General features: G+C 36.0%; 1 protein-coding gene across 1 annotated transcript; it reads left to right on the top strand.

The window, feature by feature from the left end:
• The first annotated feature begins 35,549 nt into the window (after positions 1 to 35,549).
• On the top strand, positions 35,550 to 64,680 carry SLC5A7 (solute carrier family 5 member 7). Its single transcript, XM_090271777.1, has 8 exons — positions 35,550 to 35,770; positions 41,026 to 41,139; positions 41,862 to 42,017; positions 45,834 to 45,982; positions 54,099 to 54,242; positions 58,016 to 58,169; positions 61,611 to 61,828; positions 63,408 to 64,680. The coding sequence occupies exons 1-8, from the start codon at positions 35,593 to 35,595 to the stop codon at positions 64,032 to 64,034; spliced, it is 1,740 nt and encodes a 579-aa protein (XP_090127903.1). The 5' UTR covers positions 35,550 to 35,592; the 3' UTR covers positions 64,035 to 64,680.
• The last annotated feature ends 7,409 nt before the right edge of the window (positions 64,681 to 72,089 follow it).

Here is a 72,089-nt window from a genome sequence, read left to right as displayed (position 1 = left end):
AAAGTGGGCTGTTTTTATTATCTAGTGATTTCAACAACTTCACAAAAGTTAGAGAAGAGGCAGGAGAGATAGCAAGTTTGGCATGGCTTGTTTTTGGGGCTGTAGCTTTTAGTTCTAAGATTTACAATTTTTAAAAACATATTATGCTTACTTTTTTTCTTATTTTTTTCTAGTTTTTCCTTATTTATTTATAAACATAGTTTTTGCTTCAGATATTGGGATATTTGCTTTTAATATGTAGATTCAATTCAGATATATTTTGTAAAAGTTTATCTGAAGGAAGGTTGATTTTGAGTTTTTCAACATAATTAGCTATTGCACATTGAAAATCTACAGACTGGCTAAGAAGCTGTTGTAAATAAATTTGAATTAAGGGTAAGTGAATAACCTCTGGATTATAGTCCAATAACTGCTGAGCTCTATCTTGCCCTTTGATTATTAGCTGGCAAAGGGCAGAGACATAAGTAGTTATAGTTTCTTGAGGTTGATGGGAAAGAAATAACTATTTAATTAGAGTAAGCTGTGGCTGTAGCTGTCCAAGAAGTCCCATAGAGAAGTGTAACATAGGAAAGCAGAAAAGCCTAATGGGGTAAGAAGGATTAATTCTTTCTATTTGCCTAGTTTTAATATGCTGGTTTATAATATTTAGTTTTATTAGAGCCTGAGGAGATAAAGTATGACATGAATTTAAATCTGGGTCTCCCTTAAGCGAGTTAAAAAGATGAGTAAACTGGTGGGTAGTTGTACCAATGCTAGGCCTTAGCCAATTGATAACACCTAACAATTGTTCGAGATTATTGAGAGTTGAAGGCTTCGGGAAATTAATTTGGAGCACTTGAGGTTGCCTAGGCTCTTATTTTATACTTTCTTAGGAGTTACTTATAAGCCTGCCTGGGCTATAGATTGTTGTAAATGAGCAAAGGTATTAACCAATTGTTTTTAGGTTTATAATTTAGTTATTGTTTTAAAGACATATGATTAGATATTTTGTAAGATATGCAGTTTTGCAATATAAAATTCTAAAATAATTATTAGAATCATAAATAACTAGAACTTTGTAGACTTTTGGAGATTTTTGTAAAATTTCCTTATTTGGCAAAACTTTCCAAGTATTTTAAAATGTATTACGCTTGATTGGTTTAGAATCTTATTTTTGCTAAGAAGAAAATAATACACCCCTGAGATATTTCAGGGTCCCCTAGTCTTTTAAATTTTAAATCTTGGAAATCCTGTCAACCAAGGAATATATATTATTAAATGATATTTGACTTTATTTAAAGTGATAATAAAAGGTATATAACATTAATATAGGCTGACAAAAATTCAATTATTAGCATTTAGAGACATAACTTTTTGAATATTAGTTGAGTATTTGAGTAATATACCTCAATATATAATTATTTTATTAGACAGAATCTAAGTTTTTAAGCAAAGTATAAGTAGACAGACCTGTTGTCAGACATCAGAGGTGGCAAGAGCTATTGTGGCTTTCCAGGATCCCAGGGGAAAGGGGCCAACAGAGCTGATTGTTAGGCAAGGATTGCAAATTTTTGCATGTCCCCCTCCTCCTCCCCTTCCCCTACTTCTATCACAGCTGCAGCGCCTTCTAAATCTAAGTTATTTTCCTTACCTTTCCTTTGTTTTTCTGAAACTGCAGCACTCTGAGCTATGGAAGTATGCAATAAATTAATCAGATGAACATCAAAAGAAACACTACTATCCTGTAGAGATTTTTAGCTTATCACCTGCCTTTTCCCAAACTTTAATATCTAGAGTCCCTTTGTCAGGAAAAGCAGGGTAGTATCCCTTTATAGTTTGTAAAAGCTGAATTAAGTGCTGTTCCTTTACCATACATCCTGCTTCTTGGAGGAGCTGCTGTAGCACATGCAGGTAAACTTTCTGCTCCTTGGATAAACTGGAGCCCATTCTTGTCTGGCAAGAAGGTCTGTTTTGCTTTCAGTCTTTTTTTTTTTTTTATCTCTGCCACTCCTGCTGAATTTTAACTAGCTAACTGCTGGGGAAAAGTGTGTGGTGGGTCAAAAATGTGCTGTTGGTGTGAGACAATCAGGGAAGGCTTCTGGAGACTCCGGGTACACTAACCCTGCTTATGGGTCTTGGTTTCTCCCCCAAGCATCTAAAACTGTGAGAGGGAGCTCAGAGCACTTAGATGATTAATCTTTATATTGTGCACCCCTGGGTGAGCCAGAAATTATATTAAATTGTTTTGGAGGTCCCTGTAAGGCCCTGCACATTTCAGGAATTAACCCCACACACCCTTGCAAAGTTCAGACTCATGTGGAAACACCTGATTTCTTGAGCCAAGGGGAGGAAGTGCCTTTTATTTTCAGAGCTTGGCACATGCCAAATGCTCTCATAAAAACCCTATGACTGACATTAATTGCTTCATGAAAGTGATCTTCGGAGTCTGCCCAGACGGAAACACTCATTAACTATGCGCTTTCTTTATGTGGGTGGACAGAGGGAAAAGGCGCAAGCCAAAAGGACCGCAAGAGGCGGCCTGAAAGAAGAGCTCCCTGTTTCTCTTATATTCAACACACTCTACGACCTCACCGAAAAGCAATTGGTGGCATCTACCCTTACCTGGGCTGATGCGCACACTCCAACCAAGCTGGTGTGTTGTCCATAACAATGGCTCATAGCTTCTTCAAGTCCCTATTTAAGGGCGCCAGATGTCACAGACTCCGACCAGCAGGATCTGCAGCTTTGTGGATGAGGGGGAAAAAATGCACACAGACTCAGTGAATCCTGTGGAGAAAAGGGACAGAGTGGTTACTCTCTAGGTGAGAGAGCGCCTTAAACCTTGCCTAGACAGACTTTTTATTGCCATTCTCGGGGAATTACATCCAAGAGAGTCATAAATTATCATACTAAAGTTACTTGAAATGGTTATAGCTTACAGAAAAAAAGAAGAAAATGTTGTGTATGCAAGGGGGTGATAAGGATGGGCAAGTTGGCCACATTCTGTCCTTAAAACAACTCAGAATAAACCCTATGGAGTTACTTCAAGGTTATATGCTAAACATCTGTTGTTCTCAACCTTAGGGTGAGAGTTTTAGCAAAAGCAAGCTTTAAAGCAGCCTAGATACAATGCAGACCTGATTCCCACAGGAAATCTGATCTGCGGGCTTGAGTCCTGTGTGCCACCTCATGCCTGTCTGGACCAGGGCTGAGCTACATTTGCCACTGCTCCACAGATCGGTTCCCTATACCCAATAATAACAATAAAAAAACAAAAATAAGCCATGTATATATCTGTTTGTAATAGATTAAAATGTATATAAGTAGTATAAATCATTAGGATAAAAAAAAAAAGAAAATTATGTCCATCACCTAAGATTTTATTCTCCCAATATAAGAACCAAACTTAAAGAGGTGGAGAAAAGAGAAGAATGGCAAGTGGGCCAAAATTGAGATTCTCACTGCTTTAGTCACATTCCAACAGCAGCTAATAAGTGAAAGAATCAAGTTACTAAATTATTTTTAATTAAACAATTTTTTGTGTAATAATACCACATATATTTTTATTTGAAATACATTCTTAAGTAGAAAAATAAAACAAAGAATGAATTTACAAGTATTAGGCCAAGAATTAGGAATGCACAAGTAATATGCCATTCTGCAGGGAATGTTTTGCAGAATATAAAAAGAAGCTCTGGTTCAACAAGGAAAAATAAAGACAGTGATATGTATTTTGCTTTGCTTACTCTTATCACTATCAGAGTGTGAAAAAGTGTTATTCCCAGAGGATCACAATTATGCAATTACGTATATCTTTAAATATAGTTTTATTCTTATTATTCAACTTCATGGCAGATGCGAAATAAATTTTAAAAAAATATTATGGACATAAGCCTTGTATGCATTAGGTGAACAAAATGTATTTGTTGAAAGAATAAATATATTATCTTATCATAGTCAACAAGAGAGCACATATGTGCCTAAGGTATCTATAGCTAATATAAACAGAATCACATAATTGTAAGTGCTTATAATACTCATCTAAAAGCCATTAATTGTAGAATTATTATACCTAATAAAATTCAATTTGAATAGAAATATTAAATATCTACAATGAAAATATACATATGAATTACAGGTTAAATACCTTTACTATTTGGACTATAGTTGAATTATTTGCATACTGAATAAATCTTTAAATAAGCCAATTTTATTTTAATTATTTATTTTTTAATTTTATTTTTTGGTTTTTTAATTAGAGTTGTCCCATTTTTTCCCCATTGCTCCCACCCACACTGCCCACTCTTTCTCCCTGTTGTAGATGTCCATAAGTCATTTATACACATTCCTTGACTAAACCCTTCCCTTACTTATTCCCCTTCTTTCCCTCCCCCTCCCCCCATTGACAGTTATTCTGCTCCTTGTCCTATTTAGTTTGTTTGTTTACGCTGTTTTTTAGTTTCCTGTATTAGGTGATATCTTATGATATTTTGTTTTCTTTGCCTGGTTTATCTCACTAAGTGTAATTCTCTCTAGTTCCACCCATGTTGTCGCAAATGGCAGGAGTTCTTTCGTTCTCTCTGCTGCATAGTATTCCGTTGTGTAAATGTACCACTTAGGCTGTTTCCAGTTCTTAGCTATTGTAAACAGTGCAGCTATGAACATAGAGGTGCATAAGTTCTTTTGAATTAGGGTTTTAGGATTTTTTGGTATAATCTTAGCAGTGGAATCGCTGGTGCAAAAGGCAGTTCCATTTTTAGTTTTTTTGAGGTAATTCCATACTGTTTTCCATAGCGGCTGCACCAGTCTGCATTCCCACCAACCGTGCAGTAGGGTTCCGTATCTCCATATCCTCGCCAGCAATTGTTGTTTGTTGATTTGTTGATGATGGCCCTTCTGACTGGTGTAAAGTGGTGTCTCGTTGCGGTTTTTATATGCATCTCTCTGATGACTAGTGATATTGAGCATTTTTTCATGTGTCTATGGAACTTCTGTATGTCCTCTTCAGAGATGTGTTTGTTCAGGTCCGTTGCCCATTTTTTAATTAAGTTGTTCATTTTCTTGATGTTGAGTCATATAAGCTCTTTATATATTTTGGAGATCAGTCCCCTGTCTGAGATATCATTGGCAAATATGATTTCCTGTATGGTTGGTTTCCTTTTCATCTTGCTGATGATTACTTTTTCTGAGCAGAAACACTTTAGTTTGATATAGTCCCACTTGTTTATTTTTTCCTTTATTTCTCTTGCCTTAGGAGATGTATCCATGAAAATATTGTTACGTGAGATAACTGAAATTTTCCTGCCTATGTTTTCCTCTAGGACTTTTATAGTGTCATGGATTACATTTAAGTCTTTGATCCATCTTGAGTTTATTCTTGTGTGTAGTATAAGTTGGTGGTCTAGTTTCATTTTCTTGCACGTCCCTGTCCAGTTCTCCCAGTACCATTTGTTGAAGAGGCTCTTCTCACTCCATTTTATGTTCCTTCCTCCTTTATCAAATATTAGTTGGTTGTATAGTCCTGGATTTATTTCTGGACTCTCTATTCTCATCCATTGATCTATATGTCTTTTTTTTTGCCAACACCAGACTGTTTTGATCACAGTGGCTTTGTAGTATACTTTGATGTCTAGCATTGTGATTCCTTCTGCTGTGTTCTTCTGTCTCAATATTGCTTTTGCTATTCGGGGTCTTTTTTGGTTCCATATGAATTTATGGAGTATTTGTTCTAGGTCTGTGAAATATGTCATTGGTATTTTAATAGGGATTGCATTGAATCTGTAAATTGCTTTGGGTAGTATGGCCATTTTGATGATGTTGATTCTTCCCATCCAAGAACATGGTATTTGCTTCCACTTATTTGTATCTTCCTTAATTTCTTTCTTCAATGTTGCATAATTTTTAGAGTACAGGTCTTTTATCTCTTTGGTTAAGTTTATTCCTAGGTACTTTATTTTTCTTGTTGCTATAATAAATGCTATTTTTTTTGTCTCTGTCTCTGATACTTTATTATTGGTGTACAGAAATGCCTTAGATTTCTGTATATTTATTTTGTACCTTGCTATTTTGCCAAATTCACTTATTATATCGAGTAGTCTTTTAGTGGAGTTTATAGGGTTTTCTATGTATACTATCATGTCATCTGCATATAGTGAGAGTTTTATTTCTTCTTTCCCAGTTTGGATGCCTTTTATTTCTTTTTCTTGTCTGATTGCTGTCGCTAGGACTTCCAACAGTATATTGAATAAGAGTGGAGATTGTGGATATCCTTGTCTTGTTCCTGACCTCAGAGGGAATGCTCTCAGTTTTTTCCCATTGAGTATGATGTTAGCTTCAGGTTTCTAGTATATGGCCTTTATTATGTAGAGGTATGCTCCCTCTATATGATTTTAGTTTTCTTAAATTTATTGAGACTTGTTTTGTGCTCTAACATATGGCCTATTCTGAAAATATTCCATGTGCCCTTGAAAAGATTGTAGATTTTGCTGGTTTGGGGTAAAATGCTCGGAAATTTTCATATTGATTTGCTCTTGTGTGTAATTTAAGGCTGCTGTCTCTTTGTTGACTTTCTATATGGAAAATTTATCCACTGATATCATTGTGGTGTTAAATCCCATAATATGATTATTTCTGTAAATCTTTCCATTTATGTTCACCATGATACACTTTACATATTTTGGAGCTTCTATAATGGACACATATATGTTTGCTAAGTTATTCTCTTGTTTAAGTATTCCCTTTATGATTATGTAGTGCTCTTCTGTGTTTCTTACTATGGCCTTGGATTAAAGCTTATTTTATCACAGCTATCTTTTCCTTTCCATTTGCATGAAATATCTTTTTACATATTTTTATTTTTAGTTGGTGTGTATCTTTTGTTCTGAAGTGGATCTCTTGAAGACAGCATATATATGGGTCTTGTTTCCTTATTCATTTAGCTACCCTATGCCTTTTGTTTGGAATGTTTAAGCCATTTACATTTAAAGTGATTTTTGATAGATATGTACTCATTGCCATTTTATTTTCCTAACTATGGCCCTCTGTTTTTCTTCTTCTCCTTCTCCTCCTTCTAGTCCTTTAACATTTGTTTTAATACTGGGTTTGTGCTAACAAACTTTTTTAGCTTTTTCTTGTCTGGGAAGCTCTTTATTTTTCCTTAAAATTTAAATGATAACCTTGCTTGGTAAAATGGCCTTGAATCAGGGCCTTGTTTTTCATCACTTTGAATATTTCATGTCAGTTACTTCTGGTCTGATTTGTTTCTGTTGACAATTCAGAAGACAGTCTTATGGGAGCTTTCTTGTAGATAGCTGGCCTGGTAACTAACTGTCTTTTTCTTTTAACTGCATTTTTCTTTTTTTAAAGAGAATCTTTAAGATTCTCCTTTTCTCTTTAAGCTTTGCCATTTTAATTATGATGTGTCTTGGTGTGAGGCTCTTTGGGTCCATTTTTTTTGAGACTCCATGTCCTTCTAGGACTTGTGTGTCTTTTTCCTTAACTAGGTTAGGGAAGTCTTTTGGCATTACTTCTTCATATAGGTTCTTTATCCCTTTCTCTTTCTCTTCTCCTTCTCGTATATCAACAATACAAATGTTTTTAGCTTCAGGTAGTCACATATGTCCCTTAAACTATCTTCACTTTTTTAAAATTCTTTTTTTATCTTTCTGCTCTTATTGGGTGTTTTTTTCTACATTTTATTCCAAATTACTGATTCACTCTTATGCTTCACTAACCTACTATTTATTCATTCCAGTGTATTATTTATTTCACATATTGCATTCATTTCTGACTGGTCCTTTGTTTATGGTTTCTATATTTCTTTCATGTTATTGAGAATTCTTATAATCATTAATTTGAACTCTATAACTGATAAATTGCCTGCCTTTGTTTCATTTAGCTCTTCTTCTGGAGAATTCTCTTTTTCTTTTACTTGGGGTTTGCTTCTTTGTCTTCCCATTTAGGCTGTCTCTTTGTGTTTGTTTCTCTATATTATGTATATCTACATAAAGTCCAGTGCATACCTATGTCAGATGCTGATGATGACTGGGACTGCACAACCTGTTTGGAGTCTTCAGTGATCCAGAGTCTGTGGCTCACTCTGTTGGCTCTGGGTGCATGAGGAACAGACTAAACTGAGTTAATTGGCTAGCATTTACTAGCACCAGGTCCAGAAAAGTGTCAGCTAAAGTTTCAAAGCAACCATAGATCTGTCTCTGCCTGCAGGCTGCCTGTTAGTAACTGAAAGATTTCCCTGCTCTGTACTCCTCATTAGAGTTAAGCTTCACAGGGTGGAACAAGAAGGATTTCTGAAGGTGGGCCATTGTTTCCTCCAGGCTGAACCCACATGGAGGGGAGTGCTCAGCCCAAGAAATATGGCTTCTGTATCATGGAAAATGACTGAGCATGGGGATCATGATGGCTGACTCTTCAGCTCTGTCTCAAGAGCCACCAACCTCAGAATCTGATCACATGGTTGTAGTCCACTCTGCTCTCCTTCCACTAGAGCTTACTGTAAGTGGCTGCAAATACAATTTTGTGGGTTGTCACTTTAAGAGGGTGACTGCATCTTTAGCCATCTCTCCTTGGAGGACATAAACCCCACTGCTTTTCACAGCTAGATGTTATTTGGGCAAATTTTCTGGTTCTGGTGCTCTAGGTTGGGAAGCCTGGTTTGGGGTTTAGACCCCACAGTTCTCAGGCGAATCCCCCTGACTGCTGAAATAGCCCTCTGAAATTTCATTTGCCACACTTGGAAGCCCAGCCAGGCCTCTCATACCTCTACACTTCCTATCAATCTTGATGTGGTGTTGTTTCTTCTGTAAGTCCTTTGTTATATAGCTTCTCTCCAACTTGTCTTCAGTTGGTTACTTAGGATAATTTTTCTATAATTTAGTTGTAATTCAGTCTGGTCCTGGGCAAAGATTAGTATAGCTTCCATTTACTCTGCCGCCATCTTGATTTTTATGTTGTAGCTCCTGTTTTTAGCACAATTACTCCTTGACCAACACAGTTTAAACTAAAGATTTTTTTTGTTTGTTTGCACGCACCTCAAAACTCTTTCAGCCTATAGCTGTTACTCAGTTCCAAATCCCATTCCATAGTTTAGGTGTTTGTTCCAGCATTATGCCACTGGTGTACCAAAAATATGCATTAGTCAACTCAAGCTGCAATAACAGAACCACAGACCAGGTGGATTAAACAACAGATTATTTATTTTCTTAGTTTTAAGGGTTGTAAATGCAAAATTCCAGCAATGTTGGTTTCTAGTGAGTTCTTCATGACTGGTAGATGACTAACTTTTTACTGTGTCCTTTTACAACCTTTTACCTGTGCACTTGCAGAGAGAAAACTGATATCTTTTCTTTTCCTTATGAGGACATCAGTCCTATTAGTTAAGAGTCTCACCCTTATGATCTCATTTAATCTTAATTACCTGCTTCAGGCCCTATCTCCAAATGCAATCATTGGTATTTAAGTATTCAACATATACATTTTGGAGGGACAAAATTCAGTCTATAAGAGAAGGGAATCAAACATGCCATTATAAATTTTTTACTGACAAAATATTTTATTACTAAACCAAAAGAAGACAATAATTAAAAAAATGAGAAACAAAAAAGTTGTAAGTCAAGACATACACAAAACAAATAACAAAACAAATAGAAATTTCTGAAATAGTAGTTGGAAATATTAATCCTATTCAATAACTGATAGAATAACCAGCAAAAGATCAAAAATAAAACAGAGGACTTGAGTAACACTGTAACTCAATTTCACCTAAAAGATATATAAAGAACATTCCTCTCAAAACAGCACAACAAACATTTCTCTAAATGTGCATAGAACATTCTCCAAGATAGGGCATATGTTAGGTCTGAAAGAAAGTCTTAATAATATTTAAAAGATTTAAATTATATGAAGTTAGTACTATTTCTGCAATCACGAGAAAATGAAACTATATATCTATATGACAAGAAAACTGGAAAATTCAGAAATATGTAGAAATTGAACAATGCAACACTCTAAAACACTAGGCCCCAGAATAAAACACACACAAAAAAATTAAAAATAATTTGAGATGAATACAAATTAAAGGAAAGCATACCGATATTTGTGGAATACAGTGTTCAGAGGGAAATTTATAACTATAAACACCTATATTAAACAGAAATACCTCATATCAATAACTTTACACCTGAATAACTAGGGAAAAAAAAAGAAAACAGTGAACTAAGTCCAACAATAGAAGGAAGCACATAATAAATGTTAGAGTGTCTATACATAAAATAAAATGTAGAAAAGAATACATAAAAATCAATGACACTTAAAGTTGGTCCTTTGAAAACATCAATAGATGTGACTAACTAGATTAACTATGAAAAATACATTAAAGACTCAAATTACTAAACTCACCAATAAAAGTGGAGGCCTACTACTGATTATACAAAATAAAACAGATTGTAACAGAAGACTATAAAGAATTATATGCAAATTGAATGGATAAATGGGACAAATTTCTAGAAACACACAATCTAGCAAAGCTGAGTCATGAAAAAATTGAAAGTCTAAAAAGGCCTATAACTACTAAGCAGATTGAATGAGAAATCAAAAATTTTCTTAATAAAACAGGCCCTGAATAAAATGGCTTCACTGATAACATAGGGGAACAATTTTTAACATAATTCCAGTTGAGTTCTATTTTTCAGCTGTTTTAGACTTAAATAGTCATGCTGATTTCAAAACTGCAGTTAGTTTTCTTCTATCACATCTAGTATTTTTCTATACAGCTTATCTTAATGCAACCACTCTAGGCTGAATCGAGCCTGGAATGAGGGAAGCACTAGTGCTTTCCTATTGGCTGATAACAGGCGTCTTCAAGTGGGAAGGGGTGGTGGATGACCTTGGACACCAGTGACAGGTTCATACTTGTCCAGGCTATTCAGTTACACATGAGACAGTGTGGTGAGAGGTTGTGTGCCACTCTCTATAGTGAATCGTATTCTGAAGTATAGTCCGAGCTCTTGTATATATACAAGGAGTTAGCAGAATTTATTTTTTATTTACATACATACTTATTTTCTTTCTTTTTGATCATGTCTGCCTCTGTTATTTCTCATTGTGAGTGCCTAAACAACCCTGATTCATTTTGTTATATCTGTGGCAGTTTCACCATTCCCAAAGGACAAAAATCAGCACATTTGTCAGGCAAGTTTATTTTGCATATTTTAAAGTAAAACTTGGTGATCAAGATAAGTCTTGGGCCCCTCACAAGGTGTGCAAACAATGTGTCAAGAGTTTATGGATGTGGACAAAGGGAACACATGATAAATTGCCATTTGATATTCCTGTGGTTTGGCAGGAGTCAAGTAACTGTTACTTTTATATAGTGAAAATGTCAGGCTATAACAAGAAAAATAAATGTAAAATAGACTATCCTAGTCTACCATCAGCTATACGCCCAGTGCCTCAGTCAACTGTTACTTTTATATAGTGAAAATGTCAGGCTATAACAAGAAAAATAAATGTAAAATAGACTATCCTAGTCTACCATCAGCTATACGCCCAGTGCCTCAGTCAACTGAAATTCCAGTGTAAGTTTTCATTGAACTACCCTCTTTTGAAAAACAGGAGTATGGTGAAGAACTAAGTGACAACAATGAAGATCTTGAAATTGAAGATGACTCAGTTAGTAAGGATTTGATCAGCATGAGTTGAATGATTTGGCACAAGATTTGGGACTATCCAAAAAGGCTTTCGACCTCCTAGCATCAAGACTGCATGAGAAAAACTTGCTTGAAAAAGGAGTGAAGGTATCCTACTTTTGATCAAAAGAAAGTGCATTTCTGCAGTACTTTAGAAGTGACAGTGGCCTTGTGTATTGCCATAACATACATGGTTTAAATGAAGAATTGGAAATTCCAATTTAGAATGCAACTGAATGGTGACTGTCCATTGATAGCTCAAAGCGGAGCTTGAGGTGTTTCCTCCTCTGCAATGGAAATTTATTTGGTGCAGTCCCAGTTAGCCATGCAGTTTGTTTTAATGAAGAATATGAAGACATAAAGAGATTCATTGATCTGCTGCAATATCACAAGCACAATTGGATCATCTGTGTTGTCCTTCAAATGGTCTGCTTCCTTCTTGGTCAGCAATGCCGATACACCAAGTATGCCTGTTTTCTGTGTATGTGCGACAGCAGAGTTCATGAGAAGCATTGGATGGAGTCGAATTGGCCTCCAAGATCTGTCCTCAAATCTGGTGATCCAAACATTCTACATGAGCATTAGGAAGAACATTATATTCCCACCTCTGCACATAAAACTGGGTCTCATGAAGCAATTTGTTAGAGCTTTGGCAACTGAAGGAGACTGTTTCAAATATCTCATTTTGGCATTTCCTAGCCTGGCGTTTGAAAAGATAACATACCTTAATATGTATATTTGGTAGCAGAACTTGACAACTACTTGTACACAATTTGACTTACAGTAACAATATATAGCCCTCATATGAATAAAATAACTCTAAATAAACAGTATATTCAGGTAATTTTTTCTTTATATTCCTTTGTATGTACATTTTGTATGATTTTTGGGGCAAAGAGAGGGTATTCTGTACCTTAAAAAATTGATGTGATAGAGAAAATCTGGGGTCATTTTTCAACTCAGATGCCAAAAGTTAGTCAAAAACAAGTGTCAGATCTAACTCATCGAAAATTATGTTCCCTAGTGCAATTACTACCAAACATATGAAACATAACACTGATTCTACTCATACTCTTTCAAATAATTAAAGAGAGGGAATACTTCCCTACTAATTCTATGAGGCCAGCATTATCTTAATTTTATTGTTTTTCTATTACAATTGCCCAACTTTTTCCCTCATTGCTTCCCCACCACCCAGCCCAACCCTTCTCCCACAGTCCATCCTGGCCCCGTTGTTCATGTTCATGGGTTATTCATATTAGTTTTTTCGCTAAACCCTTCCCCTACTTACCCCTTTCCCTCCCTCTCCCCTCCCCTCTGATAACTGTTATTCTATTTCTTGTTCAATTTTGTTTATTTGTTTGTGTTGTTCATTAGTCTCCTGAATTGGGTGATAGTATATGGTATTTTTCTTTCATTGCCTGACTTATTTCACTAACCATAATTCTCTCTAGTTCCATCCATGTTGTCACAAATGGCAGGAGTTCCCTCTTTCTTTCTGATGCATAGTATTCCATTGTGTAAATGTACCACAGTTTTTTGATCCACTTATCTACAGATGGGCACTTAGGCTGTTTCCAGCACTTGGCTATTGTAAACAGCACTGCTATGAACATAGGGGTGCATAAGTTCATTTGATTTGGGGTTTCAAGATTCTTAAAGTATAATCTTAGCAGTGGAATCGCTGGTTCAAAAGACAATTCCATTTTTAGTTTTTTGAGGAAATTCCATATTGTTTTCTATAGTGGCTGCACCAGAATGCATTCCCATCAACAGTGCAGTAGGGTTCCCATTTCTCCACATCCTCGCCAGCACTTGTTGTTTGTTGATTTGTTGATGATGGCCATTCTGACTGGTGTAAAGTGGTATCTCATTGTGGTTTTAATTGTATCTCTCTGATGGCTGGTGATGTTGAGCATTCTTTCATATGCCTATGGACCCTCTGTATATCTTCCTTGGAGAAGTGTTTGTTCAGGTCATTTTCTCATTTTTTAAATGGACTGCCTGTCTTCTTTGTGTTGAGATATAAATGTTCTTTATATATTTTGGAGATCAATCCCTTATCTGATGTATCATTGGCAAATATGCTTTCCCATATGGTTGATTTCCTTTTCATCTTGCTGATGTTTTCTTTTGTTGAGCAGAAGCTCTTTAGTTTGATGTAGTCTCATTTGTTTATTTTTTCTTTTATTTCCTTTGCCTTAGCAGATGTATCAGTGAAAATATTGTTACATAGGATATCTGTAATTTTTCTGCCTATGTTTTCCGCTAGGATTTTTATGGTGTCATATCTTACATTTAAGTCTTTGATTCATCTTGAGTTTATTCTAGTGAGTAGTGTAAGCTGGTGATCTAGTTCCATTTTTTTGCACGTCCCTGTCCAGTTCTCCTAGCACCAATTGTTGAATAGGCTCTTCTCACTCCATTGTGTGTTTCTTCACCCCTTGTTGAATATTAGTTGACTACATAGATTGGTTTTTGTCTGTGCTCTCTATTCTGTTCTCTTGATTTATATGTCTGTTCTTATGCCAGTACCAGGCTTTTTTGATTACAGTGGCCTTGTACTATTGTTTGATGTCAGGTACTGTGATTTCTCCTATTGTGTTCATCTGTCTCAAGATTGCTGTGGCTATTGGGGCTCTTTTTTGTTCCATATAAATTTTTGAAGTATTTGTTCTAGGTCTGTGAAATATGTTGCTGGTATTTTAATAAGGATTGCATTGAATCTATAAATTGCTTTGGGTTGTATGGACATTTTAATGATATTGATTCTTCCCATCAATGACCATGGTATATGCTTCCATTTATTTGTATTTTCCATAATTTCTTTCTTCAAGCTTATATAGTTTTCCGACTACACGTCTTTTACCTCCTTGGTTAAGTTTATTCCTAGGTACTTTATTTTTCTTGTTACTATAGTAAGTGGGATTTTTCTTTTAGTTTCACTCTCTGATATTTTATTGTTTGTGTATAGAAATGCCTTTGATTCTGAATAATGACTTTGTACCCTGCTATCTTGCCAAATTCACTTGTTAGGTCGAGTAGTTTTTTCATGGAGTCTATAGGGTTTTCTCTGTGTACTATCATGTGATCTGCAAATAGTGACAGTTTTACTTCTTTTCTAATTTGTATGACTTTTAATTCTTTTTCTTGTCTGATTGCTGTGGCTAGAACTTTCAATACTATGTTGAATAGGAGTGGAGAGAGTGAACATCCTTGTCTTGTTCCTGGCCTCAAGAGGCATGCTTTCAGTTTTTGTCCATTGAGTATGATGTTGGCTTCAGGTTTCTTGCATATGGCCTTTACTATATTGAGGTATGCTCCCTCATTCCCATTATACTGAGTGTTTTCACCATAAATGGGTGTTGTACTTTATCAAATGCCTTTTCAGCATCTATTGATATGATTATGTGGTTTTTACCTTTCATTTTGTTTATGTGATGTATTATGTTTATTGACTTGTGAATATTAAACCATCCATTAATCCCTGGGATGAATCCCACTTGATCATGATGTATGATCTTTTTAATGTGTTGCTGGATCCGGTTTGCCAATATTTTGTTGAGGATTTTAGCATCTATGTTCATCATGATATTGCCCTGTAGTGTTCTTCCTATGATGTGTCTTGACCTGGTTTTGGAATTAGGGTAATACTGGTTTCACAGAATGAGTTTGGGATTTTTCCCTCTTCTTGGATTTTTTGGAATAGTTTGAGAGGGGTAGGTGTTAGTTCTTACCCAAATGTTTTGTAAAATTCACCTGTGAAGCTATCCGGTCCAAGAATTTTGTGTGCCAGGAGTCTTTTGATTACTGTTTTAATTTCACTCTTTGTTATAGGTTTGTTCAGGCTTTCTGCTTCTTCCTGATTTAGTTTTTGAAGATTGTATGTTTCTAGATATTTTTCCATTTCATCTAGGTTTTCAAGTTTCTTGCCGTATAGTTGTTTGCATAATTTTTTACAATTCTTTGTATTTCTGTGATATCAGTCCTGATATCTCCTCTTCGTTCCTGATTTTGTTTATTTGGGTTCTCATTCTTTTTTTCTTGATGAGCCTAGCTAAAGATTTGTCAATTTTGTTTATTTTTTCAAAGAACCATCTTCTACTTTTGTTGATCTTTTGAACTGTTTAGTCTCTGTGTCATTTAATTCTGCTCTGATCTTGATGATTTCCTTTCTTCTACTCACTCTGGGCTTTGTTTGTTGTTGTTCTAGTTCCTGTAGCTGTAGGGTTAGATTTTTTATTTGGGATTCTTCTATCCTTTTTAGGTAGGCCTGTATTGCTAAGAACGTTGCTCTCAGGACTGTTTTTGCTGTGTCCCATAGGTTTTGGGCTGTTGTGTGATCATCTTTGTTTGTTTCCGGAAACATTTTGATTTCTTCCTTGAGGTCATTGTTAACCCATTCATAATTTAATAACATGTTATTCATTCTACATGAGTTTGAATGTCCTTGAGTTTTTTACTTGAGGTTGATTTCTATTTTCAAGGCATTGTGATCTGAGAAGATGTTTGATATAATTTCAATTTTCTTGAATTTGTTGAGGATTTTTTTGTGTCTTACCATGTGGTCTATCTTTGAAAATGTTTCATGTGCATTTGAAAAGAATGTATATTTTGGTTCTTTGAGGTGAAAAGTTCTATATATATCAATTAAGTCCATTTTTTTTCTAGAGTGTTGTTCAATACCTCAATATCCTTGATGTTTCTTTGCTTTGAAGATCTGTCCATTGTTGACAATGGGATAGTAAAGCCCTGTACTATGAGTTAGTTGTTGCTCTTATATTTTTTGTAGTCTCCTAATATTTTCCTTAAATATTTTGGTGCACTTATGTTGGGTGCATAATTGTTTACCAGAGTTTCATATTCTTGATGGATTGTTCCCATAAGCATTATAAAATGTCCTTTATCTCCTTTAATGGCCTTTTCTGTGAAATCTGTTTTGTCTGATATAAGTATTGTTACCTCAGCTTTTTTACATGTCCGTTTGCTTGGAATACTTTTTTCCATCCCTTTACTTTCAGTCTGTGTAAATCTTTTGTTTTGAGGTGTGTCTCTTGTAGACAGCATATATGTGGGTCATGTTTTTGTATTCATTCTGCTACCCTATTTCTTTTGATTGGAACATTTAATTCACTTATATTTAGGGTTATTAATGACAAGTATTTATCCATTTCATTTTGTTTCTGTGTTCCCCTCCCTCTCTCTTTTCCTTCTTTTTCTTACGGCATTCTCTTTAGCATCTCTTGCAATGTTGGTTTGGTGGAGATTTATTCTTTTAGTCTTTGTCTGGGAAACTCCTTATTTCACCTTCCATTTTGAAGGAGAGCCTTGTTGTGTATAGTAGTCTTGGTTGTAGACCTTTGATTTTCTTTTTTTTTTTTAAATATGTTTTATTGATTATACTGTTACAATTGTCCCAATTTCCCTTCCCTCTGCTCCCCTCCATCCGGTGGCCCTCCTCCCTTCAGTTGTCTCTCTCTTTTAGTCCATGTCCATTGGTTGTGCATATAGTTCTTCTCAACCTCCTCCTGTCTATTCCATTCCCTCCTACTATGCTTCTCAATTCCTGTACTATATCCCTCCCTCTCCCCCTTCCCCCTCCCTGCTGACCTCCCTCCAGTATGTTCCCCATACCTATAGTTCTTTTTACACTCTCATTGCCTGCTTAGTTTGCCTTTGTTTTGATTCCCTAGCTTCTGTTTTTGGTTCTTGTGATGCAATTTTCATTTTAATGTTCATAGTTTTGATTCTTCTTTTTCTAAACCAGTCTCTTTAACATCTCATATAATAGTGGTTTGGATCTAATGAACTCTTTCAGTTTCATTTTGTCCTGGAAGCACTTTCTCTGTCCTTCTATAATTTCACTGGATAGAGTATTCGTGGAAGTAGCTTTTGGATTTTCATTACTTTGAATATTTCTTGCCAGTCCCTTCTTGCCTGTAGGGTCTCCTTTGAGAAGTCAGCTGACAGTCTAATTGGGACCCCTTTGTACATGATTCTTTTCTTCTCTCTTGCTGCTTTTAAGATTCTCTCTTTGTCTTTAATTTTTGACAATTTGATTATAATGTGTCTTGGAGTGGTTCTCCCTGGGTCTAGTTTTTCTGGAACTCTCTGTGCTTCCTGGACCTGTAAGTCTATTTTCTTCCCAAGTTCGGGAAGTTCTGTCTCATTACTTTTTCACATAATTTTTCAATTTCTAGTTCTTCTTCTTCACCCTCTGACAGTCCTATAATCCGTATGTTTAATCTCTTATAGCTGTCCCAGAGGTTTCTGATCATCTCCTCTGTTTCCTTGCTTTCTGTTTCCTCTTTCCACACTGGTTGACTGTTTGTTCCTTCCCTATGTTCCAGTTTGTTGATTTGATCTCTGGATTTTATTTCCTCACCACTTGTGTTGTATGTGTTTTCATTTTTTTCAGTATGAGTGACTTTTAATCCTTTCTTGTCTTGTTCCAAATCTTTTGTTAATTCTGTAAGCCATCTAATGACTATAGCTCTGAACTGAGCCTCTGAAAGGTTTCTTATTTGTTCGTCTGTCAGATTCTTTATCTGCTGCCTGGTGAGCTGTGTCACCGGGATTTCTAGAGTTGTCTGCCTCATTTTGACAGATCTGTGTTTTCCTTTGCTTCTTGGGCAGGCTATAGGGGGTGAAGCGCATGTATTCGTCAAAACCCAGCAACTGGCAGGGATCTGCTATTATTTTCTGCCGCGCTGCGGTGCCTTGTCATCACTTCCTGGCGACCGGGGGTGATCCGCAACCTTATTCGCGGTGCTGTGGCGCTTTGTGTTGGGGCAGGGGTCCAAGATGGATTCCTGCCGTTATTTTCTGCTGGGAGACCAGGTTCTGTCCTCCCGCCCTCTGGGCCTCGTGGTCTGAGGCAATGCGGGGGATGTCTTTCCTAGCATTGGGGTCGTGAGCTGCCAGGTCTCAACTGCAGCCAGGATTACTCTCCCTGCCGCTGTCCCTGGTGCTACTGCAAACAGCTCTGTCCACTTTCCCTCTTCCTACCTGTCCGACGAGCTCCACTGGCTTATAACTTCATATGTTGGGCTTCAGTGTAGTTTTATTTTCTGGAATTTCTAGTTATCTTTTGTTTTGAAGTAGTTGTATTCCTTTCTAGTTATAGAGGGAGACTGAGCGTGTCAGTCTAAGCTTCCATCTTGGCCAGAAGTCTTTGACCTTTGTTTTTCATTGCTTTAAATATTTTTGCCATTCCCTTCTGGCTTGTACTGTTTCTGTTGAGAAATCAGTTGATAGCCTTATTGGAGCTCCCTTGTATGTTATTTGGTGTTTTTCTCTTGCTGCTTTTAGGATTCTCTCTTTGTCTTTGAATGTTGCCATTTTAATTATAATGTGCCTTGGAGTAGGCCTTTTTGGATTCATTTTCTTTTTTTTAAGTATATTTTATTGATTATATTGTTACATTAGTTCCAATTTTTTCCCCTTTGCTCCCCTCCGCCCAGCAACCCCCTTCCCCAACAATCCCCTCTCCAAGTCCATGCCCATGGGTCGTACATACAAGCTCTCCTGCCTCACCCTTTCATATATTCTTCTTCTTCTTTTCTAAAATAATTAGTTAAATATTTTAACAATAAAAAATAACAATCCCTCCCTCTCAGACTTAAGACCCTTTACAATCTTATAAAGGACAATGGACGAAGGTCTCAAGCTCCTCTAGCTGCTTCAAGCTGGACATGGTCGTCGTCCTACCTACCCGTGGGTCAAGAAATCTCTAATAAGAGTGGGGGTGTGGAGGGGAGGGTGGCCTTCCCACAAGGGGAAGGATCGTGCAGACTCCAGGTTGGTTGGCTGTCTCTGGACAACGGCATGCTTGGTTTAACAGGCTGGCATCCTTGTTGTATTCTTGGGGCAACAGGGTTAAAGGACATCATTCAATCCATAACCACTAGATGACAAGAGACAGGTATTAATTTTTCAATGTCCCACATTAGGGAAAATAAAGGCTTCTTTGGAGGAAGGTATGCCAGGTACATCTCACCCATCCAAAACCCTTTTGCCCATTATACTTAGTATGGACTGAGGGAAATATTTTAGGTTTTCCCCCTCTCAGGCCTCTGGGTTCTTTCTGTCCAAGCCATTAGGATAGAAAAGAGAAACCAGTTTTAAAGTGAAGCCCACAGACCACCCCGTTCTTCACCAACCCAGCCACTTAGTTCAGCCAAACCATTGAGTCTCAGGAGGCAGCAATGCAGACAGGATTAAGTGAGGCCTATATGTACAGACAATCACTCAGGTAATGAGATCATAGGCTTATGCCCTTTGAAAACAGAAAACACATGTTAATTTATGTAACATAACCCACATACAAGTCTCTAAATCTGTAGAACTGTCTTATCGGAAAGACATCCAGTTGCAAGGCATTTGACATTCTTCTTGCCTGTAAATTAAACATCTTTGATAATGCCACAGACATAGTTTCACTTTCAAATGAAAACAAATTTTAAATGAAAAGAAACTTTAAAGACGGTTAGTTGCACTACTTTATAGTCTACCACTGGGCATTGTGATCTTCTTTGAATCGTGATTTTTCTCCCTAAGATTACCCTCCTTGTCACTAAAGGGACTGCATTAAGTCCATTTTTAATCTATCCTGTTCATTTGCATAAACACAACAAGAGCAGCAAATGATCACTTATGATCTTTAGTTCTGCTTTGCTGAAACTTACACAAGGAACATTTAGGGTGACCTTCAGTCTCCCCTTCAAGGCACAGAAGCAGATCCACATACCTGGCATTCAGCCTTGCCTGTAAACATCTGTCTTTTCCAGGTCCTCCTGGTTTTCCATTGTGCCTTAAGGTCCCTTCTAGCCATCTTTCAGGAAAACAACCTTCATTCCTTCCCTGGAAAGATTGCTATGGACCGCTCATCCATCCAAGGTACCAGGCCTTTTATCTTGTGGACTTTTATTACCTTTGAAGGTCAGTCCCAGTTGCTCAGGGCTTTTTGGTAACAACCAAAGCCCATGCATGTCTCCTTTAGGCATGACATTCCATTCAAAGTCTTAGTTAAAAAAGAAAAAAAAAAACCCTCTATTAACAACTGGTCTTATTAATTTTATGCAAAGAAAGTTAGGTCATTACTTACTTCTTTAGAATGCCAAATTCTGGAGGATCAGATAAGGAGAAAATATATACAGTGTGAAGGAAAATCCTTGTCCTTCTAATATTCACTGAACTTGCATTTCTATTCTTTATATTTTTATTTTTTCCCCCACTAAAAATTTTTCTGTTTGTTTGTTTTTCCATTACAGTTGTCTCACTTTTTTCCCCCTCTTGCTTCCGTACACCCTGCCCCCCCTTCTTCCACATTTAGTCTCCACCCAGTTGTCCATGTCCATGGGTCATTTATGCATGTTCTTTGACTAGACCCTTCCCCTTCTTACCCCTTCTCTCCCTCCCATCTCCCCCTTTATTACTGTTAGTTTATTCCCTGTTTACATACCTCTGGTTCAATTTTGCTCATTTGTTTGTGTTGTTCATTAGTTTCCTGTAACAGGTGATAGCATAAGGTAATTTTCTTTTGTTGCCTGGCTTATTTCGCTAAGCGTAATTCTCTCTAGTTCCATCCATGTTGTTGCAAATGGTAGAAGTTCCTTCTTTCTTTCAGAACTTATTCATTGTCATTTTCCCCCTTTGTACTCATGTTCCTCTCTGTCTCTCTCTGTTTCTTCATCTTCTTAAAGCAGACCCTTTAGCATCTGTTGCAATGCTGGTTTTGTGGAGATTTATTCTTTTAGTCTTCTTTTGTCTTGGAAACTCCTTATTTCAGCTTCCATTTTGAATGAGAGCCTTGCTGGGTAGAGTATTCTTGGTTGTAGGCCTTTGTTTTTCATTGCTTGGAGTATTTTTTGCCATTCCCTTCTGGCTTGTAGTGTTTCTGCTGAGAAATCTGATGATAGCCTTATTGGAGCTCCCTTGTATGTTATTAGTTGTTTCTCTCTTGCTGCTTTTAGGATTCTCTCTTTGTCTTTGAATGTTGACATTTTAATTATGATGTGTCTTGAAGTGGGTCTGTTGGGGTTCATCTTCATTGGGACCCTCTGTGCTTCCTGGACTTGCATGATTCTTTCTCTCCTCGTGTTAGGGAAGTTTTCTTTCATTAGTTTTTCAAAGAGGTTTTCTATTCCTTGCTCTTCTTCTTCTCCTTCTGGAATTCCTATGATACGGATATTAATACGTTTCATGTTGTCCTGCAACTGTCTTAGAGCCTCTTCAGTCTTATTCAGTCTTTTTTCATTTTGTTGCACTGTCTGTGAGTTTTTGTCTACATTGTCCTCCAGCTCGCTGATCTGATCTTCTGCTTCCTCTAGCCTGTTTTTAATTCCTTCTACTGTGTTCTTCAATTCAGAGATCGTATTCGTCATTTCCTCCTGGCTCTTATTGAGAGCTTCCATGTCCTTTTTGATGCTGGTATAATTCTCAGTAAGTTCCTTATAGTTCTTCTGGAGTTCACTGTAGTTTTTCTGGAGTTCTTTGTAGTTTCCGCTGAGCTCATTGAGCTTCTCTATAATCTGTGCTTTCAATTCCATATCTGATAGTTGGTTCCCCTCTATTTCATTTAGCACTCTTTCTGGGGACTCTACCTTTCCTTTTGATGGGGGTTTGTTTCTCTGTCTCCCCATTTTTTGTGACTCCTATTGTTTGTTGGTGCTTCTTAGAATGATCTGCACTTCCTGGATCTGCCCCTGGTGGCATCAGATCCTGTACCAGTCTGGGCCTAGGCAGCCTGTTGGAGACTTCCAGGGATCTACTGCCTTTGTCTGGCTTCTTTAGTTGTTAATCTATTCAATCTGTGATTAGCTGTCAGGCTTAAGGACCGTGGGTGTGGCAGCTTAATTCCTGTAAGCAGGGCCTTTGCTTCCTCTCAGGCTGATGCCACTTGGCCGGGAATGGTCTGCCTGCAGTGTGGAGATGAGTCAGCACTGGGACCCGGCCGGCCGCTTCCCCAGTTCTCCCATCAAAGCCACCACACCAAACTCTCCCCAAGCATTTCCAGTCCTCTCTGTCTTCCCTCTGCTTGTGCCCAGGGTAAGTGGGGGCAGAATATTTTCATATGTGATCCGCTTAAGAGCTCTTTTTCTCCAGCTGTTTCTCTCCGGCTAGCAAGAAACCCTGTGGCTTTTCGCTTTTCTCAGCTGGATACTATTTTACTTTCCACTCTGTTGCTGTAGGCTGGGAAGCTCAGCTGGGGGTTTAGACCCTGCCCTTCTCAGGGGGAACCCCCGGCTGCTGAGCTGTTTCTCAGTCCCTTCAGTTGCTACCCGTGTGACGCCAGCCAGCCCTTCCTGGTCTCCGCACTCCCTACCGGTCACGTTGTGATGTAGTGGCCTTTTCTGTCTCTCCGTGGTTATAAGACTTCTCTCCAGCTTGTGTTCGGTTGGTTTCTCCAGATGATTTCTCCAAAATTACATTGTAAATCCAGACTAGTTCTAGGAGGAAGTTAGTGTAGCTTCCACTTACTCCTCCGCCATCTTGTTTCCCCTTGGATTCATTTTCATTGGGACCTTCTATGCTTCCTGGACTTGCATGACTTTTTCTCTCATCAAGTTGAGAAAATTTTCTGTCATTACTGTTTCAATCAGGTTTTCAATCCCTTGCTCCTCCTCTTCTCCTTCTTTTATTCTCATGATTCGGATGTTGTTTCATCTTATGTTGTCCTGCAGTTCTCTTAAACCCTCTTCACTCTTTTTCAGTCTTTTTTCATTTTGTTGCATTGTTTGGGAATTTTTTTCTACATTGTCTTCTAACTCACTGATCTGGTCTTCTGCTTCGTTTAGCCTGCTTTTGATTGATTCTACTGCATTCTCTAGTTCAGAAATTGTATTTTTCATTTCTTCCTGGTTCTTGTTGATAGTTTCTTTGTCTTTTTTTATGCTGGTGTAATCTCAGTAAGCTCCTTATAGCTTCCCTGGAGTTCTTTAGAGTTCCCCTGGAGTTTGTTATAGTTTTATTTGAGTTTGTCGAGTTCATTGAGCTTCCTCATTACTATTGTTTTGAATTCCATGTCTGAGAGCTTGCTTGCTTCTATGTCATTTATCCCTCCTTCTGGGAATTCCTCCTTTCTTTTTGGTGGAATGTTGTTTCTGTTTGGTGGGGTGTTATTCTGCTTCCCCATTTTGGACACTGGTCTTGTTTCTGCTTCTTAGATTGATCTGCTTTTATTTTCTGCCATTATGGTGTGAACTTCTTGTATACAGTTGTTGAGCTGCTGTCTCCAGTGGATGCCACTTGGAGGAGAGCAGTCTGCTTAAGTGATTTCTCCCATAGCACTTGGGATGCTTCTGTACTGGGTCCTATTCCGTTGCACTCACAGCTCTTTCTTAAGAGCCAACACCCAAAATTTATTACAAAGTGCCTCTAGTTCATTTCACTGTCCTTTGTCCTCAGTCAGAGGCGAGTGTATTTCCTCATGAAAGCCAGGGGCGGATTGACCCGTTGTGCACTGAGGTGTGTGTATCCAAGGCAGACTGGTTGCTCTCCTGTTTCGGTGGAGGAGGGGGCCTCTGCTTGCCGGTGGGTGGGTTTGTTGTGGGCCTGTTGGGGTGGGTGGCGCATTGGTTTCACACCTGTTGGGGCGGGTCCTGGTGGTGCCTGTGTCCATGTGCAGCTGATGAGTTGGTTTTGTGTCTGTTGGGGCAGGACTATGGGCACCTGTGTGCGGTGGCAGTGGGCACCTGGGGACGGCATCTGGCACATTAGTTTGGTGCCTACTGGGGTGGGCCAGTGGTGGGCATCTGTGAGCTGTGGCCAGCCCACTGTTCTTGCACCCATTGGGGTGTGCCTGAGTAGTGCCTGACAAGTGGCCGCACATTGGTTTGGTACCTATTGAGGAGGGCCAGGGGTGCCTGCGCATGGAGGCCGGTGTGCCCGGTGAGTTGATTTTGTGCCTGATGGGGCAGGACCGCAAGCACCTGAGCATGGTGGAGGTGGGCAGCCGTGCATTGATTTTTTGCCTGTTGGGGCAGGCCTGAGGGGCACCTGGGCAGGCAGAGAGGGGCACCTCCCTGTGTGCAGTTGCGCAACCCAGGGGGAGGGTTGGGGAGTGGGTGAATGCACTTCTGTGCTTGCGTTCCTCAAGAATCTATTCCCACCCCTAACCTCTCCCCTACTCCCCACGAAAAACAAAAGAGAAAAAGAAAAAGGAAAAACACATTCATATATACACAGCAGTATGCTGTTTCTTGTTTCTCAGTGCCAGATGCCACCTGGCCCACTCCTGGCTCTGCCAGCAGGCAGAGCCCCACTCTCCTCCCAATTCATCTCTGGGGAAACCTGGGGTCACTAAAAGGTCTTTGTGTACTTTCAGTCACAGCTTGGGAAGCCAACCCAGTCAGAAATTCCATCTCATCCCTTTCTCCTCTGCTATCCTCACCAAACAGGTCACTCCCAGGTGGTCTTCTCTGATCCAGCAGTGCCAAGGCTCAACTCCTGCCAGTATCCAAATGTTAACTAAGATGTTCTGTCTGCAATTAGTCCAAACTACAGACGGGTCTTGGGAGAAAGAAAGTGCAGCCTCCCCTCACTCCTCTGCCATCTTCTGCTCTTCAGCATTATCTTGATACTAAGACTAGACAATGATACTACAATAAATAGAAACTACAGGCCAAAATTCCTTAATAATATCAATGCAGAAACTTCAACAAAATATTAGCAAGTAGACTATAACAATTTACTAAAAGGATTGTACACCATGAACAAATGTGACTTAATCTCATAATGCAAAGATCATTAAACCTAAGAAAATAAATCAATGTACTACACCACATTACTAGAACAAAAGGAGAAAGACCTACAAGGTCATTGCAATTAATGCATAAAAATGTTTGACAAATTTAACACCCTTAGTTGATAAAATATTAAAAAGCTATGAATATAAAGAAAAATCCTCAATATGATATAAACCCATATAAAAACTTACAATTATTATCATCCTCTTAGTGAAGACATAAAGCTTTCCTGCTAAGATCAAGAACAAGGCAATGATATCTGAATTTACCATAGCTATTCAACATAGTATTGGATTTGTAGCCAAGTTAATAGGCAAGGAAAATAAAAAAAGAAATCCAAACTGAAAATGAAGAAGTAAAAAAATCTCTATTTATTTCCCAGTGAACATATATATATATATAAAATCCTTAAGAATACACACACACACACACACACACACACTTAGAGCTAATAAATAAATTCAGTAAAGTAACAGGATACAAGATGAATAAACAAAAAGAATTTTGTTTTGTTTCTATACACCAATAGTAAGTGATCTAAAGAAGAAAATATGATAGTATCTAAAGCAATAAAAACATAGAAATAAATTTAAGCAAGAACACGTTCATGGGTTGAATACTTAATATTCTAACATGTCAATACTACCCAGAACAATCTAAAGATACAATTTCTATAAAGTTTCAATGCTCTCTTTTGCAAAAGGGGAAAAGATAATTATCAAATTCTTATGAAGTTACAAGGGGTCCCAAATAGTTAAAACAATTAAAACAAACAAAGTTGGATAACTGACAATTTTCAATTTCAAAATTTACTACAAAGCTACTTTTTCCAAATATTGTGGTAGTTGCATAAGGATAGACATATAAAATGAATGGACCAGAATTAAGGGTCCAGAAATAATCTCATATATTCATGGTCAACTAAATTTCAAAAAGTATGCCAGAACCACTCAATGCGGAAAGAATAATCTCTTTAACAAGACAACTAGATAACCATGTAAGGGAGAAATGAAGTTGGACCTTGCACCATATACAAAATTAACTCAAACATAAATCTTTTTAAAGAAACATATGATAAATCATCATGACATTGGATTTGGCAATTTTCTAAGATATGACACAAAATGAATGAACAACAAAAGAAAAATACGTAAATTATACAATCAAATTTATAACATTTATGCATGAAAAATATATTCAAGAAAAACAACCAATAGATGATAGGAATTATTTGCAAATCATATATCTGGTCAGAATCTGTATTCAGAATATCTAAAAACCTTTACAGGTGCAAAACAAAAGGACAAATTATACGATTAAAATGTACTAGAAACTTGAAAAGATATATCTTCAAAGATGATGCAAATGGTCAAAAAATTAGAAAAATGTGTTCAACACCATTCACTTTTAAGGAAATACAAATAAAAAGTAACATGGAGGTACCACTTCACACATCTACTATTACTTCTTAAGAAAAATAAACAGGTGGTGATATTTGGACAAATGGAAACCCTTGCCCACTGCTGGTGTAAATGAGAGATGGTCCAGCTCCTTGGAAAACAGTTTTGTGGCTCCTCAGAATGTTAAACAGATAATAACCAAATGAGCATGTAATTCAATCCTAGGTATATACCAAAAGAATTGAAAATAGAGACTCACACGTGTACATGCATGTGCATGTTCATAATACTATTCACAGCAGCCAAAAAGATATGAACAATGCAAATGTTCATCAGCAGAAGAATGGACAAATAAATTGTTTTATACATACAATTACAATAGAATGTTTAGTCATAAAAAGGAATAAATTACTGATACATGCTACAGTATGGATTATATACTATTAAAACATTATTCTAGATGAAAGAAACCAGTCACATTTTATATGAATCCATTTACATGAATTATCCACAGAAGATAAATCCATACAGACAGAATGCAGATTGGTGGTTGTCAGAGTCTGGGAGGAGTGTGGAAGTGGGGAGAACTGCTTAATGGGTAAGATTTTTACTTTAGAAATGTTTTGGAACTAGATAGAGGCAGTGGTTGCAAACATTGTGACTGTACTAAATGTCACTGAATTTTCCATTTTAAAGTGGCTAATTTTATGTTATGCAAATTTTACCTAAATCAATTACTTAAAAAAGGAAACAAAGCCAATATTTGGATATGACACCACCACAGAGGAAAATTATTGACCCTAAAGTACATTATTAATCACTGTTATATTTTTTAAAACCATGATGGAGGTATACAATTGGATAATTACTGCATAACTTCTTATTCTAAAAGTACAAAGATTTAGTCATCACATACCATTTATCATAAGACAAGAAAAAACTTGGCATTTGCTGGGCAATTGCATTAGATTCTAACTGATTAGTAGCCAAGTGATTAATTCTAGTGTTACTCTTTTTGTCAATACATGGAGGTCTATTCTAATAAGGTCTGGTCTTTATTCATTTTGGTCTCAATTTTTTTCTTTTGTAAAATGATAAAGTGGATCAATTCAAATAAAATTTTGATTAGCAGTATTCCAGGCACAGTGGTAAGTGTTGAGCTTATAAAGATGAATGGCACATGGTCTTCTCCAGGCTGATAGAGAAATAAACATATTTCTGTAGACATTTATATGTAGTAGCAAGTGCCATAGAAGAACAGCTTCAAAGTGGGACACATGAACTACTGTTGGCATAGATAGGGATCATAAAAGCTCTCTCGAATCTATGTGAGCTGAATTTAAAGGAATAAAAAGGAATTAGCCTCATAGGATGTGAAGAGGATGTCATTGTAAAGTTGCCGGAAATTGTTGGTGAGGCTGAGTGTCAAGCAAAATAAGAAGCTGGATCTCTTCCACATATGTTCCTCTGAAAGTGTATTATTGCCACGCCTCCCAGCCCTACCTACAAAATCCTATGTTGAATTTAGTTAAAAATCAATCAGGACCCCTGGCTGGGTAGTTGGATTGGAGCACCTTCCCAAACACCAAAAATCTGCGGGTTCCATTCCCCATCATGGCACATATCTAACATACCTAGGTTGCAGGTTCAATCCCCAGTTGGGGGTGTGTACAGGAGGCAATTGATAGATATTTCTCTTTCACATCGATGTTCTCTGTCTCCTTGTCTCAGTCTCTGTCTCTCTCTATCCTTTCTTTCTAAAACCAATAATTTAAAAATATATCCACAGGTGAGAATTTTTTTTTAAATTGTCAAGAATTGGAATCTAAACCTTAGTCTACAACATGGTTCACAGAACATGTGAACTCCTGAATTACATCTGAGGTTAGTAGCAAAACATTTCTTTACCATCACATCACAATAGGCAGGGACATTTCCTTACCCATTAGTTGTGAAATTAACTACCACCAGAGGCTGAAATATCAGCAGGCTTCCACAATGAAGCAAAGTAACTACAGGAGCCCTTACAGCAGCAGTTGCTTGTCATATATGGGGCACTTAGTGTTTTAGCATTTACCATCTCAGTATATTTTCACATTCCTATGAGATCAACATTAACATTGCACATTTCTGATTTGCACTTTACAGAAAAGGAAATTAAAACTAAAAGAAGACAAAGTACTTCACTGAAGGTCCCATAATTAGCATATATGAGTTATAGTTGTCTGTTTTGAATTCAAAATTCTTTCTACTCTGAAACATAGTAGGACTCCCCAAACCTAGCTGATCATCAAGATCAACAGGGAAAGTTAAAAAAACAAACAAACAACTCTAAACAACTCTTTGTAAGCAATGGAAACAAGCTAAAAATATATTACCACTTGCATTAGCACCCAAATACATGAAACAGGAATAAATCTAACAAAATATGTATAACATCTATCTGAGGAAAATTGTAGAACCCTGATGAAAGAAATAAAAAATAAATAAATAGATAAATATTCCAAGTTCATGGATAAGCTAGGAAGACTCAATATTGTCAAGATATCAGTTCTTCCCAACTTGACCTATAGATTCAATGAAATTCCCTTCAAAATCCCAGGAAGTTATTTGTGAACATTGACAAACTAATTCTAAATTTTAAATGGTAAAGCAGAAGACTCAGAATAAGCAACATGATATTAATGGAGAGAAACAAAGTTGGAAGACTGATGTCACTTGACTTCAAGTCTTAATATAAAGCTCCAGCAATGAAGACAATGTGGCACTGGTGAAACAGGCAAACAGATGAATGTCAAAGAATAGACAGCCCAGAAACAGAGCCACATAACTGTAGTCACCAGATCTTTGACAAGGGAGTAAAGGCAATATAATTGAGAACAGATAGTCTTTTCAAAAAATTATGCTGAAACAACTGGACATACACATGCAAAAAAAAAAAAAAAATCTAGACACAGGCCTTACACCCTTAATAAAAATTAATACAAAATAAATCACAGACTTAAGTATGAAATACAAAACTATAAAACTCCTAGATAATAACATTGAAAATATAAATAATTGGGGGTATAAAGATGACTTTTTAGAGACAACACCAAAGATACGATCCATAAAAAAAATAGTTGATAACTTGGAATTAAATGAAAAATTTCTGCTCTGTAGAAGACAATGGCAAGAGAATGAAAAGATAAGCCATAGGCTTGGAGGAAATACTTACAAAATACTTATCTGATAAAGAACTTTTATTCAAAAGATAAAAAAGAACTCTTAAAATTTAATAATAAGAAACAAACAATGTGATTTAAAAATAGACCAATGGCCTTAAAAGACAACTCATCAAAGAAGGTAAACTGGTGGCAAATAAACACATAAAAAGATGAGCAAAAATGAACCAGAGGCTAACAGTTACCAGCGGGTAGGGGAGGAGGGAGAGAAGAGGAGTAAGTAGGGGAAGGGTTTAGTAAAGGAACTAGTATAGATAACCCACGGACATGCACAACAAGATGGGGATTGACTGTGGGAGAAGGGGTGGGCTGGGTTGGGGGCAGCAATTGGGGAAAAAGTGGGACAACTGTAATAGAAAAATAATAAATAAATCAAAAAAATTTTTAAAACATAAAAATAAAATGTATTGACAGAGTCAGGTTAATATCTAAAAAAAAAAAAAGCCATGTCATTACACATATTTTAGAAGGGTCAAACTTTAGAACACAGAAAACACCAAATACGAGTGAGGATATGGGACAACAGGAACTCTTTTTCATTGTTGGTGAGAATGCAAAATGGTGCAGTCACTTTGGGAGATAGTTTGGCACTTTCTTAAAAAACTAAACATATTCTTACCATATGATCAAACAATCATACTTTTGGGTATTTACCCAAAGTAGTTGAATATGCGTCTACACAAAAACCTGCACACATATGTTTATAGTAGCTTTATTCATAATTGGCAAAACTTGGAAGCAACCAAAATGTTCTTTAGTAAACTGGTACATCCAGACAATTAAATATTATTCAGGAATAAAAAATGAGCTATCAAGCCATGAAAAGACACGAAGGAGACTTTAATATTGCTACTAATTGAGAGAAGGTTAATTCAAAAAGGTTACTTACTGTTTGATTCTAACTGTATGACATTCTGGAAAAGGCAAAACTACGCAGACATTGAAAAGATCAGTGATTAAGGAGAGAGAGATGAACTGATGAAGCACAGAGGATTTTTAGGACAGTTAAATTATTCTGTATGATACCATAATGGTGGATACATATTATTATACATTTGTACAAGCCCGTTGAAAGTATATGAAGAATGAACACTAATGGGAACTGTGGATATGTCAATGAAGTTTCATCCCCCTCCTTTTTGGTGGGGGATGCTAATGATGGATGTTAATAAGGGTATGCCTGCCTAGGTGGAGGGTATATATTGTGAATAAATTTGGCTCAAATTTGTTGTGAACCTAAAACTGCTCTTGAAAAAAATAAAATCTACTAAGAAAAGATTTTTGAATTCTTGCCCAAGATTTACTGAATCAGAATCCTTGCTATAGAGCCCTAGAATCTGCAACTTATAAAGCACACTATGATTCTGATGATCACTCTGGTTTTGAAATAGACAAAAATTGCAATTGAAGCTAAATGTAATCAATTAAAATTATGAAATGTTCAAGTAAAAATTATATGAGAAAACTGAGACATTATGAAAAATAAGAACTTAAAGAAAATAGATCCCCAAAATCTCATTATGCATTACATTCATATCTGAGTCATGTTCAATACAGGTATACCAAATGATGCCCTTCTCAAATATCCAGTGTTATATAAAAACAAGAAAAGATGATGTTGATGCTGTTGCTCCATAGACCACACTTTCTGTAACAAGGTTGTAGACTGTCAGCTCATTGAGGACAGGGTTCTTATTGTTTCAGTCACTTGGGTATATATCTAGTACATATCACAATTCCTGTAACGGAGTGTACTCACCATGTGTTTGTTGAATGAATAAATCTCCCCCTTCTCCAGTATGAAGTCCTTTTGTTTGTGCTTTCCCTAACTTTTGTGAATCGGCATGATACATTTTTCCTGGCATTTATAAAAAGACTACTGAAGTAGAGCTTTTGCTTATTTGTTCCTTCTTTCCTTTCACTAAAGATAAATGGTTTAAGGGTAGGTCGTATGTAATTTTTTACATGTTCTCAGTACTTAAGACAGTACTTGGAACATAAAAGGCACTTAAAAATGTATCTCAAATAAATAAATTAATTGGAACCTGCAATTGATTTTCTCTTGACCTGTATATTCTAATTCCAAGCATAATCACATATTCCGAGGACACTTGAGGGAGAGGTGCATACTAAAGGCAAAAGAGGAATGAGTGTCTGGGAGGACACATCTCGAATAGAAATTCACATGCAGTGTTATCCTTAGATCAGACACAAGAGCTCAAAGGAGTTGGCAAATGAGGAAATGTCTCTAAAGAAGTAGACTCAATACATCAGCAATTTTTATTTTCAGTTGGTGCTTTTTATCATGAAAACAGCTAATCTGCCAGGTCAGAATTTTTTGACCACCTCCAAGGTCAATGCAGCTTCCCAGAACTGCCACTGAATATAGAATCTGGCAAGTCTGGTTTCTTAAAGTGAATTAGGTGGGCTCCAAAGAGAAACTGGTGTCCTGGCTGCATTCCAGATTCTTATACCTAAAGCCGTGGTGATATTTTCCCTGAAAACAGCCAACTCTTTTGTCCCTCTTCGAATCTGAGTTCAGCTTTCTGACTTAAGTTTGTGCACTATTTCATACCCTGCCATTAACCATGCTTGTCCTGCTACAACAATTAGCTCTTTGTCATCATCACTTTAACTATTTTCTGGTAAGTAAGACATAAATTAAACCTGTGACCAAAGTCCAGAGTCATTGCTTAAGATTGCTTCAATTCATAACCCTTCCCTGTAAAAAAATGGGTTTGTGCTGACAGGCTATCCCAGCCTTTTACAGAAATGTAGAAAGAGATAGCTGTCCATGCAGACCCTTCTCCCCCGCTGTTCTCACTAAACTGCTGTAGGCTTCCTCATCTCACACAGGGTGGGTGGATGCAGTTATTGTTTTTATAAGAAAAAAGAAAAGGTGTAGTAATATAAATTTGAGGGTTCAGTTTATATCCAGCATAAGTAAATTGGGGATTGTCTGAAATTTTGCCTAGAAAGAGGCGGACAAGAGTTAAAAAAACATTTACTTATTTACCACTTTAGAGTTTCACATTTTACTGTTTAATACATTGGTAGCTATGTGTACTAGAGATATGTAACTATGATATATCCATGAGTGTATAAATAAACCAGGTAGTACATAAACCTAGATATCTAGGTGTAGATAAATATTTTAAACTTATATAGAAAATTCTTTGTAACACTGGGATAACATATTTTTGTGGACAAGCAACCTAGTTGCTCTACAAGGAAAGCTTTCTTGCCTGGCTTATGGCTAACCTCACTTGTTTTGGACAGCTCCTAGAGTCTTTCATTTGATCCCATTTAAGAGGGCAAGGGGACTTCTGAAGTGGCTTTTAAAACGTTCTTGAAAATGTCTCCTACATAGAAAACATCACGAGGGAAGTCCAAATCAGGCTCCCCTGTGGCCCATGGGAGGCAATGGGAGAGTTCATCTTTGCTCTCAGTGAAAGACTCCTCAAGACCATTCCAACAAAGGCAAAGACTGGGAAGAAAAGAACACCCGAACCCTCCTCTCTTTCCGCCTTCCAGCTGCATAATCGTCTGAGGCCCTCCCAGTCTCCCCATCCTAGTGAGCCGTGGAAGTTAGAATGCAAAATGACCCTAAGGAATCACTCCCTCTTTCCTGGAGGAAGGAAGCAGGAGTGGCAGGACTCGCCCAGCATCTGACAGAGACCAGGATGTCGCGGGGGAACTGGCCGAGAGCCCAGGCTAGGCCCCAGTTCCTCAGCGCTCGCGAGGGCACTGTCCCCAGCACCCGCCCCAGCGCCACTTTCCTCTGACGTCCGCTCCTGAGCTCTGACGATCACCGTCACCGGCCGCCCTTATAAAGGGAACTTCTGTCAATACTGCGATTGATCACCACCTCGACTGGTGCCAGGCGCCCTCCTCCAGCGCTCACACCTGTCAACTCCATGCGCGCCCTGGTTCTTGGAGACACTAGGTGAGAAGCAGCGCAGGGATCCTTACCGCAGCGCCTGGCCCTGCCCCCGCCCCATTTCACTCCTGCCACACCTTCCAACCGCACCCTTGCACAAACCCGCGCGAACGCGCGCGCGCATACACACACACACACACACACACACACACACACACACACACACACACACACTGCACCCTGGCAGCCCCCGCCACCGCAGTTCCCGGGGCAGCGGTCACGGGAGCAGCCGGACACAGTGGAGCACTTCTCTGCACGGAAACCACTCCAGGTGGGAGCGAAGTGGGCATCCTAGGTACTTCGGGGTCGTACTCCCGAGCACGGTGGGTGCAGAGAAGGGTGTTTTCAGAGCAGACAGACGGGGCTCTTTTGCTTCTTCGTGGGGACCCGCGGTCTGTCTCCCTGGCACTTATGGTTCTCGGGTGAGAGTGGCTGGAAAGTCTGGTTACAGGAAAAACAGTCTTCGCAAAAGATAGGCAGGGGCGCCTAGGGGCTAGCGGGGCCGGGGAGCTCCTGGGCGAGGCCCAAGAAAGAAATTCCCGGTTCGGTTGCTCGTAAAGGCAGAGCCCATCAAGCCCACCAGGGCTTCTTTTGCTTCCCCCGGAATCCGAAGGAGCCTAGCTCTTTTGCCCAAGGTCTTATTAGCCATCTGCGTGCACAAATATGAGTTTCCCCTAGAAACCTGTTTGTGGAACCAGATGCGGGAAAGAGCCAAATAGTCATGATCACAAGCGGGGAAAATAAAGAAAAGTGAAAGCGTTGGAACTTGACGTCTTTCTTCTAAGAGTCTTGATTTTAATATCTTTGAACCTCTGTTATGTTTTTAAGGAGTTATGTATTTTTAAATATTTTTCTTGTATATACCATTGAGAGGGTGGGGGAGAGATGAAAGGAACAAAGAACAGCGGATAGAAAAGAAAGCTGATCAAAGTGTTAAACATAACATCTCTAGTTGCTACAGACACTTGAATCATAGGCACTTATTGAAAATTGGAGTTTATGTGTTTTTGGAATGGATTTTCCTAAAGGTTTTTATTTGTTTGTTTGTTTTTATAGATATTTTCATGGCACATTACTTTTGAAACATTCCCTGAAACTGTTTGAAAGAAGGGATAAAAGAAAGAATGAATGAACGAATATGTTAGAATTCTCAGAGTAGTCTTTTGTGATATACTCTCCTTACTAAATAATTCTAGATCGAGTAATATTAGTTCCCAAAAGCAAATACAAACATACTTTTTATCAGTTATTTCTTGGCTGAGTTACCCAGTTAATTTATAAGTAATGTTTAATTTTATATTGAAAGAATTTATTAAACACAAAATGATTAATTTGTTACAAAGAATTTTAATTATTTTGAATGCTCAAAACAATGCTATATTGTTAAATAGAATAATATAATAGACACTTGTTGGAAACTGCTAGTATAATATGCAATTTTTATGTACTTTTTCAAGTTTCAAAGAATCTCTCATGAGCTAACTGGTTTATTCCTCATCACCTATGTATGCTTGGCTGGTTTATAATACATTACTGTTTTTTTCTCAGAAGTCTTAATGAAGTAGCCATTTTTGGAAGATTCCAGACCCCCAGATAAAAATGGCTTTCCATGTGGAGGGACTGATAGCTATCATCGTGTTCTACCTTCTAATATTGCTGGTTGGAATATGGGCTGCCTGGAGAACCAAAAACAGTGGCAGCACAGAAGAGCGCAGTGAGGCCATAATAGTTGGTGGTCGAGACATTGGTCTGCTGGTGGGTGGCTTTACCATGACAGGTAGGTACTGAGCTCAGCTCCATTCTGCCCTCCCTCTTTGACTTCTCAGAGTGACAAAATAAATGTTCCTCTTTGTCCTTTGAGGATTCTTTATGCTCATTACATATTTAAAAAATAATAATTTTACATTTATTTAAAACAAAAACAAAATAACTCTGTAGTATCTGAACAAAGTGATTTTATAATTAACCACTGGACAGACTATTAATGAAACAAACCAGATCTGTCTGGGCTGTTTAGTGAGTGGAAACAGTAAAAACAAAGAGGTGGAGGAAAGTGTAAAAGGGTCTTAGTCTTGCAAGTTATGTTAATGTGATGAAGTCAGCATCTCATCTTGTTCATTAACACAGGCATGAAGTTGTGACTTTGCACTGTCTTAAATGATGAGTATCAGTGAACATTGACTAGTGATGGTTCTAAACAATAAATCAATTTGGGGGCAACACAATTCCAAATTGACCAATGCCTTGCTTTGAAACCTAGTTCTCCCATTTCATAAGCTAATTTTCTTACAAGAAGACAATCACATGTCAGTAATCCACAGCACTGAAAGCTAAAATCTCCAGGAACCTTGTTATAAAAAGAAAAAAAAAAAATCTATGGTGTATCTTAACATGTAATACCTAGCCAACATCTGCAGTTCTCTCATGCAAGCCTTCTCTGTGTCAGGAGGGGCTGATAGTCTATATTCCTTTGCCTGGAAGTGGTTCTGTTTAAGTGGTGACTTATTTTTCTTTTATATATTTTTTGGTCTTTGAAAATATTTCTGAAAAACAATTTATAATTGTATTTTTAATATTACTTGATATATATTTACTAGCAAAATATATTTCATTTTAGGGTCTTATTAGGTTTTTAAATACCAGCAACATAACCCATACTGAAAGGAACTCTTACTGTTCCTTGGGAAATACCCCATTAGAAATCATATCCAAATAATGCTGTTTTAGTCCTGAAGTGTTATTTAAAAATGATTCACTCTCCATGTAAAATTCTTTACCAAACCGATCTGTATCCCTGTTTGGCCACCTGAAATCTACAGTGTTTTAGAATAATTTGCGGACGACAGATTTCTCTTTTAGATATCCACATTTTTTATTAATTCTTGGAAAAGTATACATTGTTTCACTTGGTTTTTATGAATATATTTATCTTTATATTTGAACACTGTGATTAAGTGAGTACACACAGTTCATAGTTAACAAGGACCAGAGTCAGGGCCAAAGTCAGGTTTTCTGGGAGTCACGCCCAGGGCCTCTCCACAATGTTACCACACTCAATCTCTTAGCTGATTTCTCTTCATTTCTTTATAAATGTACACGGTTATAAAGAGGTCTTTTTTTACCCTCTGTGTCTTTTTTTTTTTTTTTACATACACACACATGGAACAAATTGTAGTGTGCAAAATATTTTCTATTGATGCCTAATATGCAAAATTAGAAAAATACAAAAACACAAAGAATAAAAATCACTTATTGAAAATTTAGCATGGCTTTTCCGATGTTTTTTCTTTTATCTACCTACTAATGAACAGTGAGCACAACTCCATATCTTCATTTTCATTTTTCATTATAGCGTCTCCTTTTTCTCCTAAAGATTCATATCTGATACTGGTATTGGAGGTAGATGAAAGCACTATGATTACATTTCCCTTTGATTTCTCCTATTACAAAGAAAATGAGAAAAGCAAAACAAAACAAAGGGGGTTGATTTCACTCAAAAAATGTTGAAAACAATAAATAAGCTGTTGTGTATCAAACTAATTTTTTCATTGTAAATTATTATAATGTCTTATTACTCTAGTGCAGTGGTTCTCGATCTGTGGGTCGCGACCCCTTTGGGGGTTGAACAACCCTTTCACAGGGGTCGCCTAAGACCATTGGAAAACGCATATGCAATTACATATTGTTTTTGTGATTAATCACTATGCTTGAATTACATTCAATTTGTAACAATGAAAATACATCCTGCATATCAGATTTTACATTACGATTCATAACAGTAGCAAAATTACAGTTATGAAGTAGCAACAAAAATAATTTTATGGTTCGAGGTCACCACAACATGAGGAACTACATTAAAGGGTCGTGGCATAGGAAGGTTGAGAACCACTTCTCTAGTTAACATTCTATTTATTTTACCCATAAAGATAATATTTTAGAATTTGTTCTTTAATCATTTGAGTAATTTTTCAATATAATAAGCTATTTTAATAATTTCTTCCATTTATTTCTCCTTTCTTTTTCTTAATTTTATTGATTTTATTGTGTTGACATTGGTTAATAAAATTATATAGCTTCCTGTGTACAATTATATAATACATCATCTGTATATTGTATTGTGTATTCACCACCCAATGTCAAGTCTCCTTTTGTCACTATTTATCCCCTCCTTTATTCTCTTCTCCTTTCCATCACCCCCATACTCTTGTCTGTGTCTATGAGGTGTTTTCATTTTTTGCTTAATCCCTTTACTTTTTCATCCAGATACCACCCCCTCTATGACAGCTGTCAGTCTGTTCCCTGTATCTATAAATCTGTTTCTATTTTGTCTGTAAGTTTATTTTATTCATTAGATTCCACATATAAGTGAAATCATGTAGTATTTGTCTTTCTCTTACTGGCTTGTTACACTTACAGGCTGTTAAATTCTGTGGAAAAAATTGAATTATAATGTATTTTTATAATGAGTCATGGTCTAGTCAGTTCTTTAAAAATTTTAATCTCTCTGAACTGAAAATAACCTTGATCAATATCATAATTCATTTAATATCTGAACCATATTATCTAACCCTTGTCAGATAATTGATTTTATATTTCTGATAGAGAATTAAAATTGAAAATAAAAATGCATATAGTTTAAAAGTTTTTGTTCTTATTTATGAATCTGACATGAGATATACAAACATGCAGAGCAAATTCTGTCCTAAAAGCTACTAACTTGATAATGGAGGTACTGTAACCATAGCAATTAACTAAGTCTTCCCTTCTATATTATACTATTTGTGATCCTTTAGGCATCAATTTTCTTTTGGGATGAGAGAGAGGAGACCTACACAATGAAAAATGATTACTAGCTAATAAGCTTTGTGTTTATAAGACCATCAGATAATTTACTTTATGCAATGAAACATTGTATTTCCAGTTGCTAGCAGAAAGATGGAAGGTGAAGTCTCAGGTCTTATGCCTGTGAGGATTTGTTTCTTCAGGTCTTAGTTACATAACCAGTGGGGCTGGGATAGGGGAACCCTTTTTTTAAATTTTAGCAGGGCTTAGTCAGTTAGAGAAAGAAAAATACCATATGATCTCACTCATATGTGGAATTTAATGAAAAAAATAAACTGATGGACAAAATAAAACCAAGGCATGGATACATGGGACAGACTGACAGATCTCAGAGGGGAAAGGAGGGTGGGAGACTGGAAGAGATTAGCCAAAGAACATGTATGCATATATAAGTAGCCCATAGACACAGAAAACAACATGGTGAAGGCCAGGGTCAGGGCTGGGGCTTGGGTAGAGGGACCAAAGGGTGGAGGGGATGAGGGATATTTGTAATAGTGTCAACAAGAAATAATAAAAATAAAAAAGTAAAATTTCAGCAAGGCTTAGAATGAAACAAATTATAGCATTTGTTATTTGTTAACACCCACACAAGATCTCCTATGAAGATGACAGTGGCTGCTAAATAAATATTTGTTCACTTTAGGATTTTGTACAGAAATTTTCTATCTAAATATACTTAAAATTCCTTTGTAGGGAGGTCTTTTGATGTTAACCCTTTAAAATATTATTAATTTCAAAATATTTTCTCTGTTTTGTATTTGTTTTTTTTTTAACAGATTTTTGATGTGAACACAATGTAAATGCTTGTTTTGTATAGTCTTTTATTTTTTTTGAAATTTTACTTATATTCTGTGAGATTTTAGAAAAATTTTCAGAGTCAAATTAGATGATACAGCTTATAATTCAGCCTTATATATGATCAGCTTCTTACCAATCTACATTCCTTATTCTACACAAATTCTACATAGGCATTATTTTAAATATTTTTACTATACTCTAAAAGAGATAATAAACTGCAGACACTAAAGTGTTTCATTAACTTTAGTTCTTCAGCAAGAATCAAATGAAAATGGTAGCATTTGCACACCATCATTAAACCTGTTTAAACAAAATGTAGGCTTTTTTTGGTTCCTTTACTTCTTCTTCAGCTATTATGCTACAGATATTTTATTAAGTAATACCTAAAACATTTATTATTCTCTATGAAATGTCAAACAGATTTCTAGAAGAGCCAGACTAGAACAAAGATTTGTAAGTGGATATGCAGTTAACATTTTAAATTTTTATGAATTCTAGTCTAGGTCCTGAGTGTATGCTGGGTACTTGGGCAGAGAATGAGAAAAAGTAATTTAAACTCACTTTATAACACCTCGTAAGTATCATCTCTCTCCCCCCTTCACTATCTTAACAATTTAAGGTAGTAAGTAGAACTTAGTTATGATTTCAAGTTACTCTATTAATGAAGTATGCACACCCACAACTACACATGTGCGTGCATGCTCAAACACACACACACACACACACACACACACACACACACACACACACACATACACTCCTTGAGGACAATAGTCATGATCAATGTGAACAGATCAATACAATTAAAACAGAAGAACCTCAAAATAAAGACACTTGACCCATTTTATGGAGGCTGGGGGCAAAGTTGTAGCTTTACTGAAAATATAAATAGTCATATATTATATTGCATATGATGATATCAGACTTTATGATCTAATAATATCATTTAAAAGTATTGATGACTAAATAGATTTAGAAAACATCTAGGGTAATCCTGTCCAAAAGAAATACAATGAAAGCCACAAATGTAATATTATGTTTTTTATAAACCACTTTAGAAAACATAAAGAATTGTTGAACTAATGGTAAATAATAGAATGTATTTAACTCAATATATTGCAAACATTTTTATTTATACATGTAATCAATACAAAACTTACTGAGACATCTTACATTTTGTTTTCCAAACTAAGTCTTTTTAAAAAATGTTTTAACATACTACGTCTTTGAAATCCAATGTGTAATTTACACTCATAGACCATCTCATTCAGACTAACCACATTTCAGGTGCTCAATAACCACATGAGGCTAATGGCTGCTGTGTTAGACTGAGCAGGTCTAGGGAACTACAAGTATGAGTGTGTCTTTCCCTCACTTTTCATTTTATTTCAGCTACCTGGGTTGGAGGAGGTTACATCAACGGGACAGCTGAAGCAGTGTATGTACCAGATTATGGTCTAGCTTGGGCTCAGGCACCAATTGGATATTCTCTCAGTCTGATTTTAGGTAAGTGGAAGTTCAAACCTCAGTGACTCACTCAGTAAAGCACAAAGAAGAGGAATACAAATAAGAAGTGAAGTAATGAGCAAACATTGTAAATAACTATTGTGGAAAAATGTTACTAGCAATTGGTAACACATGCTTAGGATATTTGATCTCTTAATTATGGAATATGTTTTTTAAATCCCTTGATATTATGGCCATCAGAACAGTAATTTTTAAAGCATAATATTTTCTCTTTAAAAAGTAGTGTGGATATATCATTAAAATTAATCAACTTGAAGTATACCTGAATTTCTTTTTGTAAATCAAACTAATAAAAGGTCAATGATATTATATAATAAAGCATTCTTAACTTATTTTTGCACTTAAAAATACTTTTATTAAATCCTGTGCTTATTCAAACTATCTGAATACTTGCTGTGTTGGGTGATGCATCAAAGTATTTTAGTGAGTGTTGTGCTGGTCCATGTTTTTCAATCTACATACTTCAGATATACATACCATTCAATTGTCTTTGGATGCATACAATGATAAATGTGTTAAGAAATTTGCCTTTGGTTGCTAAATACTTCTTGGTTCTATATTCACATGATACTATTTCAGACTAGTCCCTCAACACATATAAGTGTCCTTGAAATTTTATTTCCCTTGAGAAATTATAGCATAGTAAAGAATATTACATTATGAATTTATTTTCTCATAAACACTTATTTAATTCCTTTTAGGTGGTCTTTTTTTTGCAAAGCCTATGCGTTCCAAGGGATATGTGACTATGTTAGACCCATTTCAGCAGATCTATGGAAAACGCATGGGTGGCCTTCTCTTTATTCCTGCACTAATGGGGGAAATGTTCTGGGCAGCAGCCATCTTCTCAGCCTTAGGTAAGAACTAATAAAGTGTTGCTCTACACAAATCTCTGGTTGACTGAACATCAGCTACACAATTTTACTTCTTTCAGTCACAGGTCAGACCTCTCTATCCCCTTTCTCCTGGATTTGTGTAATCATCTCCCTGCTTACAGTTCTGGCTCCCTCCTGTGGTCTCCACTTGGTAGCCAGATTTATCCTTCTAAAATGCAAATCTGATTATGTCCCTTTTCTGCTTAAAACCAAACTTTTTAACCAGGCTCAAAGGCTTCTCATGACTTAGCCTCTGATTCATTCCTCATCATTCTTCTCTCCTCCTTCCTTTTTTCATAACTGTAGTCCTTCTCTCTTGCCTCTCACACTTTCCAAGCCCTTTTCCTTGGACTAATCTTTACACTTTCTCACATCTGCCTAGCTAACCAAGAAGTGTCCTCCAGATCTCATAGATGTCCCTTTCTCAGAATAGTCATCTTGAACATGCTGATGCCTTTCCTATGGGAACAAGAAATTTAGTTTTCAATGGACTTATGATTTTGTGCAATTATGTGTCAATTTCATGCCCAATTTCCAATATCACAGAAAGTATTATAAATTTCTTGAAGGCAGGACTTCTGTTTTGTTACTAATTGTAATCTCACCACAAATGAATGAATAAACCATCTGTGACTGTACTTTCCCCAAAAGAGACAAAGAAAAAAAAGTTACATTCTTTCTTGATGTATTTGCATTGCATCACAAAGTATTGGGTCATAGACATGATCTAGAAAATGAACTTAGACTCTTTAGCATCTAACTTATTACCAAGATCAATTAATCCTAAGGACAACCTGTTATTGGCCCTTGGGTTCTCTGCTCACTTATAAGATTTAGAAAACAAGAGGTTTTAGTGGGATCATGAAAAATATTCAGGGTCAATGACCTCTCTTTTTATCAAGGATAAATCTAAGTCATCCTAGAAGATTGATAGAGTTGGAAGTTCCATGACTTTTCTCAATCAGCTAAGTCAATTTTTGACATCTAGGCATTCATTTTGTTTCTCTTCATCTCTTATTACCAATAGACATAAAGGGTTAAGGCTGCAGCTGGACTTCCAGTGGTAAAAACAAAAGTAAGATATGATGAATTTCTTCCTACATTATATGTTCTAGATTACAAATTTGTCTTCTGGTTTCAGTATTATCATTAGATCTGCTCTCTATTGTATCAGATATTAGTTTATACTACCTTTCATTACTTTCTCTCTCAAAGTCTTATATAACTTTATCTTATTTTTTTGGACTCCAATTGTAAAATAAAAGAATGATGATGTAGTAAAGAAGATAATTTGATAGTTATAAAATACTGTAATAACTCAGTGAAAAATGCAGCACTTGCCACATTCCACAACTACCACTGCACTTATGTTCTAAAAAAAAAATGTGTGAAAATGCACCTCCTTTGATACCTGGCTCTCATTAGATAATAAACAATTGTATTTTATTTATTATTGTTTTCAACACCAAAAAATTTTGGTTTTAAGATAAGCTGCCTGCTGACATAGTAAAATATTTGACAGAATAAAAACTATTTATTCTCACTAAATAAAGATCAATTTATATAACAGAACCCTTCAGAGAGAATAGAATTAATAAGCTAACATTTTTAAAGTATTTTGGAAATTTAAAACATAATAAACACTAAACTTTGCTGCAGTTGGTTATGTCATATATGTGTGTACCTACTTATGTATGTGTCTGCTTCTGTGTATGTCATTATACATGTAAAATATGTTAATGTTTTTGTCTTTCTCTACACATATATACACATCAACAATATATATGAAAACATACTGCTATTTGTTGAAATACATGCTCTGATAAAGATAATGTACATCCACTTTTAAATGAACACATGCATTAAAAAAATAGCTGGATATAATACAAAGTTAATGTTTATTAGAAACAACTTGGAATACTTAAGAACAGACAGCTATAAGATTGAGTACCACCTTACTGTGAGTGTACAAAGTTCAGCACTGAAACTTAGGAGAATCTTAAACTATTTTCTTGGTATAAATGGGCACCATATAACTTTTTAAAGAAATGTATAGTATTTACATTTCTGACAGCTCAAACTCAGTGAATTTTTATAACCATTTACATTATATGTATTTTATATTTGAGCAAACTAATATTTGACAGCAAATCTGGAAGTATAATTTTGACTGTACTCACTACAAAAGATGAAATTATTTAGAAAATATTTTAGAGAAATAATCACCCCAAACTTAATAATGATAAAAAAGTGGGTGACTTCTTTACAACCACTGAGTTAAAACCAAATGGCAGCATTTACTAGATCCCAAATCTTTAGGATTCTAGTCAAGTGTTCTTATTTCTATAATATACAGACATCATTGAAAAGAGGTTAGGTAATAATTACACTATAATTCATGAACTAGATAACTTTAAAATGTTATTAAAGAACTAGACCAAAAGAAAATGGCCAACTAAAATTTCAACATGAAGTAAATAATTTTAGAAAAAATAATTTGTTAAACATCTGTACAACAATCAGTTATCCATAGGCCCTTATAAACAATTCAATTCATCATCATCCTTCAATTCCTTACCATGATTTTCCTTTTGTTAGTCGGTTTTCACTCAAGAAAGAAATTTAATTTTGTTACCAAGCCAAAGCATTAAGAAAAATTTGTTTGAAAAATATTTTGTATTATCTTAGATCAAAATATCTTATATTTCTCTTTGAAATGATGAATTTTCATCTCTGGTGGGTTGTGTACACTATTAGCCTGCAACTGAAGAGGGATAATAGAATATAAAATTGCAACTAAAAATTCACAGACTTGTATGTGTGATAGTATTGCTTTCATCACTTCATTTAATAATATGAAATATAAATTTGACAGCTTTTGAGAACAATGGGGAAAAGGTTTGTAAAGGCAATCAGTGACTTCAGATATGGCAGCCCAAGGACCACAGTGGTCCAGCTGTCCATACCATCATATCCTTATCAGAAATGCAGACACAAACAAATGGTAAACAAAGTCATAAAGTAAGAAAAACATAAATTTGATTTTGAATTCAAGTTTAAAATTTTGATGGTGAAAACTACTTAAAACCATGATGTTGAAATCTAGTGCTCTTCAACATCGATGTCCTAGGAGCAGAACAGGAATGCTCCAGCAATAAAATAAAATAAAGTAAAATAAATAAAAACAATAAAATAAACTTCAACAAAGTTAAGAGAGAGAAATGTTATAGATGCAATTTATCAATTTTATTTTTTTCTCATACAAAATTGTCTCAAACCTTGGTATTTTATACCATCTGTCATCTAATAAAAGCCAGCAAGGGTCAGAGTTAATGCAAAATAGATTATGAATATTAATTGTAAAGTGTGAAAATGGGTTATCATGCTTATCATAAAGTTATTTTCTCATAGATATGAGTAAATATATTGCATATATTTAATTTTAAGTTGGAGCTTACCATAGTTGGTAGAATTAATATAACTTCTTAGAGTAGAATTAAATTTCATGTATTTCATAGAATTCTGAAATCATATAATACATTTTGCGTGCCCTCACATAAATAAGTTAGCAAAGCACACATTTTTAAATTATAAATAATTTTCAAATATATGCATGTATATGTATATTCAATTTACTGAAATTTAAAATTTTCAATATGAAAATAACTTTAGCTGTCATATTTCATATGACACTGGGACAAATATATGCTGTCACTTAACTTTCAATATGTCTTTGCATAAAAGGTGGATCCATTTGAGTACATTGATCATAGCATTCTCTTGTTTGCATTCTTCTAGGAGCCACCATCAGTGTGATCATTGACATTGATGTGCATGCCTCTGTCATTGTCTCTGCACTCATCGCCACTCTGTACACCCTGGTGGGCGGTCTCTACTCCGTGGCCTACACAGATGTTGTTCAGCTCTTTTGTATTTTCATAGGCCTGGTAAGTGGGGCCATTCACAGACTTTCCCTCCTTCCTTCTCTCCCTCTGTTCCTTCCTCCCTTCCTCCCTCCCTCCCTCTCTTTCTCCCTTTTTTCTTCCTATTTTCCCTTCCTTCCATCCTTCCAACTTCCTCCCTCCCTCCCTTCTTCCCTTATTTAAGTTGTATACCATGAAATAGTAAACTTCTTAATGAATTCATTAAATGAAAATTATAGTTGTTTTGATAGACTTTTCCAGAAAAGTGTTCCCTTGGTTTAATTATTAGAAAAGTCTAAGTCTTTTTTTTCTTCAAGTCTACATTTGATGGAAGCTTATATATGATCTTCCTTGAGGTTTGAAGGTAACACCCTTTCTTCTATGTTCAAATTTAAACTTTGATGCTAACATTGTATTATTCCCTTATTCTTTCCTTATATTAGTGTCAGTTAATCTATAAGATTGCTCATAAGGCATAGGAATTCTCCGCATAGAAATACTGTTTCAATATTAATTCAACATTAATTTAATATTTGGGGTCTAAAAACAAAGAAAAGGCTTAATTATGTAAGGCACTAAATAAATTTATTATATACTGCATATACTTCCTAGGTTAAATTAGGTAATATATTTGTGTTTTATTAAAAAGAAAGTACTCTTCCAGCCAAGATGGAGGCTTAGACGGACATGCTCGGCCTCCCTCTACAACTAGAGAGGAATACAACTACTTCAAAACAAAAGATAACTAGAAATTCCAGAAAATAAAGCTACACGGAAGCCCAACGTATGAAGTTATAAACCAGCAGCGTCCTTTGGGCAGGTAGGAAGAGCGAAAGTGGGTGGTGCTGTTTGCGGTCGCACCAGGGACAGCGGCAGGGAGAACAATCCCAGCGGCAGAGAGAACAATCCCGGATGCAGTCGAACCCTGGCGGCTCGCGACCCCAACTCCGGGAGAAGCAGCCACCACATCGCCTCGAACAGTGAGGCCCAGGGGGGTGGGAGGACGGATCCCGGTCTCCTAGCGGAATAACTGTGTGAATCCATCTTGGACCCCCGCCCCCACACAAACCGCCACAGGGCTGCGAAATAGGTTGCGGATCGCCACTGGTCGCTGGGCAGTGACGACAAAGCACCTGCGAGAAAGGTTGCGGATCAGCGCCGGTCGCTGGGTTGTGACGAGTACACAGGCACTGCCCCCTATAGCCGGCCCAAGAAAACAAAACGCATCTGTCAAAATGAGGCAGACAACTATAGAAATCCCGGTGGCGCAGCTCACCAGGCAACAGATGAAGAACCTGACAGATGAACAAATAAGAAACCTGTCAGAGGCTCAGTTCAGGGCCATTGTTATCAGGTGGCTTACAGAATTAACAAAAGATCTGAAAAAGATGAGAAAGAATTGAAAAACACTCATACTGAAAGGAACAAAACCACATACGAGACAGATGGTGAGGAAATAAAATCCAGAGTTCAAATCAACAAACCAGAACACAAAGAAGGAACAAACAGTCAACCAGTACAGAGAGAAAAAATGGGAAGCAAGGAAAATCATGAGAGGATCAGAAACACCTGGGACAACTATAAAAGGCCCAATATAAGAATCATTGGTTTGCAAGAGAGGGCGAAGAAGATGAACTAGAAATTGAAAAATTAAGTGAAAATATAATAAAGCAGAACTTCCCAAACTTGGGGAAGGAAATAGACTTACAGGTCCAGGAAGCACAGAGAATTCCAAAACAACTGGACCCAGGGAGAACCACTCCAAGACACATTATAATCAAAATGTCAAAAGTTAAAGATAAAGAGAGAATCTTAAAAGCAGCAAGAGAGAAGAAAAGAATCATGTACAAAGGGATCCCAATTAGACTATCAGCTGACTTCTCAAGGGAGACCCTGCAGGCAAGAAGGGACTGGCAAGAAATATTCAAAGTAATGAAAATCCAAAACCTACAACCACGAATACTCTATCCAGCGAAATTGTCATTCAGAATAGAAGGGTAGAGAAAGTGTTTCCAGGACAAAATAAAACTGAAAGAGTTCATTAGATCCAAACCACTGTTATATGAGATGTTAAAGGGACTGGTTTAGAAAAAGGAGGATCAAAACTATGAACACTAAAATGAAAACTGCATCACAAGAAATAACAACAGAAGCTAGGGAATTGAAACAAAGGCAAACTAAACAGGCAACGAGAGTGGAAAAAGAACTATAGGTATGGGGAACATATTGGGGGGAGGTCAGCAGGGAGGGAGATGATATAGGATTTAAGGATCATGGTAGGAGGGAATGGAATAGACAGAGGTTGAGAAGAACTATATGCACAACTAATGGACATGGTCTAAAAGGGGGGGACAACTGGAGGGAGGGGGGCCACCGGGTGGAGGGGAGAAGAGGGAAGGGAAATCGGGACAAATGTAACATTATAATCAATAAAACACATTAAAAAAAAAAGAAAATTGATGCCAGCTGGATAAGAAAAATATAATTAACAATTAAAAAATAAAGTAGAAATTAAAAAATAAATAAATAAAAAGAAAGTACTGTATAATTAGGAGACATGAAATTCCTAGTATTACACTAAAAGCACTTTTGTGTGTTATGATTGCATGTTAGTTAATATTTAAGCTTTGCAGATTAACATCTTAAAATGTGACAATTATAATTATACATAAAATAATATCCAGCACTTAACACAACACCTAAGAAAGTATAAAGAAAATAGAATGTGCACTTTATGCTGGGAGCTGTGAGGGGTTTGTACATGTACATGGTCTCTGTGCAAGGGCCATGGACAGAGTGAGCTCAGACTGCACATTGTAACTCAGGTGATGAAAGCACCATTGCTTCTCCTTGTTTGTTTGTTTGTTTTCTTATCATGAAAAGCTTTGGACTCTTTTAATGTTTACACTAGACATTTAAAAAGGAAAAATGAAGAACGAATTTTGTACTCATTTTTGTTTGTTTTGTTCTTTGCTTTCTAGCCTCTCTAATATACAGGAGGAAAATTTAAAAGAACTAATTACAGTTAGAATTAAGTTCAGTCATTTTATTTATATTTAACAGAATTGTACTCACTCATATTTTAGTTAAATCTAAAAATATTTAACTTGTTCAAGGATGTCTACTTTTCATTCATAAATATCCAAAAGAAAGTAGACAGTGCTGAAATTCTTAATTTTTCTAGCATTATCATAAACTTCCAGAAATAAATATCTTACAGAATGTCAGAGGTAAGTTACTTTGACAATGACAGTTCTCATACAGAATGAATTTAGTATTCTAAGAAACACACCTACAAGGGATGAATCTATTACTTTTGATTTATTGCTTTGTATGAAACCAGAACTTAAAACACATAGGTGCATAGATTATATTTGCTAGTATAAATGTGACAGGGAAAATTATGTAAGAATACACATTACAGAGGTTTTCTACTGCAAAATGTAATTAAATTGATAAGGAATCAAGTTCTGTTTGTTACTACTTAAGGTCCTATTAAATTGATGGAATAAAAGGCCAAATACAGTTTGTTCTCTAAACTTCAAATCATTATACATACCTACATATAAGGGGAGATGCTCCCCACCCCAAAATAGGAATGATCTTGTGGAGGGCAAGCCTCTTATAGTACAGGCCTCCCTCCTCTACGTAAGTGTTCTAGGAACCCATCTGTGTCAGTGTACCAAATGGCATTGTTGTGAGAGGTTGTGTTTGGCTTCAGTGAATTTTTTTCAAAGACTCTTTTAATGTATTTGCCCATTTCATGATGGGTGATTTATGAGTGCATCTTCCCACACTGTGCTGAGTGTTCAGAAGTTTTTGACAAAAAATAGCATGACTCCAATGCTCCATCTTCCTTATTCACCTGATCTTACCTCAAGCAACTGTATTTCCCTTCCCCGAATGCAAAGAATCCTCAAAAGAAAATGTTTTGCTGATGTAGAAGAGGTGAAACAAACAAGAAAACAAAAATGCAACGGTACTAAAAGGCATCAAAATCAATGAGTTCAAAAACTGTTTTGAGCAGTGGAAGAAAAATACCTCCGCAGGTGTAGTGCACCAAATAGAGAGTACTTCAAAGGTGACTGAAGTTTAAACATGTAGAAATAAATATACATCTTTTTATAAATAAATTACAGTTTTTTTGGGTCCCCCTCATATATAATTAAATCAGCTTAGAGCATAAACCATCTCTTTTCAAATTCTCTAATTCTATAAATTTTAAAATCATCCTACAACTGTAAACGTGAGGAGCACATGTTAATTTTTCTTTCTTCTTACTTCTTTCTTTGGCTGTAACTAAAGACTGTTGAATCTGTCTTCAGAGATTTTTTTTTTGTGCTAATATCTTTTAATTTCCAATATCATTACTCAGCTCCAGGACTTTATCTGTGTTATTTGAGTGTCACCTGATTGCTCTTCCTGACTCCTCCCTTTTTCTAAACTCACTCTTCACATCTATGATAATAAAATGGAAAAGAAATTCTGCTAAAATATTTTTTTAAACCAGAGGAAATTTCTCTAACTTACAGTTGCCAACAAAACAAAATACATGTCTTTTAGCTTGCAATTCAAGGCTCTGTCCACTTATCTATATTTATATCTCCCACTTCACTGAATCACCTCCATGCAAGCAAACCTTATAATCCAACACATGTGCACACGCATATGTGCACAAGTACATACACACACACCACCCATATATTCTACTCTTGGCCTTGCTCCACCTAGACTATCTGTCCCTTCTCATCTTTTTTATTCTACCAATTAGGCACTGCACTCACCCTTGGAGCTTTGTTTCATCCACCAGTTTCTCAGTCAAAGCTTTCCTTTTCACTTTAATGAATGGATATCTCTTTCCAATTTAATGAAAACATAAAAAGTTTATATTAACATATATGTTCTCAGATTTAATGTTTTCTCCCCAAAGGTTTCTAGTGATTGCTCCTATAGTTAATATCATTGGAATAATTTAACATAGAAGTAGATAATATGTTACTTTAACCTTTTTTAAAAATACTCACCTGAGGACATTTTTTCATTGCTTTTTACAGAGAGGAGGGGTGGGCAAGAGAGAGAGAGAGAGAGAGAGAGAGAGAGAGAGAGAGAGAGAGAGAGAGAGAGAGAGAGAGAGACAACAATGCAAAAGAGAAATATTGATTACCTCTTGTAGGCTCCCAGACCAAGGATTGAACCGGCAATCTAGGAATGTGCCCTGACTGCAACCTTTGGTATTCAGGATGATGCTCCAACCAACTGCACGACGCCAGCCAGGGCAATTGCTTTAACTTTTTCTAAGTCAGTATTTCATGATGAGAGGTTAGAGAGTTTAAACAGGCTTGTGGCGGTTTTGGTTTTTAGGTTTGAGGTTATGAGATTTAGTTCTAGGGCGATAGTGAATCCTAGTAGTGTTACAAAAAAAGGCTGTGAGTATTAGGTAGGTGGGTATTGTTAGTTGAGGAATGTTTGTGGGAGTGATGCTATTAGAGCCTAGGAAACCGGCAAAAATGGTGCCTGTTATGAGACATTTAATAGGGTTGAGTAATAAGGGATTGTTTTCATTTATTGGTGATATGGTAGGGAAGCGTGGTTGTTTTAGTAATATGAAGAAGATAATTCGGGTGCTGTTTACGGTAGTTAGGGAGGTATCGATTAGAGTTATTAATAGGGCTCAGGCGTTGGTATACGACGTGTTGGTGGCTTCGATAATTAAATTTTTTGAATAGAAGTCTGTTAGGAAGGGTATGCCCATTAAGGCTAGACTTCCAAAAATGAGGGCTGTGGTTGTGATAGGTAGGGTTTTAAATAGGCTCCCTATTTTTCGGATATCTTGTTTGTCGTTGAGACTCTGACTGATTGATCCAGAGCATATGAATAGCACAGCTTTGAAGAATGCATGGGTGCAGATGTGAAGGAATGCTAAATGTGGTTGGTTGATGCCGATAGTTACTATTATCAAACCTAGCTGGCTTGAGGTAGAGAATGTAATGATCTTTTTGATGTCGTTTTGGGTAAGTGCACATATAGCTGTGAATAGGGTTGTTATAGCTCCTAGACATAGTGCTATTGTTTGAATTAAGGGGTTATTTTCTATTAGGGGGTGGAATTGAATAAGTAGGAAAATACCAGCAATGACTATTGTGCTGGAGTGGAGTAGGGCAGAGATGGGTGTTGGGCCTTCTATAGCAGATGGTAGTCATGGGTGTAGTCCAAATTGGGCTGATTTGCCTGTGGCTGCTAGGAGTAGGCCAGCTAGAGGGATGTTGGTATTATTTGGTTGTAGGATGAAGATATGTTGAATTTCTCATGTATTTAGGTTAGTTACAAATCATGCTATTGATAGAATGAAGACAACATCTCCAATGCGGTTGTAGAGAATAGCTTGTAGTGCCGCTGTGCTTGCATCTGTTCGGCCATATCATCAGCTGATTAATAGGAAGGATATGATTCCTACTCCCTCTCAGCCAATGAACAATTGAAATAAATTGTTGGCTGTTACTAGAATTAGCATTGTAATTAAGAATGTTAATAGGTATTTAAAGAATCGTTTGATGTTTGGATTGCTGTGCACATATCATATAGAGAACTCTATAATAGGCCATGTGACAAATAATGCTACTGGTATAAATAATATTGAGAAGTAGTCAAATTTAAAACTCATGGACAATTATATTGTTTGTATGGTAATTCAACTTCATTTAGAGATTATTATTTCTTGGTTGGAATAGATAAATAAGGTGGTAGGAATTAAGCTAATGAAGAAAGAATAGGAGATTATAGTTTTTACATGGTGGGGGTAGTTGGGGTAGTTTCAGTTGTTTATGAGCGTTATTATAATAGGAATAATAGAACTATTAGTGATGTAAATATTAAAGTGTATGATGTATTTATTACTTTTACTTGGAGTTGCACCAATGTTTTTGGCTCCTAAGGCCAACGGATAGCTGTTATCCTTTAAAAGCATGAAAGAGCCACATTTTTAAATATGGAGGCATGAGTTAGCAGTTCTTGCATACTTTTTTGGTAAATAAGAAGGGTTAATTTCTATCTTCAGATTCACAATTTAATGTTTTTGTTAAACTATATTTACAGTAAGTTATGCCTATGATAGTTTTAGGGTTTATAATTAATAGGAGACATGGTAATATGTGTATTGCTATTAGGGTGTTTTCTCATGTATAAGAGGGCTTAATATTGTTGATGTGGTGGGTGTGTTTACCGAGTTGGGTTATAATTAACATATAGAGGGAGTATAATGCTGTGATAATGATGTTAAATCCCATTAAGATTATGGATATATTTGATCATGAGAATGTTGATATGATTACAAATAGCTCTCCGATAAGGTTGATGTTGGAAGGGAGAGCTAGGTTGGTTATGCTTGCTAATAGTCATCAGGTGGCTATTAAGGGTAGAATTGTTTGTAATCCGTGGGCTAGGATTATAGTTTGACTATGGATTCGCTCGTAGTTTGTATTTGCTAGGCAGAAAAGTATTGAGGATGTTAAGCCGTGGGCGATTATTAGTGTTGTTGCTCCTATGTAGCTTCATGGGGTTTGGATAAGAATGGCCACAATAACAAGTGCTATATGGCTTACTGATGAGTAGGTGATAAGAGATTTTAGATCAGTTTGCTGTATGCAAATAGAACTAGTTATAATTATTCTTCATAGGGAGAGTGTTATGAACGGATAGGATATGGAAACTGTTAGTGGTTCTAATAAGATTGTGATTCATAGTTTTAGTAGGACAGCAGCTAGGACTATGGAGCTGGCAATTGGAGCTTCTACATGGGCTTTTGGTAATCAGAGGTGTAGACCATATAGGGGTATTTTTACTAAAAATGCTATTATGCAAGATAACCATAATATGTTGTTAGTTCATGAGTCTGATATAGGTTTGGCTCAAATTTCATTTAGTAAGAAGTTTAATGAGCCTATGGTGTTTTGGAGGAAAGTGAGTGCAATTAGTAATGGGAGAGATCCCATGATCATGATTCCAGGTTCTTCTCTTTCTGAATAAGAGGAACAACTGAGCTGTATGGTTTATGAGGAAAAAAAAAACTAAGTGGCTAAATCTTGCATATATTAAACAGTTAGAAATCATTGCCTAACACTCTGATGTCACTCTTTGATTACAGTGGATCAGCGTCCCTTTCGCATTGTCACACCCTGCAGTTACCAACATTGGGTTCACTGCTATGCACACCAAATACCAGGCTCCTTGGCTGGGGACCATTGAATCATTTGAAGTCTACACCTGGCTTGACAGTTTTCTGTTATTGGTAAGTGGTGTCTTACCTGAGAAATGCAATTTAATTTTTCCCAAAATCAAATGCATTTTCAAGATTTTAATGTTTATGTGTAAATTTTACCTACTGGCTCATGTCCAGTTCTGAATTTACTACTTTCTTTTGGAAGGATGGAGCAATTTACAGACTGTGGTAGATGATGTGTCAAAGTGGAGAGAGCAAGTAAGGCCTTAAAGGGATATCATCCATGGGATTATTTGTGGTGTATACACATTTCCTCTATGCTGTAAATGAAGGACATGTTCCTTCATATACCATGTCCTATCCCCAAATACCTTTCACAACCTGAGAGCTAAGCCATCTGTTTCCTTTTGTACTTTGAATTAGACTTTAAGAGCCAAATTCTTCTGAAATAATTAACTCAGTCTCTACATAGCAAGTAAATTAGTGGTGCCCTAGGCCATAAATATATGAGATAAATTGGAAAATGCATCCTTAGGAAATAAGCCCTGAGCAGTCAGAGGTGGCTTGGGAATGAGAAGAACCTCAGGGCAGAGGTGCTGGCAGTGGGATGTGGGCACAGGAGAAATAAAAGCAGATTGCAGGTTGATGGAAGAGTGAAAAACCTAAAGAACCTGCCACATTTTGTGATTTTGCTAATTGTAGAGATATTTATAAAATAAAACACTGCCCTGGCCTGGGTAGCTTAGTTGGTTGAAGCTTCTTCCTGTAACTGAAAGATTGTGAGTTCAATTTCTGACCAAGGCATGTGCCTAGGTTATGGATTCAATCTCCTGACCAGGCAAGTAGAATCTCTAGTCTGGGCATGTTCGGGAGGCAACCAATCCATGCGTCTCTCTCACACCGACATTTCTCTCTCTCTCTTCTTCTCTCTCTAAAAACAATGGGAAAAAAAAATAACTCTTCAGGTGAGGATAAGAGATAAATGAATAAATAAACTAATTAATTAAAACACTTAATTTTCATATCAAAATCAAGGAAAAATTGTTTGTTTTTCTTCTTTAGAGTGTTCACAATATGTTGTGATTATTGTACTTGGTGTTTGTGGCACTTTGCTAAATTTTAGCACTGAAATGATATCTATCTCACTAAAGAATTTCCTGTGGTGGTAAGGAGTCTTTTTTTCCCAAGGATTTTAAAAAATGTATCAGCTGAAATTATTCTTGAGTGATTTACAATTTTGAGTTTAATGGAGAAAGGGATCAAACATTATTTGTATATGTAATTGTACCTGCATGACAGATATATTTATGACATATGGAGGTGATGTTGGACTTAGAATAAATTAGGTAATTTGTTAATAATCACACAATTATCTGAGCTAGAGATTGAAATAGAGAAGAATCAAAATCCAAAAGTCCTTTTATCTACACCACATGTTCCTCAGATTTACTAAATTTTTAAGATAAAACATAATATCCAATGATCGCTAAAGTTGTTCCATGTCATAAAGTTATATGACTAAGTCATGTTAATTTTTTAAATTGTAGAATAAGTTGAAATGAAATAATAGATGTTGATTGAATAAATGAATAACTATAGAAGTAAGCCTGGGAATATTTCACCAATGATCTTTGATCTTCTAGTTGTCTCTCTGATCTCCCAATTGTCATATAAATGACTTGTCCAGTCTTGTGCATGATACCTTCAAGGTATCACTCAATCCCATTCTTAATATGCCCACTGTCCCTGCATTAGCAAGAGATTAGGCTGAAAGCTCTCCTCACCTGGCCTATTGTGATAGCCCATCAGTGGTCTCCCTGAAGTCAGCAAACATATCTCTCACTCCTCCAAGCCCATTTTGCACCTTGCCATCAGAATTTCTGTTTGTCAGGTTAAGTCAGAGTTTATCCTACTTGTGACCTAAATGTCCATAAATATTAGTGCATAAATTATTGTATATTGATTCATATAGTCATTGATATTATTGAACAATATTCATTTACAGGGAAGAGATTAGTGATATACTGATTTAAAAGTTGCAAAACAAAAGGAAAAGCTTGGAAAGAATATAGACCTGAGGCATGGGATAACAAATTTTAGAATTTCTTGTTTAACTTTCTTTTTACTTTTGAACATGTATGGTTTTTATAAGAAGAGAATTATTCTGGAATCAATATGCGATAGGCATTCTGACTGGCACAGATGTGACAATGATAAACAAGATAGCTATCCCAGAATTTAGAGCCCAGGGAGAAAGACAATCAATTAAAGAATCAATTTTAATACATTGTGATATGGGAAGCTCATTCATCTGTTCACACATTAATATAGTATATATTTATGAAACACCAGCTCTAAGCCAGTCACAGGAATGTGGCAGTAATGAAGGGGAAGGTATTTTCCCAGAATCCTCTCTTGCCATTCCCATACACCCTGACTTCTAGTTATACAAAATACATATTGTTCTCATAACTGCTTTGTTGTTCTTTTTCTATCTTTTTCTATTGGATTCTCTGCAGGTACTCTCTTCTCTCTTCATCTCCATCTAATGACACCCTCTCAGTGCTTAAGGACTTTTTCAAATATCATTTCTGTAGGTTTTCCTGATTATAAAGCAGTGTCCTTCCTCACATGTTTCCACCCCTCCTGGTACCTCTAAATTATTCATTGCTTTTCACTTTTGTTCCCATACATACCTTTTTATAGCATGCAACACATTATGCAATACAGTAGTTTTATTTCTCCAAAATTATTTCACTGGATAGCCTCAATATGAATTTTAAGTACACTCCCAATGTAGGTACAGGTAATTATAACTTGTTTATATATACTTTCTAATATACTATGTAAATAATTTCATAAAACAACCATATATACCATTCAAATATGAGGTAAAATGAATATAAATAAAAATTCTGAGGAGCCTTACTGTGTTGTTTTGAGAACTCTACATGTGCCCCTTTGGAAAACACTGTGATGCATTGATTCTCCCAGGGAACAGAGAACCCAGAGCAAGAACAAGTTCTTATTCATCTTTGTGCTCTGACAACCATTACCTTGCCTGGCACATATTGGAGTCCAGAAATATTCATTGGGTTATATTGATTCAGATTTAAAAACTCCATATTTTCAGAATCTTAATTTTTTGAGACAATTCTGTGATGATTGGGACAGACCTCTACATAAGAACTAATAGGCTTCTGGGTAATTATAATGCAGCTTAAAGTAGGTAAATTTAGGAAAGGACCATCATGCAATTATGAAGGAAAAGAACTTAAGGGAATTCTGCACAATTATAAATATGACAATAACACAATGAAAGCAGTTGAACTCACAGCTATCAACAATGGAATCTAAAAAATAAAAACAAAATCCAACTAAGCAAACCAGAATAGGAACAGAACCATAGGTATAGGGATCATTTGGAGCGTTATCACCTGGGAGGGAGAAGGGGGAGCAATGGGGAAATGGTGCAGGGATTAAGAAGCGTAATTGGCTGGTACAAAGGACAGGGGGAAGTTAAGAATAATATAGAAAAGAATGAAGCCAAAGAACTTATATTCATGACCCATGGACTTGAACTAAGGGGGGTATTGGTAAAGGGAAGCTGGGTACTGAGTGGAGGGGAGCAAAGGGACAAAAATTGGGACTACTGTAACAACATAATAAAATATACTTAAAAAATAGAAAGCAATTGAGATGTGTGGCACATAAGACCATTTTCTTCACATCAAAGATGTACATACACTTATTCTGAAGGTGATTGTAAAAAAAAAGTTAAAAAAACATAATACATGTTATTTGCTTCCAATTTATTGTGAGTCCCTGTGGTTCTCATGCAGATGCTGGGTGGAATCCCATGGCAAGCCTACTTTCAGAGGGTCCTCTCCTCATCCTCAGCCACCTATGCTCAGGTGCTGTCCTTCCTGGCAGCTTTTGGATGCCTGGTGATGGCTCTACCAGCCATACTCATTGGGGCCATTGGAGCATCAACAGGTAACTCTCTTGCAGCTTCACCAATCAGCCCACTCAGATTTTACCAAAATTAACAATGACCACAACTCCTCTCCCTCTCCCTCTTTCTTCCCCCCCAAACTGGAATTTATTTATTTTAAAATTGTGTGTTTATTCTTACATGGTTAAGCTTTAGTCACCTTCAAAATACTCTCCTTTTGATGCAATGCACCTATTGAGATTTTTTTTTTCATTGCTCGAAACAGTTTCTGAACTCATCAATTTTGATGCCTTTTAGTGTTTCTGCAGTTTTCTGTTTCAACTCTTCCACATCAGCAAAACATTTCCCATTGAGGAATTTTTTCATCCAGGGAAACCAAAGCAAAAGTCACTCAGGGTGAGACAGAGTGAATAGGGAGTGTGGAACACAGGGCATCATGCAGTTTTTGGTTAGAAACTGTTGAACACGCAGTGCAATGTGGGCAGCTGTGCTCATAAATCATGGGCAAATGAACTGAGAGAGTCTTCAAAAAATTTTACTGAAGCTGAATGTAGCCTCTTACAACAACGCTAGCTGGTACACTGATATAGATGGGTTCCTAGAACACTCACCTAGTGGGTAAGACTGTACTACAAGGGACCCGCCCTCCAGAATACAATTCCATATTTTTGGGGGGTCCCCTAATATACCTTTGCTATAGTGTTCAACAAATTGCATTTTACATTTGTGGTCTCCAAACATTTTTCCACTGCTCACCCCACCAATAAAATATTTATAAGAATCTTCTCCCTGAGTGTTGTTATATGTATCAACAGTGTATTTGTAATCCTGTCAGCAGTGGTTCTCAACAAAGGTGCACACGTTAACATCATGCAGGGAGAAGAGAGACTCCATAAAAAAATAGCTATTTCTCTCTTAGCCCATAAGGATTTTATTTTTATAATCTAAGATAGATCCAGTGACCAGTGTTTTTTTCAAGTCCCTTTGATGAGTCAAAGTGCAGCCAAAGTCGAGAGTCACCAGCTAAAAAGAAGTTTACCTGCTATTATCATGACCACTTTAAACTTGAGTTTCCTGCTTTTCCTTTCCAATAGTTTGTTAGTTAAGATTTCCTTTTTGGAAAAATCAATCAAAAGTGTGTAAAGATAAACTAAGGCACTAAGTCACTTAGAGAATAACTTACTCAAAATTGGTACAAAGAACATTAAAAAATACCTGGCAACATCTACAAGTTAGCCTCTATCTAGAACATTTTAAAATTCTCATCCTTGATTGAACATATTGACTACGCCTGAACCTTATGTTGTCATGTTATACAACTTTTGAGTATTTCATGCAAATATGTCACATTAACCCAAATTTAAAGAAGTCCTCTAGGTTTTGCTAATTAAAACAGATTAAAGAAGATGACCTTTCACTCTGTTGTCTTTTGTAAAGATTACCCAGGATAAAACTTACATGACCATTTTGACTTTCAATTAATAACTTATTGGATTATTTAATTTTGAAGAGAGCAGTTATGGTTTGTATTGTACACTCTCTAGCCCAATTGTTCATCCATGGCATAAATAACACTTAAAAAGATGTCTGACAATGGTGATCACATGGCTTTAAATGAAAGATAGCATTTATGTCACAATCAGAAGACAGATCTGGGCATTAGTGTGTGTGTGTGTGTGTATGTGTTGTAGGACAATAGACTGAAAAACATGTAAAAGTTATCTTTTTATTGGATTAAGTACACATTTTGGTGGTTGTTATTTTTGGTGTCATAGCATCTCAGTTAATGCTATATAATTGGCTTCATCAAATCATTGTTTGAACAATTGTAATGGAGAATGGGGGGAGGGCGGGATGGTAATATCCAAGGGAAAAGACTCCTATTTGTTCCTTAATCATGATATTACAAAAGTTCAATAAATTGAAAAAGGAACTATACTAACTTACATATAAAGAATCTATTGTATTTTTTAGCATGTGCTAGTACAATAGTCGCCCCTTTATCCACTGTTGATACATCTCAAGACCCTCAATGAATGTCTGAAATTGAAGATAGTACCAAACCTTATACAGGCTCTGCAACTTCAAGCAAATCACCATGTAATGAAATCTATTTTACCATAGGCTAATTGATAACAAGAATTAGGCTCCTATGGTATCTTAACAACAATATAACAAAACAACATTATTTGAGGATCTGTTGTATATACTATGTTTTATTCTATTCTTATATACCTATGATAAAGTTTAACATACATTAGGCATAGTAATATATTAATAACAATAACTAATAATAAAATAGAACAATCATAAAAATATACTGTAATAAAAGTTATGTGAATGTGTTTTATATCTCTCTCAAAATATCTTATTTTACAGTACTTATTCTTTTTCTTGTGATGATGGCTGATGACACAAAGCCTAGAATAATGAGATGAAGTGAGATGAATGGTGTAGGCATTGTGACATTGCATACAGGTTACTTAAACACAAGCACCGTGATGCCATGACAGCCACTAAGTGATTAATGGGTGGGGAGCATATACAGCATGGATATATCCCTGATCAGATAGGGCAGGACAATATCAGACTGCATCACACTACTCAAAATGTGGTGCAATTTAAAATTTATAAATTGTTTATTTTGGGAATTTTCTATTTTCAGACTGCAGTTGACCACAAGTAACTGAAACCATGGAAAGCAAAAACACAGATGGGGGACTACTGTATAATTAAATATTAAAGAAGCTATCCAAAGATAAACTTATGTTTCAAGTCCTTGTACCATAGAGTCCAAAAATATTCTTAAAATTTCAACCTCATACTTGCACATTGTACTCAAAAAAGTCTTTCCTTTATCTGTCATAGTTCCTATTTCCTGTAAGTGAAAGTTGATGCAAAAAGGAATTTAATAGGGATGAAGTAGTGCTGTGAAAGCTCCAAAACCAACTTTATATACAGAAAGGGTATGAGTGACAATAGATCCAATATTGTCTTCATCCATTTATGCATTTGTAACTGAGGACTAAGGAATGAAACATTGAGTGTCTGCTCACATCTTCAAATGGTTGAAGAAAAAATCTATGATTCAGCTTAATATTTTTCTATGATTCTGTGCAATGGATTGGCACCATTGCAGAAGATTTAGGTAGATAGATAATAGATAGAGGATAGATGATAGGTAGCTAGCTAGCTAGATAGCTCACCACCATATTCTCTGCAGGTGCTGTAAATAAGATCAAGTGTAACCAAAACCCATTAGAGGCCAGGACCTATAAGATAATTTCACCTGACCAGTCATGGACTTCTCCCCTAATTAGACTAACATACCTAGTTAGAGTAATTAGATTTCTTAGCTAATAAGGCTAATTCATACATTCTGAATTTATTTCAAAAACTGCCTAGTAAATAGGATGACTCCAGACTGATAAAGAACATATGACTCTTTGGTGGTTGCTATGTTTTTTGTTTCTATTCAACAGACTGGAACCAGACAGCATATGGGTTTCCAGATCCTAAAAGTAATGAAGAAGCAGACATGATTTTACCAATTGTTCTGCAGTATCTCTGCCCTGTATACATTTCTTTCTTTGGTCTTGGTGCAGTTTCTGCTGCTGTCATGTCATCAGCAGATTCTTCTATCTTATCAGCAAGTTCAATGTTTGCTCGCAACATCTACCAGCTTTCATTCAGACAAAATGTAAGAGCATTTTTTCAAATGTTACATTATTATTGTTGTTGTCTTTGTCAGTGTATTTATTGTATATGTAGTATTATATACTTATTAATATTATATATTAAATTTGACCCTACTTTGATTAAGCAGACATTAAATAATGATGAATTTTACTTATGATCTGTACGAATGTTTTTAACGTATGCTATCATTCATGTTAATACAGAAGAAAAAAAGGAATGTAACTATTTTCCAAAAGGTATAATCATATTACTATAATTTAAACTCTCACCTCTCTAATGAAAGAATAATGAAACCTAAAATATCTTAGAAAAACTTTGAGTTTCATTAAATATGATAAGAAACTTGAGAACTCTAGTGGAAGCAGAACATGGTAAATTATTTCATGGGTATTTGTTCACATCTGTCCTACTCTTCACTTGACCCTCAAGTCCACCTTTGTCTGCAAACAGCCTCCCAATTTGATTTTCCTATTCTGTTAAGTGACTGCAGAATAGCATGCTGTTGTGGGCTACTGAAAGCTTAAGACCCCTCTCCACCTTCTACCTTGAATAAAACTTTGTCTTTCTCTAAATTTCCCAGGTCATAATTAACAAAATGGCTCCATTTGTTTTTTAAGATGGTTAGTTTGAAATTTGACAGGACTCCTATGGAGAGAGGTGGCATGTTTTATTCTTGCTTCCTTTGCCACATAAAAACTATTTCTTTATATGTAAAGTATACAACACCCCCCTTGCATTATTATTCTTCTATAAAAACATGTTAGCTCATCTCACCTCTGCCCTGCACTGTCAAGAAAAGGTGCAGATGGTCTATGCATATGGTACTCAGAAACCCTTCCCAAAGGTCCTCCAGGAAGGCCACCTAGAATGCTTGCTTCATATGCTATGGTTTAGGTTGGTTTTGCCCATAGATGAGCCATTTGAAACCAGGGAATTCTTTTGTTTTCCTCATTTTAAAAATTTTATTGTTGTTCAATTATAGTTGTTTCAATTTTCTCCCCATTGCTCTCCCCTGTTCTGCCCACCCCTGACTCTCGTAGTCTGTCTTCACCGTGTTGTTCCTGTCCATGGGTTCTTTATACTTGTTCCTTGATGAGACCATTCCCCTTGCTTCCTCTTTTATTCCCCTTCTCCCATCCCACTGGTTGCTGCTGTCAGTCTGTACCTTATTTCCATGTCAGTAGTTCTATTTTGCTCATTTGTTTTGTTCATAAGGTTCCACTTATAGGTGAAATCATATGGTATTTGTCTTTCATCACCTGGCTTATTTCAATTAGCATAATACTCTCCACTTCCACCCATGCTGTCACGAAGGGTAGGAGTTTTTTCTTTCTGCTGTGTAGTTTCCCGTTGTGTAAATGTACCAGAGTTTTTCAATTTACTCATTTACTGAAGGCCACGTAGGCTATTGCCAGCACTTGGCTATTGTAAAGAACGCTGCTATGAACATTGCGTTGCATAGGTTCTTTTGAACAGGGAATTCTTTTGACTAGCTTTAAAGCACAGAAATGCATTTCATGCTTCACCTGAATGAGCCAATACATTGTGCAAAAAGCTGACACTGTGGCAATTTCTTGCAGGCATCAGACAAGGAAGTCGTTTGGGTTATGCGAATCACTGTGTTTGTGTTTGGAGCATCTGCAACAGCTATGGCATTGCTAACAAAGACCGTGTACGGGCTCTGGTACCTCAGCTCGGACCTCGTTTACATCATCATCTTTCCGCAGCTGCTTAGTGTGCTCTTCGTCAAAGGGACCAATACATATGGAGCTGTGGCAGGTTATGTTTCTGGCCTTTTCCTAAGAATAACTGGTGGGGAGCCATATCTCTACCTGCAGCCCTTGATCTTTTACCCTGGTTATTACTCTGATAAGAATGGCATATACAATCAGAGGTTCCCATTTAAAACTCTTGCCATGGTTTCCTCATTCTTATCCAACATTGGCATTTCTTATCTAGCCAAATACCTATTTGAAAGTGGAACCTTGCCACCAAAGTTAGATGTGTTTGATGCTGTTGTCGCAAGGCACAGTGAAGAAAACATGGATAAGACAATTCTGGTCAAAAATGAAAATATTAAATTAGATGAACTTGCACCTGTGAAGCCCCGACAGAGCATAACTCTCAGCTCAACTTTCACCAATAAAGAGGCCTTCCTTAACATGGACTCCAGCCCAGAAGGGTCTGGTACTGAAGATAATTTATAATCACCCATCTAAATAAAATACTGCTTTCTCAAACAGGGATCTAGAGCAGGCTATTGCTGGAAGGATGGTGTGCAGCATATAAAAATATATTTAAAAAATAACATTCATGAGGACAAAAATCTATATAAAAGTGCAAGTGTATAAATATAAGCCAAGCTAGGAGTACCTAGGAGAGCAGCAGCTCTCTTTCTCCTTGCTATTCTCATCCTCATTTAGTTTGATCCTAGACAATTTTACAAAGTGTTTAAAAATCAGTTAAAGCCCCACCCAAGGAACAGAGGGCCAAACAGAGTATGTTTATTATGAAAAAGGAAGTAGAAATGAAGGAGCTGAGGAAATTTTGTCACCTTGATCCAGAACTTGTTTGCTAGTGCACTGGTGAGTGAAGTTTAATTGCCACTCTGAAACTATGAGAATAACTCACCATTACACCAATGAATGGTGCAATGAATTAACCAGCTGATTTCCTTGATATGATGATGGACCCCTTAATTTGTGTTCTTAACTGTAACACATGTTGAATATGCATTTTTTCTTTTAGCAGTGGCATGTATTATTCTGATCATAGGTAAAGCAAACACACACAAAAATTGTATGGTGAACTCTTTATGTGCAATGCAATAAAAAAATAGAATCCATGTTTGTAGAGGAGCTTTGGGCTTCTTTGAGTGAGTCTGCAATTACCACATGCATTGAGGAGAATACCTGGAGCATGGAAGACATAATTATTGGGTAACTTTAAAGCAATATACCAACAAGGTCATTAAGAAGAAATAACAGGAAAAACAATACATTTTATCTTTATCTGAAGCTTATAAAGTTCTCATTCATGATTAAAGAAGTAATGCCTTTGCTTATGATCTAAGTTAATAGTGGAAATTGAGCCATATGTAAGATGAGATAGCTTCATAGCACCAGTTAAGGTTAATGGTAGACAATGCACATCTTGGTAGGAGCAAAATTGAAAAAACAAAACCCACTCTAGTTTGTTTGTTTACTTATGTATTTATTTTAACTTTATTTTCAATTATAGTTTATGTTTAACATTATTTTGTATGATTTTCAGGTGTGAAGCAGTGTTTAGACAATCACTTACTTTTCAAAGTGATCCCCACAATATTTCAAGTACCCACCTGGCACCATACAGTTACTACAATATTATTTACTTTATTCCATATGTTGTACTTTACATCCCCATCACTTTCTGTAACTACCCATTTGTACTTTTTAATTCCTTCACCTTTATTAATGAGGATAATTTATTGTTAAGAGAGTGACAGCTGTGGTGGGGGTATGGTTGGGGGCAAGGTGAAAGAGGAAAAGGATTAAGCAAAAGAAAAAAGTTCATAGATACAGACATCAGTATGGTGATTACCAGGAGAAAATGGGAGTGGAACAGGTGGAAGAGTGTAAAGGGGTGATAAGTGGTGACAGAAGGGACTAGACTTTGGGTGGTGAATACACAATACAAAATACAAATGATGTATCATAGAATTCTGCACTTGAAAACTATATAAATTTATTAACTAATGTCACCCCAATAAATTCAATAAAAATGTATTTTAAAAAGTTATTATGTGACACTTTTTTATATAAGTTGTTCTTAGGCACTGAACAAATCACCATTACAAAAAGTATATAATGAATTTTAAAATGTAGAAGAAAGCATAAAGTAAAAATAAGTTCTAGAGGGAAGAAGCCATCAATTTTAACATTTGGTATCTACATAACTTTTATAAAATGAGTCATTAAATATTATTTTTCTCCTTTTCTAGAGTTAAAAAATATGTAACTGTATGTATAGATATGTAATGGTTTGTATCCATTTTAGAATTTTAAATGCTTTCCCACCAGTTACAAAATAGAAATAACTGGAGCTACATGTAAAGAAGAATAAACAGATGAACTAAAAAATCATCTGAGCATTTGATCCAATAAAGAAAGGCAATCTGAATTATACAAATGAAATCACTTTTTCTAAAAGAATTTTTGTGTGTGTGTGATTCATAGACAAAGTGAAGTTAATTCAGTGTTTGACATTATGTATAAAAGTTGTGACTGAAAAGCTATATTTCCTTTTTTTAATTATACTGTCCAAAAGCATCAAATTATATATTTTTGTTATTAAACATGAATTAAATTTTCAGGATAATTTTTAAGATATAAAATTTTACATGTCATAACATCCCATATTTTTAATGCTTTATCAAAACTTGAGGGTGAATATGATATTGCACTCAGAATCTTTACAGGACATTATCCATACCTAAATGAAAAGAGAATTATTTTTACTCATTTATTTGCTCAGAATCTACTCTATACCCAGTGCCCTCTGTATCACTGGGAAGGAGCACATTTTTGGAACCAGCAAGGGTGCATGTCCTAAGATTCTTAGACATGGAATGAAAGAAGAGCCAGGGGCAGGAAACATATTAAAGAAAAACTACAGAGGTGAAATCATTTGACATGTAAAAGTGATTAATTGATGGGGAATAATGTTTCTGGCAAACAGATACTTCAGGTGTGCCCTGCTTTCTAGCACACTACCTGAATCACATTTTTATCTACTCTATCACCATATGTTTTTGTTTCAACCTATTTAGGCTTGTGCGTTCACAGAAAAAACATTATAACAGTGTAAAACAGGGGAGTCTGCTCTCTTTACATACATTCTATTTTACAGTTTTCTTAGGCAACAATTGTTCAAGTAAGTAACTATATTAAGTTTGGGGAAAAAGTATAAATATTAAGAGTAAAAATTTCATTTATTTTGTAATAGTAGAAAGATGGAGAGGAAATAGTTTGCTTTATTTAAAATATTAAAAACTAGGTAACTTATTTTAGTTAATGTATAATGTTCTATTTTTATTAAACCCATTATTTTTTATCTACTCTCAAACTAGATATATTAAAAAGAACTAGGTGAGTACAAAATCCACTAATAAATAAGCTAAGTATTAGCAAGATTATATTTTAAGAAACAATAATAGTTGAAGATCAGAAGGAATAAAACAACGATTGCAGGGTCTTTATTTAGATGCCTTCATACACAAATGTCCCCAGTTTTCAAGGAAGAAATAGAGTTGTGAAGTGTAGAAGATGACGCTTTATGCTCCTTACTTGCAGTGTTTTAACATCACAGGTAATGCAAACAGCTTTGTATGCTTCCAGCTTTGTTCACTTGACCTAATTTTCAAAAACCCATTCTCAATGAAGATAAAGCAACAGAAAACATTTAGACACTGGCTACATTAACCTTTTGAGGCAATACTTGTGCAATAAAGCATTAGAATAAAACACTTTATTTTCATACTTTTGCAATAATTATAGTATGTTCATTGGCTAATTTTAGTGTATGTTTCACATGTTTTTTTAAAACATCAAACCTGTAGTAGGACTGTAGAGTGAACAACAAGCTTTCAAACACTCAATATCAAAACCCAACTTTTTTGCTACACTTTTAGTAATGAATTTTATGTGAATATGAAATGAATGTGAGCTTAAAATAAGTGACTCTAATGTAATGGCTCTTAGCTTTTTTATTTGGAAATAATTAATTAGTATTGTGTCTTAAAGATAAATTGAGAGACTTTTTCTTTTCATCCATCAAAAAAATTTACTCTCATATAATGTGTCACTTATTGTAAATTTGTTATTGAACCAGATACATATAATGATTGTAAACATATAGTTTTTTTCTGTCAAAATATATAAATCATGCTTAAAATAAGTAAGTTTGCAACTACACATGTAAATGTTTTAAATGTAATGGTTCTGTATTAAATTTTGCTGTTGAAATTCAGGATATCCTTGTCTAGGTTTGGCTTTTTGGGGTCCTCTTTTAAAACAAATATAAATGGTGCTTCAAGACGAGTATACAATGGAATTAAAATAAACCATCTAATTAATGGAATTTCCACAAATGGAAAATGGAAATGTTGCACCTGCATAAATCTTGGAGGAATATATGCTATCATATCTCAAAAAAATGTGAATTACTTTTCTTGGAAAAGAAGTTTCACCACTATTCATAGATCATTCTTTAAATCAAAGAAGTCAATACACATAATATCTATGCCACTAATATCAAGAAAAATCTGATGTTACAAACCAAATAGCTGCCTGATAATTGTTGATTTAGTATATATAATCACTAAATGACAAACTGGTTCTCATTATACTCTATGTACTTCATATCTCTTACCAACCTCTCAGGATGTTCTTAAAAGTGTAATTATATATACTCTCAGATGAACTTTACCCTCTTACACCTTAATCATAAACATTTGTGTCTTTGGGTGTAAATAGGGTATAGGGATCTAGAGTAAACTTAGGGATGAATGAAGAAAAGAATAAGTAGTTGTGGCAAGAAATGTCACACCAATTATCTTCCATTATAAACACATTTCTGGAGAGCAAATATTTTTGTTTTATCACAAATCTGTACTATTGGGGGAATTATTAGGAGCTAGAAAAAAGTGTATAAAATATGATATTGTAGCCTGGGTATTCTTTTCTTATTTTAACCATTGTGTTTAGAGAATTTAATTTGATTATTAGCATCTTCCTAAGACATATTCTGAGAGAGATCCAGAGAGCTACAGGATAATGATAAATGAGTATATTTCATTTTTAATGCAATCACCTCCCAAAAGAATCCCAGAACAATAAAAAGAGCCATCTCATATTATTTAATGTTTCTAAAACCAAAGAGTACATGGTAATTTTGTTTTGACTTTTAGTTGAAAACTATGGTTAACTATTTTTAAAAAGTACTCCATTGCATTATGTATTTTGAAGTAAAAATGCTGTGTTGATTGATTAATTTTTTCTCTAGAAGTAGTTATAAACATAAACCACATAGGACTTAAGACAATGATAGAGTTAGAGTAGAAGGCATTAATAACAGGAATAACTGAAAACAGCCCCTGATAATGCTACACAAAGCAGCCAATGTTATCCATAGCACAAGAATGGCTCTAAGAACCAGACTCACTGGCTCTTGACATAAAATGGATGTAGCTGGGAGAATTATTGACTCTTTCTGGATCTCTGTTTAATTGATTTAAGGATCTGATTGGATCATCTTTAAGGTTTTTAACATCTCTCAATTTTGATTATACCCTTAGTTGGAAACTTATTTAGAGAATTGTAGCATAACCCACTAGATAGTAGATTAAAGTAGGATATACAGTAAGACACATATGGCTTCAAATAACACTGCCTCAAATTGAAGGTCTCAACAGTCATATGATCTTAGCCAAGTCACTTAACATCTGGAGCCTCAGTTTTCCAAATGAAGATTGCATTTATTATTAAGCTGAAATAATATGGTACACAAAAGGCTAGATGGTACAATACACTTAAGTGTAAATATATAGAACAATAAATACAGCTTTATAACTGGGAAAATTATGACTAACCATATCTAGGTATTTTAAGAAATGATTTTGACTTTAAATCTTGTCATTTTAAACTAGGAATAAGCATGGATTCCAAATTAGGGATACAGAAAAAGGAGTCAGGCTTTAAAATATATTTAGCTATAGATCATATTTGCTTTATTTGGCTTTTCAAGGACCTAATTTAACAGAATTTTATTGCTGCTCTGCATGCACCCAAATTGTGGTCCATGTATGAATATGAGCTTAACTAGGAGTGACTAAGTCTACAGAAAAGATTGCCTTATTATCCATAGTGGAATATTCAGGATATACCACCTACCAAGAGTACTTTGTGCTGAGAGTAAGGAACAAAAAGTATATGGGAGGTTTGCAGGTTTTGAAAAGTTAGTAAAATATCTTTTAGTTGCTTTGTAGATTTCTGATAATTCCATTAAAAAACATCATATGATTCAAACAATTTTTAAAAGATAAAAGGCATAGGAGATTGAAAAATCAAATTTCATTTGAAAACCACCAAAAGTTAGTCTTCAAAGCCCGTAATTGTATATTTTGGTGTGGGAGTGGGGAACAAGTGCTGATGGATGCAAATACAAATTAAAATTTAAAAACATCAAAGTAAAGAAATCATTGCAAACCATATTACTCTAAATAGGTTAAAATGTCCCGGGCATAGTTGTCCCATGGGCACAAAATACAAACCATGACTTAAGTGCAGGGAACAATCTGGGTTGAATCCATGCAAAACAGTTGCAGTGCCAACCACATTTGTTTGTGTTCACAGAGTTTGAATAACCTCAATGGATGCAATAGGATCTATTTTCTGTTAATCAACATTAAGTTGAAATGTAGCCCTCAGAAAAAAATCTAACCTATATAGGCTTCCATTTTATAAAAACATCCTTTTTATTTTATTAATTTTTAGGGTAAAGTTTTTATTAAATAAATAAAACTATGCTTAGTAAATATTTTCCATATTTCATTTTTCAGAAAGAACTATAATGCTCCAGAAAGGCAGTTTACACGAATTTTCAAAACATAATATAAAATAAAAATATCTCTTCAACTGTAATAGAATAATAAATAAAATATATTTTAAAAATAAATTGCTGGGGGAGGGAGATGCTGGGTGGAGGGGAGCAAAGGGGAGCAAATTGGAACTGTTGTAACAATATAATCAATAAAAAACATTAAAAAATATAAAAAAATAAAAATATCTCTTTATGGCATCATACATATTATATTCTATTTTTAATACCTTTTACACCTATTATCTACAAAGCAATTCTGAGATTACTGTTATTCAGATATATGACTAAAAATTAAAATTAACTTCAGTTGACTCTACTTTCTAATTTGACAAAAAAAAATTAGAGACTTAAGTCATAAGTAAAAGCAAGTTATCAAAATTAATGTTGATCATCCATTAGAGATTCTACTTTCTTACCTTCATTCCTTCCTAAAGGGATGAGTTAGGAGATGTTACCCTTTATTCCTGGTTTCTCTCCTGCCTGATCTTAGGTGAGCTAATTGACCTTTCTTGGTCACAAGTCATTTTCTGTGAAGAATGATCCTTAGGGCATCTCTCTGGCTTGGAATTTAACAACTACATGAGTCTACATCTCCCTACCATATCAGTCAAGACACACTTCATTACTCATTCTGGAACTATTCAAATTACTGGGTTTCCAAGACCACAAATTTAGTGCTTGCTGTAAATTGAAGCAGTATGGGAATGGCAATAGAACTTGTGGTGATGCATCTGATACAATTATGTAGAATAACGGGGAAACAAATTTACCTGGATATCTCAGTGTTTTTGTGAGAGCTCAAGTTTTCTGGGACTCTAAATATCAGAAGAATTAATTCTGTAGCTATTTTTTAAAATCTTCACCCAAGGATATTTTTATTTTAATTTAGAGAGGAAGGGAGAAAGAGACAAAGAGAGACAGGGAGAGAGGAGACAGAGAGAGAAAGAGAGAGAGAGAGAGAGAGAGAGAGAGAGATCAATTGCCTCCCACATGAGCCCAGACCAGGGATAGAACCCACAACCTAGGTATGTGCTCTGACTGGGTATTAGGAATTGAACTCTCAACCTTTTGGTATATGGGACTATGCTCCAACCAACTGAGCCACCTGGCCAGGGCAACCCTGTAGTCATTGTTTTTGTTAGTTGGTCTGATCCAAAAGTGTAATAAAACATCTCTTACACCAAATAACTACAGCCAGAGTAGGGCTCTAGTCACCGTCCACAGGTGTAAGGAAGACTGTAATGTTTTCTTACTACATATTTATATTTCAGGAGGAATGAAGCTTAGACCTTTGAAGAGTCTCCAGGCCACAATAGCCAAAACACACAGGACTCTGAATTTTGAACAGATTTTATTTAAATAACCAAAGGTGGGAATTAGATCCATGTCCATTATCTTTTCAAAGAGACTCAGGATGTAAGGAATCAGCTGCCTCCTCTACCTGTGCAATACCCAGTTACCAGGAATACTGTGTGTCTTAAACTATCTCCATACCTTCTGTGAGTCCAACAAATCTTGCTGCTTATTACAATAATTTTGTCTATACCTTCTGAGAGTTAAGCACCTCCTCTTGGGTGCTACTGTTTGGGGTCCTATCTCCTATTGTCCTAACTGCTGTCAGT

The sequence above is a fragment of the Furipterus horrens genome, unplaced genomic scaffold, assembly GCF_987537825.1.
Source record: "Furipterus horrens unplaced genomic scaffold, mFurHor1.1.pri manual_scaffold_3, whole genome shotgun sequence".
In the NCBI taxonomy this organism is placed as follows: Eukaryota; Metazoa; Chordata; class Mammalia; order Chiroptera; family Furipteridae; genus Furipterus; species Furipterus horrens.
This window is presented reverse-complemented; position numbering and strand designations above follow the sequence as displayed.

Coding starts and splice junctions, on each gene's coding strand:
- SLC5A7 (XM_090271777.1), top strand. CDS start 35,593: ATGGCTTTCCATGTGGAGGGACTGATAGCTATCATCGTGTTCTACCTT. Junction 35,771..41,025: donor GGGTGGCTTTACCATGACAG/GTAGGTACTGAG, acceptor ATTTTATTTCAG/CTACCTGGGTTGGAGGAGGT. Junction 45,983..54,098: donor TTTGTATTTTCATAGGCCTG/GTAAGTGGGGCC, acceptor CTTTGATTACAG/TGGATCAGCGTCCCTTTCGC.